General features: G+C 41.0%; 3 protein-coding genes across 6 annotated transcripts; all 3 read right to left on the bottom strand.

Annotated features, from left to right (window-relative positions):
• Positions 1–34,869: 34,869 nt before the first annotated feature.
• Positions 34,870–38,832, bottom strand: snx10a (sorting nexin 10a). Of its 3 annotated transcripts, none has more exons than XM_086280090.1 (7): positions 38,761–38,832; positions 37,217–37,264; positions 36,969–37,055; positions 36,779–36,879; positions 36,586–36,684; positions 35,510–35,701; positions 34,870–35,422 (listed from the first exon to the last, which is right to left on the bottom strand). In XM_086280090.1, the coding sequence occupies exons 2-7, from the start codon at positions 37,247–37,249 to the stop codon at positions 35,290–35,292; spliced, it is 645 nt and encodes a 214-aa protein (XP_086136216.1). In that variant the 5' UTR covers positions 37,250–37,264; positions 38,761–38,832; the 3' UTR covers positions 34,870–35,289. The 3 variants fall into 3 exon arrangements, with proteins under 3 accessions (XP_086136216.1, XP_086136215.1, XP_086136214.1); XM_086280089.1 differs by lacking the exon at positions 38,761–38,832 and adding an exon at positions 38,453–38,750; XM_086280088.1 differs by lacking the exon at positions 38,761–38,832 and adding an exon at positions 38,518–38,750.
• Positions 38,833–41,356: 2,524 nt separating this feature from the next.
• cbx3a (chromobox homolog 3a (HP1 gamma homolog, Drosophila)) lies at positions 41,357–45,100 on the bottom strand. Of its 2 annotated transcripts, none has more exons than XM_086280091.1 (5): positions 44,945–45,100; positions 44,063–44,216; positions 43,681–43,837; positions 43,203–43,297; positions 41,357–42,509 (listed from the first exon to the last, which is right to left on the bottom strand). In XM_086280091.1, exons 2-5 carry the CDS (start codon positions 44,206–44,208, stop codon positions 42,383–42,385), a joined length of 525 nt encoding a protein of 174 aa, XP_086136217.1. In that variant the 5' UTR covers positions 44,209–44,216; positions 44,945–45,100; the 3' UTR covers positions 41,357–42,382. The 2 variants fall into 2 exon arrangements, with proteins under 2 accessions (XP_086136217.1, XP_086136218.1); XM_086280092.1 differs by lacking the exon at positions 44,945–45,100 and adding an exon at positions 44,761–44,873.
• An 820-nt stretch (positions 45,101–45,920) lies between these two features.
• nfe2l3 (nfe2 like bZIP transcription factor 3) lies at positions 45,921–52,585 on the bottom strand. The gene is made up of 5 exons (XM_086280474.1): positions 51,687–52,585; positions 49,903–49,983; positions 49,367–49,474; positions 48,696–49,173; positions 45,921–48,576 (listed from the first exon to the last, which is right to left on the bottom strand). Exons 1-5 carry the CDS (start codon positions 52,200–52,202, stop codon positions 47,819–47,821), a joined length of 1,941 nt encoding a protein of 646 aa, XP_086136600.1. The 5' UTR covers positions 52,203–52,585; the 3' UTR covers positions 45,921–47,818.
• Between the last annotated feature and the right edge of the window lie 19,299 nt (positions 52,586–71,884).

Genomic DNA, 71,884 nt, shown 5'->3' with positions numbered 1-71,884 from the left:
TTAAATTGAGATTTTTCAGCTACTGTCACGCTGTCATGGCTTACTGGGATACTTAAAGAGAAGCAGAATTTGCACAATTTACAACTCAAATGTATCCCAGCTCGTCTTATTGTGCAGCTTGTCAGTTCTTTAACTGTCTAGAACAAGCTTAGCTGTCCTCGCTGTAAAAGCGACCCTCATGCTTACAGCCTCAGAAGAACCCCTCTGATTGCCTGTCCCTCCCAAAGAGAAGGCTTGAACAACTGTTGAATAGCGCTCCTGTTCTCACATAAAGATCTGTGTGTCTGTGATGATCATATTCTAAGCCAGGAGTGTCAAACATGAGGTTCGAGGCCCAGAATCAGCCTGTCAAAGACTCTAAACCGGCCCACTGGAAGGCTTTGGAAAATAAAAAGGAGGGCATACATTTTGGACTTTTAATTGTATTTTTATACATTTTGCAGCTTTTCCTGCTGATAAAGTCCTGGCCATTCATGCTACACCAAAGTAATAAAGTAAAAGATAAACAATTATGACTGATTTCTTTTGGGGGTTTTTTACAGTGGGTCCACAGTAAAACGTCGAAGGTTCGTTGACAAAATTTTGCCTTTTTCGTATTCTGTAACTGCTTGCAAAAGGTTGTCATCATAGCACGTAAGTCACATCTGCTTCTCTCCCATGTGTGGTACCTCAAGGCTCTGTCTGTGGACCAGTTCTCTTTTCATATTAATATTGCTATAAAAGTTATTGTACTAACCTGTCACGGTCCCCGTGTCTCTCTGGTTGGCCCACGCTGGCTACAGGTTTTGTTGTTGTTAGTTTTAGTTTTTTGTCTCTCCTCCTCCTCTCTGCCTGGGTGGAGCTCATTACGGGCTCTCACTCTTGGCCCACGCACCCCTGTGGATGGTGTCCACCTGCGGCTGATCTGGCTGATTTCCCCAGCTGCTATTTAAGGCAGTGGCACAGAGCAGCTCACCGCTGGAACGTCGAACCACCTGAGTTCGTGCTCGCGGCATATTCAAAGAAGAATCGCTTACACGTGTTTTATGTTGTGGAACTAACCTTTGACCTTCTGTCTGTAGATTCTGGACCGAATCACCGGACCTGTCCAAGTGGGGCAGTGTGTGGAGTGTTGGAGCGAGTGCGGCTGAAGAGGAGTGCGTGTGTGCGGAGGAGCGGTGGCGGTGACTGAGTGGAAGAGGAAGCGTGTGTGTGGATTCCCCCCCCCCCCTTCTCTCCCTGGAGCCCTGGACCCCCTCCCAACTCACTGTACATATATTTTGCACTAAGGTGATCCCTATTGTAAATAAATCCCCTTTTGTTTCCTTGAAAGAACTGTCTGCGCGTGGGTCCGTTCAGTAGCCATGACATAACCCTTCTCTTTGTTATCAAAGAGCCAATAGTCAAAACTATTTACATTAGTGAAAATGTTGGTCATGTTTAAGCATACACTGTTGTAATATTAAATAAATGATAGGATTTGTGAAGAGTAACACTAAAACTCCAACACAAAACAGAGCTAAAACTTTAAATCTGCTGCACTTTTATGTCTGGCATCAAAAGGGTCCTTTAAAAAAAAAACACTTTGAAATTCATTCAGGTCCTTTGATTGAAATCTTTTTTGTTATGGCATATGTTTTTTTGCACGTGCACTGCACACTCTTCATCCTTCCACCTCTCTAATTAATGCTGTACACCCATGGTGAGACGAAGTGGGCACATTTGGTGTCTCTGGCTGGCAACCACCATGACTGATAAAATAAACAGATAAAATACTCAGGGCTGGCACCATCTCTGTCCTTCCATCTTCATCCCATCCTCTCACACACTCTGTTACGCTCCTTCACTCTGCCTCACCACTCTCCTTCTGCTCCTCCACAAAGTTGTCACTCACTAGCTGCAGAAAGGTTTATCACATCTCTTATCCAGTTATCTAACCTCTCTTTCACTCCTCTTCCTCACCCTTTTTCATTTTCTTATTTCATACCCACACTCCTTCTGGCTCTAAATGAAAAGTTGTACTGTGTTTTCTATATTTGCTGCACAGTTTAACAAGGTATTAGCATACCCTGTGGGCCTAAATTTTAGTTTTCATATGGGTGACAAACATGCTATCATACACACATAGCAAAAGCACACACACACACACACACACACACACACACACACACACACACACACACACACACACACACACACACACACACACACACACACACACACACACCTATAGGTGCGCAGAGCCAGTTAATTAGAGCTTGAAGCCCTTCTCTCCTAATGAACCTGAGGGTAATTAAAGAGCCCCAGGACACGGGTGTGTCTGCGAGCTGGTTCTAATTAAGCCCCAGCGAGCTGATTTAGCTAATTAGCTAAAGGCTCGATGTCGAACACCAAAGCATTCCAGCTCCAGCATAACACAGGAACTTACAATGCTCCCACATCGTCCCTGGCAACACTTTCATTTCCTGCGGCATTAATCATCGGAGTTACAACTGTCACCATAGTGACTGCCATGTAAGAATGAGTAGAGGAACAGGCTGCAACCCTCAGGGTGAGAGGTGTGAGTTAGCAGCCGGCAGGTATGGCAGGGAGGGACTGGAAACATGTGCCACGGTTTTTCTGAAGAACGTGGAAAGTATGCGACAAAAACATGATTATTATCCAACAGCTAGTAATAAAACAAGGTGAACGCATAACTCAAGCTAATTGGCTCAAAAGAAAGCAAGGATGTTGTTCTTTTTGTTGCACTAGTGAATATGACTTTTATGCGAGCTAAACAGGAAAACAAAGGCAAACTGTAAAATTATCATTCTGTCATATGTTAAGAATCCAACGATATGAATGAGGTGTCAGTGGCTGAAAGATGGTTAATGTCCTCGTTGAGGTTTTTGTGTTTTTTATTTCACTTGCAGTTTGATTCGATTTACGATACAAAAAAAGCCACAGGAAAAAACTCTCAATGGTCCTACTATGTTCACATGTGATCCCAAGAAGACCTCACTACATGTTCGTAGGTAACAAGATGGTAAAGAAATGAAAGACATTGTCAACTCATGGAAACTTTGACATGCAGATGAGCTAGGAATCAAACCACCAACCCACAATGCTCTACCTCCCCAGTGTATTTTACATGCTAAAATCTTAAAAGTGTGTTTTTTTTCTTTTGCTATTTAAAGGTGTTTTTTTTTTTTATATTTAATAGCTAATTAGTCAACTTGTTTTTTTTCAACAACTATATTTAAAAATTAAGTTTCACTTTATTTAATTTTATGTCTACTGTTAAATGTACAGTTACTCTAGCAGAGCCCATTCTCAATCCCAGCTCATCAAATACTACCCATTAATTAAAGTTGTCTTTGGTGTCAGTGCCAAGATGCATTGGTTACCGGTTGGTCGCGGCACCAATGCCAGAGGGGACTTTGTGCATATCTCTCAGATGCTAGGAGCAGTTTTGGATGCTCTGGAATGAGACCATATCCCTCACAGGGGTGTAATACTGTTTTATAACTAGCAGTTTTAAGGAAAAGAAGCACAAAAATATTATGAGAGACAGACATTAAAATGGTTATTTTTATCACAAGGTATGATTTTCAAGCTATTTGAAAGTTCTAAAACTTGTAAGAATGAAGACAAATAGACTTTTTTTTAACTAGTGTCATCCGAGGCATCCTCGTTTCCATCTCTCCCTCTTCCCCTCTCTCCAGCTTGTGTCACCAATAACTCAGCTTCCAACTTCATAGCTGGAGCGCATCTGATCCCTATTCATTTCCACGGGAGAGAGAGCGAGCTGGTGTTGGCCACTAAGGCCCTGATCAATCATGATCTAGAATGACAGCTTGTTTTAGAGATGGAGGAATGGATGCAGAGAGTTAGAGAGAGAGCGAGAGAGAGTAGGGATTTTAAGATATTCAGACATGGATATTTCTCTTTCTGAAACGTGTGTGATTTGTCGACATAACCAGATATGATCAGAAAACGGTCAGAGGATAAAGAGTTAGAGGAGGGGGAAATGGAAAAAGAACATCCCCGGCCCTGTTGGTTATTAAGAGATTAAATCCCGTCTCTGACAGACTTGTCAGTGCAGAAGACAGAATCGAGCACGGCCGGTAATTTGACTAGTTCCCTATCTCCTCTGCGCTCACTTGGCCGATGACAGCCAGGCGACAGAGCGTTGAATATGCAAGCTGTCTCTCCCTCTATCCCTCTACCATCTAATAGCTGTGAACCCTGTCAGGGCTACCTTAAATGGACACACACACATGCCCTCACAAAACACATACAGCCTTGTGAAATGGTACAATTTCACCCATTTGCATTTTCACAAAGCGGCGTTGACCTCCAAGGATATTGACAGATGAAGACTTGCAGATTCAGCTCCCTCACATGTGTGCTAGCGAGACGAATTCTCGCCACTAACGTCTAGCGTAAACTCCAGTTTTGCATTCCTCCATGCATTCCTCCTCAATAAGTGAGTGTGCGTATGTGCGTGTATGCATGAAAATCCACTGACACCTCCTTTTATCCTGATGTGCAGATACTTCCAGCACACCCACAGTGAATTCACTCAGGCCAGGTGTTATTTTAGCACTCACTTTCCGGAAGATGAACGAGGGACGTTTTCCTCCTCCTCTTCTCATCTCACACTTTCAAATCCCTTGTTCTGTCTTTCCCCCACTCAGTCCCATCCCTCCATTTGGAAAAGCCTGACCCAGTATTACGGTGACATTATGGGGCCACTTACCGCCCTGCTAAAATAAACCCTTGTGAAGGAGGCGTGTGACAGAACGAGGTTACAGCACGCCGTCGCGCAAATTAATCAAACAAATAAACGAGGAATTTAGACTTAAACAGGGAAGATCTCCCCCTTCCTCTCTTGTCTCTTCTCTTGTCTTGCAGCTCCCGTGTTTGCCCTCTCTGGGACACAGACGCTTTCAGACAAAAAGCACACACAAAAGTCCAATTATGCATGTACAAAAGCATTAGTGCAAAGATAGCAGCTACCTGCACAGTCATATGGCAAAGTCCATCAAACTCAGACCTGCTTTGAGATTCAGCCACTGACTTTTTATTTTGTGACACTGTGAATAGTTCCAAAGCTTTAACTTCTTCACAGTGAGAAAGTCTTTTTTTTTTCCTCTGGACCAGATGTCTCCTGGAACTCGAGTAATGAAAAGTAAAGCTTTAAACCATGAAATACATGACATAATTTAAATATTTATATCCAAATATTAGTCAAGCAACCTGTTTCCCATTAAACTTCACACAGTTCGAAGCCTACTCTTTCAGCAGTACCAGCTACAGCTTTGAAATTGTAGTGTGACTAATGAACTTGCTGTTCACCCTGTATTCTGCTCATTGCTGCTCCGATTTTTTTTCTTCACTAATGGAGGCATGGATCTCTTCAACTAGCTAACAAGTCCATTAACTGGTGTTAATGAAAATGTTAGCTAGTTGACAAGAACATAAACAACAACATCAGAAAGCATCAACATCATGAAATTGTCATTTGAACTTCTGAGCTTCTTTCAAACCCAACTTACTTTACTGAAATTTTTCAAAAGGATGTTTAGAGGAAAAGCATGCAGACACTGCAATAGTCTACACTCTACAATACCCATGTGTCTATATGTGTCTGTAGGAGATGTAATTTTTGTTTTGTCTTCACTTTATTATTTGTTCACCTGCTCTCCCCAGTAGGACTTTTTCTGCTATTTCTTGTTATTTTTCTATAATTCAAGCAAATAACCATCTACAGTTGGCATTAGTGGTAATTTTTTCCTCTGTGATTAAACATTGAATGAGTGCATATAGACAGTGGATCATGAACTCCCTCAGCAATAAAACTGGTCCATGAAGACTGTTAAGTACGATTAAGTTTTTGTTTTAGGAAGGACATTTTTAGAGCACCTATGTCTATTATGTTTTTATATTGGAGCCCAAAATTGTTCTCAAAGTTCTCTGGTTAAAGATGTCTGTCTTCTTGGAAGACCAAATTGCAAGCACTTAATAAGGGTGGTATTTAATTTTTTTTTTCTTTTCTTTTTTTTAAATAATTTCCAATGCACTCTCCCATTTTCCAGTCATGGAGCAATTTTCTCACTGCAGTCAGGAATGCAAACTACCATCCAGCTTTTAGTGGCAAACATTTGCTCCAGCCAGCTCGCTTTCTTTCAGGTTTCCTCTCTGAACTGGATTATGCTGTGAGCATTTATGCTGCCTACAAAATGACACGTGATTCTTTTTGTGTGTGTGTGTCTGTTTGTCGCTGTTAGTTGGTTTTATTTACGTATTTATCCTATTTTGCTTTGTGGTGCAGCTTTTATTCACCATTAACTATCAGGTAGAAAGCTAAAAGGACTCTTTTGTCAGTTTCTCATTTTTGTTATTCATATGAAACAAAGAATAAAAATCATTTACTTTTGAAAATCCCAAAATACACAGACCTGGAACAAGGAGGGAAAAAGTGGATTTTTTTTTCCCGTTTAAACATCATCAGGTTCACGTAAACATTTAGTCCCTGTCATCTCTCAGCAATTTCAGATTGCACCCAGTGTTAAATGCTAGTTACCATAGAGATGGCTTTGAGGCCCATTCTGCATGCAGGCGGCATCTTGATTAATCTTGACGATGACAGTGCGACTCTTGATGGGGACAGCTCCACATTGATCCATAATGAAGCCATTGAGCCGCATGACGAATGGAGGGGAAGGAAATTTGTGAGCCCGTGATTAATGAAATAATTAATTAAGTAATTGGGCTGAATTAATTATTTATTTCTCAATCCTTGAAGTCGGAGAAAAGTTTGATTACATTTTGAAATTGGGGGCCGAGGAAGTGGGGGGGGGGGGGGGGGGGGGGGGTGTCGGTGATGAGGTGAGCTGTGTTTTCATTCTCAGTCAGTGCGAACTGGAGCAGGCATCCCAGTACGAGTGAGAAATTATCTCTCATCCAGATCATATAAACTGATAATTTACTTCTTTTTGGCACATTTCATGGAAGCTTTTTCCAGTCACAGAAAGAAAATCTCTCCATGTGATGAAATGAAAGTGCGGGATGATTTGTTATTTAGATGATCAGATTTATGACCATCTGGGTGGCATGTCTAAGAGCTCTAAGAGAACCAAACACAATTGTTTCTGTTTTTCATTTTGTTAATAACAATATAGATGATTAACTATCTTAATGGCGAGTTAAGCCTGTGATCCTATTCCCACATATGACTCCCAGAACATCTGGGAATTTAAAAATTTCTGATTCCACATTGTCCTATCCATCTGCTGCCTTCTGTAAAGAGGGTGTGTGGGAGGTTTCCTGGACCTGCTGGAAGGAATGGGAGCTTGTCCAGGTAAAACATGCAGCAATTTTGGATTTTCTCTCACAAAGCTGTCACCCTTCACAAGCTCCTGCATATGTTATACGGAAAACCTGTTCAGACTTCCCATAACTTTACAGAAAGAATAATATGTTGGTTCTTTTTGGCCAGCTTTTTAAGCAAAACCTTAAATTTGTAGTTATTGGAAATCACTGGAGATCATTCTGCTAATGATGTATAGCACTCGCGAACATGTCTGCAAATCCCAGTCCGAGGTCTCCTGCTACATATCATCACTTTATCTAGGTCTGCTGAAACACTAATAAAATAAGTCACAACCTTTTATTTCTTTGTGTGTTTTTTTCACCACCATACTTACACCTGGGAGCTACAGGCTGCCATAACAGTATTTCACAACTGGCCATTATTGTGGCAGAAATAACACAGAGTCACTGTCTCCCATTTCTGCAGACAGTGTGCAAGAGTTAAAACATTTTCCTGTGAAATCAGTAGCTGTTAAAATCGCTCCAGTCTGTCTTCTGTCTGTCGCTGTGTTGACTTTTGGACCTAATTAGTGCAAACTGGATCACATCAAAATACACAACGTCAAGGACAAGTTACATAAACTAATGTACAAAATAACTACTGCCACTCCAAAACATTGATACCAGAAGATTCTGCACAGTGGAAACATGTCCACACCTAAATGCCTCAGTGTTACATTTGACCAGGCTTCTAATTTTGATAAACATATTTATAGCCCTGAGCAATCCTGTGTTTTTTAACTAAAAAATCTAGAAGCCCAGTAGCTGCGAAGATTTACTAAGTCCTCTAACTGGTCTCGTGTGACGCTTATTTTTTCATCTTTGCACTGCACTGGCTCCAGATGAAGTTCAGACTTCAGTTTAAGATTCTGGTGATCACTTTCAGAGCTCTCCACGGTCAAATGCCTGCTTACTTTAGCAAACTCCTGCATTCACGTATACCATGCAGGTCATTGAGATCTTCTGATCACACCTGTTGGTGGTTCCTCATTCAAGACTAAAAACTAAAGTAGGCATTAAAGGTTGTGTTGCTCCTAAAACTATGGAAACACTGCATTTGCATTTTGAGATCTGAGCACTCCACTTAAAGTAACAAAAATCAACTCAAGACTGATTTGAATAGGCTTGCTTTGAACTAGTGGATATTATTGTTTTGATTTATTATTTGTATTTTTATTTGTTGATTATTGTTGTCAAGCACTTAGAAAAGTGCTATATAAATACATTTTACTTGCATGCAGTTCATATTCAGATTCTGCTTTTCATTGCATTATCTTTGCACTGCAGTTACACAACAATTAACATTAGGAATTATGCAAAATAAACTCTGATTATCTTCAGGCATCTTGAACACCTGGTTAAAGTTTGGGAAACACTTACAATAAACAAATTAGTGAAAGGAAATGGAATTCAAACTCCTACGGGAAAGTGAGACTTGTTGGATACTCACCTTAATATTTTATACTTACTACATGAAGGCACACTGCCTTCCAATACTAATAAACGTCTTGTAGTGGGAAAGGAAATCAAAGAAAGTAGTGGTATGCCACATTTGTGTTTGATGATGAATGTGCAGAATCCACTGAATGCGTAACTTTTAAATTAGTCTTTTAAAAGGTTAAGAGTTGTAAACACATCATGTAATGTGCATTTATTCTTCATCAAGTGTCCCGCTAGTTTTGCCCTCCTATCATTTTTTCCTAGAATGATTTTATCCCCATAATTGCCACGCAAATAAAATAATATTACAAATTTTTATAATGAAGGTAATGGCAAAAATGGATCCTCTAATGTCTGTGCATTACAGCATGACCATGCATACATCTTGTGTGTGTATTAGCCAGTGTGTGTTTGACTATGAGTATGTGTGACTGTGTCTGTATGCAACGTGCGCAGGTCTCCCTGTTGCGTCGTATCGGAGATCATTGTGCATCCATCAGTATGCCGTTAAGCATTGGCCAGTGAGGATATGAAATGGCTCTCACTTTGGGGCTATCGCTGATCAATGCTCATAAACATTTAATGTCATAATCAGCCATCAGGCGGCACAATAACACATCAGCAGCTTTGGGCAGCGACAGCAGGATGGCAACGCACACGTTCGTCCACTAATGCATGCACAGAGTGCACAGCTTTAGTGTTACATCTCTGGTACATTGAGTATGTATATTTTATGTAACAAAGCCACGGAGGTGGAACGAACTGCCGCTCTGCGCCATACCCACACACACACACACATTAAATGTCTTGCCTCACACACCATTAAACAAACACACACCATCAACCATTTAGGCACTAAAATAATGTACGCGTGCTCAGCGTGTGTATGATGGTATGCTATGGTCTGAGTGAGAGACGAAAGAGAGAGAGAGAGAGAGAAGGTGGGAGAGGGTGGGTTGAGGAGGTGAGGTATTATCAGGGGAGGGCTTTACAAAGTAAGCCAATTTATACAAGGTATCCCTGCACGAATTAGCGGCTAATGACTCTATTAGCTTTCATTTTTGCACCGAGGAGATTTGCCTGCATAAATTAGGACCCGATCATTGGCAAAGTGTCACGGCCAAAGGACAGTTTATAAATACAACAGCCAGGCCCTGTCAGCCGCACCAAGCGCTGATATAGACGTCTCTGCAGACTTTGTCGTTGAGCGCAACAGACTTGTGCCAGTCAGACTGTGACAGGGGACCGTGTGGGTCCCGGGGGGAGCTCTCTCACCATCGTCCCTGAAAAGGTCAACTTGACGCGGGCACAGCCCATTGACCTGCCCCTCTGTCAGCTCCGCTGATAAAAATCAGATAAACTTAAGACCACTTATTGATCCAGCCTGCAGAGCCTTAGGCAAATGTTGGCCGAGCTCTCCTCCTTCCTCCTCTTCCTTGTTCTCCTCCTTGCCCTCCTCTTTTCTGCATATGATTAAACACTAGCAAATTAAAATATAGGGCCGAATCAGTGAGGAGGAAGAGGGAGAAGCAGAGACGAAAAGCAAGAGGAGGGACGGCGGGCAGGAATCCGTGACTCTCTGTGGAGAGGAGGGGAAGGAGTGTTATTAAGAGGTGAGAGGATGAAAAGTGGAAGAAGGGACAGTAAGATTAATAGCAGAAATTTGAGCAGAGACAGGGAAATTTCATTAACTATGAGAGCACTTGTTAGAGCTAAATGGTCAGAGAGAGGTGGGAGGTGGAGACTGGAGAGCAAGACAAGCTCTAAAAGGTGTAAGAAGTAGTAAAAAGAGCAACAAAGACGTAGTAGATGCTCATGCAGCTTACAGCTTCTCTTTACAGTTAAAGAAAAACGGATGTGAACACAGCAGATGAGTGAGAGCAGCTCTGGTCGGGAATGAAGAAATGAGGGGCCCTGCGGCAGGAAGGATACAGGCGAGCAAAGGGCTCAGAGTCAAAGCTAGGGAGAGGAGTAGAGACGGCTGTGGGGAGACAGAATTGGAGCAAAACTGCAGGAGAAACGAGCGAGAGCAACAGAGGTGTAGCACATCTGGCTGGCAACACTTTCACCTCAGTAATCAGAGCACACATCCTCCTCACTCACACCAACTCTTTTGCCAGGCTGGGTGTCTGTCTGCTGCCCTCTGCACCCGTGCTATCTTTACACATTTCCTCCATCCAGTGAAACTATACTTTTTTCAACACACACATACTGTATGCACACTCACACAGACACACACATATCCACACACTCCCGGTGTCTCACTGTCTCCGTGTTTCCCTCAGGAGAATGAGCATTACAGCTCAGGGCAAAGAAGTGCCGATAAGGCGACAGGAGTGTGACGCGAGCGGGGGGCCGATGACCACAGATAACACACTCGCTCGTGTGGCTGTGTGGGTACGTGTGCGTGTGAGGCCCACAGTCGTCAGGGTGTAAGTGGGAATGATGAGGGTAACCCCGTTATCAGCTCTGTCTGTATCAGCACCTCCATCTGGCGTTGGCTCTCTTAGCAGTGGGTGTGTGTCTGTGTGTGTGGGTGCATTTGTCTGTGCAGGTCGATAGTTGTCTGGTGAGAAGGAAGTGCAGTCTGGGTCAAACTGGTGACACATGCAGAGCAGCCTTTAGTGTCTTTCCAGTTCTCTTTTGCATTTGATTTGGATGTGTGTGTATGTGTGACAGAACAGTCGTGCAGTCAGCACAGAAGCAGAAAAACAGACTTTGTATTTAAAATATTCAAGTTGCAATTAGTCCCTATCAGTCTGCTCACAGCAAGGCTTTTGAGCCTTTCACACAGTAGAGTATTAGTCTTTTATATCTTCAGTTTGAACAATTGGTTAAGTGATGAAGCAGTACAATTGCAGCAAGTTGTCAGAATAAAAATGTTGCCCTGTATCTCGATTAAATTAGTTAGAGAAAAATTATACGCTGCATAGTTGCAGGTAGGATGCACTTAAAGAAGTGAGGACGCAGCAGCAGAGGTGTTATAAGTGAGTGCTGGGATAAGAACATGAATCACAGCTTTAGTCCTCTGCTGCCAACAACTGGAGAAAATGAGGAACAGCAGAAACTCACAGTGAATATGAAAGATCCTCCTTTCATGATCTTCTCACTTGTGGGACCTCTCCATTTTGCTCTTTTCTTAGCCACTGTGGAGAGAAAATAAGCACGTTGTTCCAATGCGTTCATATTGCCAGAAAACCTCTGTGCTTCCAGTCAAATATTAATTTAAAAAGGCAAAGCATCACATTTAATAGTGGAGGGCTTTGTCAAGGACTTCTAGGGGTCAGTCATTGTAAGTCGTTGATTGTAATGTTTTCCTTTAAATTCCCCGACGGTTCAAAGATTTTTGTTTTAAATTCCAAACAGTCTTTACTGTATAGCGCAGTTTAACATCCAGAAAGTGATTTGTTATAAATGCAGCATGGCTCAGCTGTATATTATAGTGATTCTGTCCATCATATTTTCAAAGAATAGAAATATTTTCTTTTGACAATAGGAGAATCCAACATATTAAATGCCACTAAATATCCCCCTGACCAGCAATTCTTCAGTTTATTGTTCTTTGTCTCTACCAAATTATATTTACCCAAAGCATATCCAAGATACAGCTTGTTTATATGCACAGTTTGCTGGTGGAAATAAAACTTTTACAAACACAGTTACTAGTGCAACTCATATCAGAGGCAATTTCATCTCTCTCTACTGCACAACAAGATATCCCACACAAAAAAACCACCTCGGTGGCAACACAAAGAGTAAACTTTATCATTCTAAATGTATGTATATGATGTCGAAACATGATTCATATGGACCAATGCTGATATAACTCATTGAAGATGGGTCGTTATGATTACACAGAGTGCTCCCTGCTGGCCATTATCATTCAAGTGCATCTTTACACTGAAGGACACAGCAAAGCCTGTTTGGGCACTGTGGGACAATTTGTGGCTTTTTGTATGCGCGTGTGTATGTGTGTGTGTCTGTGCGAAATTGAGGAATATTCAAGCTTTTTTCGCTCGCTCTCTCTCAGAAGACACGGGGAACAGGTGCACTCAACACTGCAGAATAAGTTCTGAACTGTCTGATCAGTGCCATTAACCGTGAAACAATTCGGTGCACTTCAACGTTTGCACGGGTCTGTATACGCGTGCGTGTTTGCGTGCAGTCACAGGGTGAGCACGTCTATTTCATCATAGGTCGCAGTGGACAGTAAAAAGATGCAAATACGCCCAATAAAATATCTGTTATTCCTCAAATCTAATACTGATGATTCAGTAGCTAGCCTCTCAATAAAACGCGGCAGTAAATGGCAACTGGATTTATTTATAATCATAACTCGACCATAAAGTTAAGTGTTCCTAATAGTTATAAATGACAGGCTGCCCGCTACTTTTGCTTATTGGCATGCCTTCTTTGGGTATCCCTCCTGATTCCCAGTAATATAACATGTCGCTCGCTCTCACCGCGCTGCGAAATGAGATTAAACTCTGACATGAGCTCCGCATCATCCAGCGACAAGCCCGCACCGTGAACTCTTCACCGGGGCACGGCACGGCGGCGAGAAGACGCGAGGATCCAAACAGGAAGGAGGCGTGCGGGCCGCGCGCTCCCTGGAGCGACAGGGCGCGCGCCTCCTTTCCTGAAAGAATTACACATTCAAGCCTGCCATCTACCGACGGGAAAGCGCAATGGCGAATTCAGAAAACGTTGGCGTACGCCCTCTTTGGTACAATACGTGTCAATATAATATTCATATGAAACTGGTTATAATGATGCTGCCTGACGTTTTTATGTATAGTTGCAGGCCTACAATTATGCTGAATATTAACTGATAGCTTGTAAATATGTTGTATTTGGAGTCTGTAACGTTCATGTTCACATTGTGAGTCATAAAGTGCCCTCTTTAAAAAGAAAAACTCCCTAAAAGGGGTATTCAAAAGCTTAGGTCTTTTTCATGACTGTATAATCCAGCAGTACCCAAGCTGCTTTAAGGCATGAGGTCTGAAATCATTTAGCTAAATGAAAGAGGAAAAAAAAGCACCAAAAAAAACCCCCTGAAATCTTTTGTCACCTCCTTGGCCACTAGTTTCATTACAAACCCTTCAGCTATAATATCTGCATGTAGGTGAGCAGTGAGTATACTTACATTCTGGTACAATAACACAGCTAATAAACTGAAAGTGAACTAATATTCCCATAATGTGGTTATCTCAGTAATTTTTACACCATTTACAAGTCATAGCCTGGTCATAAAAAAGTGCCCAGTACATAAGAATGGGCATACAGTACACATGCATACAACAGAAGAGAAGGAGCAGCGGGAAAAAGGAAGAAACAGAAGGGTGTTTTATTAGACCAGTTTTATTGCTCTCACTCAGGTCTCTTATCCTGACTTTAAAAGGGCTAAAGGCAAAAGGGTTTAAGTGTATGTATGTGAGAGAGAGAGTGTGTGTGTTTGAGAGAGAGAGAGACAGATTGAAAGAGAAGGGAGCAGAGGAGGTGGGGGTTACTGCCCATTACTGATGGTTGTACATGTAGGCCAAGGCCACATTATGTTGGACTGAGTTGAACACAGTAATTTTGGCCAAAGACTGTGTTACTGTCTACTTAATGCGAAAAGAGGTGGGCAGTTACAGTTTAATCTGCGGTGGTAGTATTTCATCTTGCACTGAAGGATTTAACCATTATATGTAATTCACTCTTAATGTTGCGTGAAGCACTTTCTGACTTTAATATCAGAATGGAAGAGCAGAAGACTGAAGCTTTCAGAGCAAACAGAGAAGCAGGGTTGGGGTTATCACTTCCTTCTGTTGAGCTCAACAAAAGGTTTGACATGAGCTTTTTCCTCACGCTCCAACTTCACAATATTTACACACCTTTTTAACACGAGTGTTACTGTAACGCACTCACTTGTGTGTCTTTTGGAGTTTATTTGCAGTTCTGTGGATCAGCAGCTCGCACGCACACTCCATAAAGTCTCCTGAGAGATCCCCAGGTGGCCTGAGATGCATTTTATGCTGGAATATTTATGTAATTTGTTTATGATGCAGCCAAACAAAGACTTAATCCTCGTTATTGGACCCAAGTCAAAATCTTTGAAAGGACATCTGAACATCACCGCATTGTTTCATCCTGATATCACGTTGCAGTAATGAAGGTTATGTAAGCAGTGTGTGTTGTGTTGTGTTCTGTGATGAGTTATAATGCTCTTTGATGGTCAAACGTTATCTCTTATCTTGCAACTTAATGGTTTCAAACTCTTTGCACTTCTGAAAATTTACATTCAGGTTTGAACAGGTCAGTCCCTTTGCCATATTTTCTCTGAATTTCCCCACTTGCATGAGGTCAAAGTGCACAGACAACACAGAAGAATACTTTTTGCCCAGAGCCTAACTAAGAAGGCTTGTAAATTTTTACAGAAAATGTGTCAGTCGTTTTTGCCTTTGGCTTTTTTCTTCTATTTGTGGCATTGAAAACCAAAAACACATATTCTCAAGTTGAAAACGGGACGGCTATGTGAAGTGTTTCCTTCGGAAGTTAAGGCAAAAGGAGACGCAGAATGTCAATTAACAATAATGGCACTGCTAAAATAAAATGAAACAGAAGAAAGGGCAACAGGTGTGCTTTGAGAAACTTATGGCTGGCAAGTAAAGGACGAGAGGAAGTTAAAAGCGTGGTGGACAGATCATGATCTATAGTATAAGATCATGTGGATAGGGGTAAAGGGAAAAGATGAAACTAATTTTTTTTTTCTTCTTTTTTCCTACTGTTTAGTGAAGGATTTGACTATTCTGATCACCCGCCTCTAGATGGCAGTAGAAGACAAACAGTGGCTGCTGGTCACATCCAACTGGCAGGAAGGTATGTGTGCGTGTGTTGTGGCCAAAGTTCCACGCGCATTAACCATGCCTTAATGTCACTTTTAGGAACCTAAACTTGGTAATAACATTTAGCACAACAAATGAACAAGTCAGATTAGACTACACAGCGATAGCAAAGATAAAATGATGATTAGAGCTGTGTTAATAGGCATGCATCAGTGAACGCTGATAGCCTATAGCCTGCCTTATCATCAACACACACACTCACACGCTCCCACACACAGGATGCACTGCAGCCTATATAAAAGTGTCACACACACACACACACACACACACACACACACACACACACACACACACACACACACACACACACACACATACAAAGGTCCTCTGAAGGCAGTCTCTGAAGTGTATAAAGTGTTTACACGGAGCAAATGTACCTCGTTGGTTTGATAGTGAAATTAGGCTACGTGGGCCATCTTGTGTATCAATTCATAACTGTCTAGCTTTGTGTTCCAAATTGATTCCATCTAATTCTATTATACAATCTGCTAAAACCTGCATCCGTGATCACTTACACATAAACCCATAATTGACAATCTTCTTGGCTGTCGTCATATTAGGGGCGGATTAAATGCAACGTGGAGGCGCGTATACCGGCCAGGCTATAATTAATATGAACTGTTTACGGCGTCGACGGGGCCGTGTTGGTTAATGGCGTTGTTTATTGTGTTGCAGGAACCCTGCGTTTCCGGTGCATCAATCCTCGTGTCAGTGGCTGGGCCTCGGTGTCGCCGAGGACTGATGGTCGTGCGGTGATTATAACGGAATAAAAGGACGTAATGAAGTGCTTTCCGCCCCGTTATTCTCGTGCGCCCGGCTGCTGTCAGCCACCTCCACGTTGCCTTGATGCTCCACCACTCCTCCCACACCCCCTCTCCATCTCACCATCATTTCACTGTGCTGCACAGCCGGCTGCCTGATTTGTCTCTTGAATTATTATTATTATTATTATTATTATTATTATTTGCAAGGTTGATATCGGCAAAAAAATAAAAAGTAAAAGTAAAAATCGTTGACATACGGAGGTGAGCAGTGCTGTGTGCATGTCTGCTTATTATTTGTGCGCATACTGCTATTATTTCATATCTGTGCACATATAGTGCCTTTGTGCCTTTGTGTCGTGTGTGCACGAGTAAGGGAGAGAGAAAGAGAGAGAAACTAATGGAACAGGTTGGTAGTGATTAATTGAAGAAATAGAGAGTTGATTGTAGTAATTAAACAAAACAAGGTAAAGCAAACGACTGGGCCGCCATCTGGGCCCGCAGGCAGAGAGCGCATGCATTTACCCACTGCCAAGCACACCATTTATTTACCCATATAAAGATGCTAGGGGACCGGCTGGGGCTTACTGTGCTTGTTTGTGCATGTGTGTACATAAGCAGATTTGTCACAGACAAAGAGAATTTTATTCGTCATACAGCAATGTGTAGCTTGTGCGGCGTGGGCAAACTAATGTTTTGTTTTCAAATAACTTACTTGGTTTCTCGGATGGGGATGTTGGATGTGCCTGTTTGGGCAACAGTGTTGTGTGTGTGTGCGTCGTAGCCTGTGTTTCAGCATATTTGCATCTGTGATGGTAAAGACATCTATCCCCGTGTCACTCTGTTGATCATCCTTTCTGCTCTGGTAGATAAACAACACAAACAAGTGATGCAGCGATGGAGAGTGGATGTGCAGAGGTGCATATCAGAGTTGCTGATGGGACCAGATTAATTAACGGACACACACACACACACACACACACACACACACACACACACACACACACACACACACACACACACACAGACAGATACAGACAGGGGCCTGCGTATACACACATTGCCGTGTAATTTCAAATGCAAATGCTTTTTTACGCAGGCACACACGAAACTAAGCAGACATCTATACTCGCACACATTCACTGGCTCTGTTATTTTTGAAGCCAGTCAACCATCAGCTAAATCTGGCCTCTTCATTTTGCCGAGCGCTTCAGAGAGAAAGCTGTGAGGAGTGGTGTGCGCATATGAAATTGCTTACATTATATGCTGCAATGTTTTTCCAATGGGCTGGAACATATTAAGCTGAAAATGAATAGCAGGTCTTCTCGACACCGTGTTGTGCGGTGGCTAAGCCTTCACTTCCCCTTCTCCGAGTGCTCCATCATGACGACAGTTGTCACTTTTATAGTTTGCGTATGTGTCTGTGTGTGTGTGTGTGCGTGTGCGCGCATACTGTGTTGGCGCCATATGTTTGAATAGATCTGCATGTGTGTGTATGTTTATGTCTGCGCCTGTGTGCACTGGCCCTCCATAACGGGTCATATGTTGAGACAAAGGATCGCATCTGCCTGACTCCTGCTAGAAGGCAAGTCATGCATATCTATTTGCTCTAGCGTCAGTCGTACAAATCAGGAAGATGTTCAAATAATGTGCATACAGCTGATTATCATAAATATGACATCTTTTATATATCCCAGCAGGTACGCAGTGTGCGCAACTGAGCACGTGCGCGTGTTAGGGTCTGTGCCTATGGGTTCGTCTGTGATCTACGTGTTCACATATGCATATTTATTCCTGCGTATCCATGCTATGTGTGTGTATGTGTGTGTCAGACGGTAGCTCATTGGTATGCTGAGTGTCTCCGGTTCCCCTGTGGTGCTGGGTGGGATAGGAAGCATCTGTCACCTCTGCAGAGATCCAGCACGCTGCCGACTTAACCCTTAAATCGCTGCTTCACCTGAGGGCTGCTATAAAAGAGAAAGAGTGATCGGGAGGGGACGAGAGATAGCGGGGGAGAGAAAGAGAGATTTCTATTGGCAGAGTCACCCATGTGGGTGGGTCTCCTGCCAAGATTTTCCCTTGATTGATAAATTTAAGGGAGGAGCAAAAGCAGACAGGCTGTCCCGGTAGGAGGTGGAGCTTCGTCTCTGCTGTAACCGAACAACTTGACAGGCAATTGGACAACCAAGAAAATTGCTGACATACCACTCTATGTCTTCTACAATTTCTTCTCTTCTCTCTTTTTGTGCCAGCCTGCAGGTGTGTGTGTGTGTGTGTGTGTGTGTGTGTGTGTGTGTGTGTGAGAGAGAGAGAGAGAGAGAGAGAGAGAGAGAGAGAGAGAGAGAGAGATGAGAAGTCAGAGAAAAATGGGTGACAGCAAAGAAATAGTACTTTTTTGGCCTTGAAAAACTAAGTTTAGATAAGTTTATATAGATGCTCAAAAAGACCAGTTTCAGGACTCAATGACATATCAAAGCAGTAAAACCTACAGGTTTTAGCATTAGCACTGTCTGGAATGTATGCATGCCCTGCTGTCCCTGAGGTCTGGACCTTACTAACATTTTGGAGCTCAAAATCAAATTTGTGGGGAAAATACACCAAAAAAATCAGATTGTGCTTGAGAAGTTCTTAGTGTCCACTGAGTTTTTAGTGCTGAGAGATAAAGCTAAGCAAGTCAGTGCAGTTTCTTGGATCATCCGCACTTCCACGAATTTCTCTAAATACCTGTGTGTTGGTTGCACCACGTGTTTGAGATGCTGGCGCACTTGTGTGGCTTACAGAGGTTCAGAATTTCACTTATTGCACCTTTAACACCTACAAACTTTTCCTAATGTAGAAAACTATAAAGTATGGGAAGGTTAAATAAAAGTGAATGATGCAATGTAGCTCATGTCAGAAGCTTTCTGTTCCTTCAAAGGTTTGTGCTGGCAAGAAGCTAGTCAGTGGCGTACATCTGTGGATCAAAGCCAAAGAATTTGTGACCTTAAGAAAAGTCAAAATTTCTGATTTTTGAAGCATTTTATTGCTAGCACTTGTTATCTATGTTTTTGTGGCTTTGTGCCCTATTACACAGTTAAACACGGGGTTAAGACCGTATGTAACATTTTGTAAACAGTCAGCAGAAGAAAGAAATGCAGGAAACACAGAGAGTGTGCGTCTATTTGAGTTTTAATGCGGAGTGCATTTGTGTGTGAATAAGTATGTCCTCTGGGTGTCATCGAGCTGTGGTATAAATCAGCTGGGTGTGTGAGCGTTGAGCTGCAGTAAATTAGCCAGGTTTTAATTGTGTCTGTTATAGATGACTATAATTAGTCAAGGCTCTTCTCAGCCTCCACTGCCCTGACATAATCATCTTCTAGCCAAACTACACATCCTTTCGTATCTCCATTTCTTCATTCTTCATTTCTCTGTAGCCTGGAGGGACAGGAGGATCTTCTGCTCCTCCTCCTAGGTTCCCCCTATCTGACAGCTTCTCAGAGAAACCCACCAGAGAAAGCCTCCCTCTCTTTCTCTCCACTCCAAGGCTTGATGCGATCTGGCTGAATGTAGTCGTGTTTTGTTTCTCCCTGCTTGCGGGATAACACAACTTTCAAATGATCCCTGTAGTGTTGCTATGGACAGAATTTAATCTGAAATGAGATCATCAGCGCTACACCTGCACTCACACGGTTATACAAACTCAACAGCCCAGCATTAATTCAGTTTTTGTAATGCAATGTTCAAGTTATTCTTAACTTTATGGTCTGGAGGAACGTAATACCCACTCCGACCCTCGCCTTTGTTGGCAGCATAGTGTGGTGAAAGGAAAGGAAAGAATCTTCTTATCTGTGACTCAGACATTTCGTAGCTATTTTGATTTAAGGAACCAAAAACTCTCTCTTTTTTTTTTCTTTTGCTTTAAGAAAATGGGCTACGTTGTTCCATCATGTGGAAATGCATTCTGTGATTGCTTCCTCCTCTTATGATGCAGAATCTCTGCTCTTCAAAAATGTTAAATGGGTAGATTAAAGGGAAAAAAACATTATACAGTATCTTAAAGGGGTCATTAAGCTTGAATTGTCTAACAGCATGGAGTTGGAGCGGCTGGCTGACAGTTTCTGTAACTTTTCCAAAACAGACAATCCAACAAGCAAACTTTATGAAAGTGATAGGATGGATGCAACAAGTGCAAAACTGCGAATGATTTCAAGGGGAAATAGTCTGAGCATGTCCACATTTAGTGCATCTGACTCATTCAGCCTATTCATTCTGATTTTGAGCTTTGCATTTTGGAACGTTTGACTTCAAATATGCTTCGAGCACACACCAGCGTTTAGTGCAAAAGCTTAAATCCATATTAGTGCAGAATTCACAAATCTCTTCAAGTCTGTTTCAGAAACTATTGCTTTTCTTCCAAATTATATTTACTCATTTGCTCTCACTTTTTAATACATTGGTTCAATATTGGTGTCTCGGAGGGCAATGTGATTCACATTATTTTCTTACTCCTTAATCTATTCAATGATCCCTGATATTTGTGACATTTCTCCCGTCTATGCATGATTGTTCTTTAATTTGACACTCTTCAGCAGTTTCACGCTAGGTTCGCTGTCGTTTGCATAATATGCTCGTGATTTTTTAAAGCATATGTTCACGATCGGTGCAAAAGAAATTAATTTCCAGTGTTTATGAAAGTGACCAGTAACAATTGATCTGTATATAGTCACAGTCATGCAATTGCATCCACCTGAAGACAGAAATCACAACCTCTCCTTGCTCATCTCTAATGCACCTAATCACCAACGGGTGTGAGTGACAGAGGGGCTGGGCCAAGGAGACCTGACATAGCTGATGGCCTTTACCTGATAAGGCAGGACAAAACTGAAAAATGCTGCATGCACTGATTAGGCTTGTGTTCGATTCCTGCGAGTGACGATTCATCAGTGTCGACCAGCAACCGTTTACTGGGTTCTCGGGTGTCAGTGTGGTCACATTGCTGCTGGGACCTCGCCAATCTCTGTCACACAGAATCAACATCTGAGAGAGCTGGAGCTCACCCCTGCCCCGTTTAAAACACGAACACACAACTGCAACAAAGCCCTGCCTCTTATCACGGCAACAAACATGATAAACTGTGTACACTAACACTACCTGTACACATAAAGACCACACAAAGGGTTGGCTGGCTACACACACAAAGACAAACACACACACCGAAATAAGTGCACACTAGTCTATGCTGAGATATGACCCCCCCATGAAGTGCCTTGGTCACCCATCAGGACCACTTTGTCAAGGCACAGGTAACCGTGACGACTCTAATCCCTCGGCAATCGGTCGGCCATTCATCACCGCAGAGGGAAGGCGCACGAGAGGAAAGAGGTAGAGAGAGAGAAGGAAGGAGGAAAGGGGGGGAGAGAAGAGGGTGGGTGTCACAGACAGGGGCAACGGTGCAGACAAATGGCCCCAAAAATTCAGTATTAATCAACAACTGATTTGCTGCCCCTTTAAAGCCAATACCACTTAAAGACAGGAGACACAGAGAGAGGGATGGAGGGAAGAGAGGCATGTGAGCTAGAAAACAGAGACAAAACAAGAGAAGGGGAAAAAAGATGAAAAACAAATGAAGGAATGAGGGAGAGAAAGATTGAAAAAGAGCGTAAAGAAACAGGAAAGCACCTTATTGGAGTCTACTGTTGCATTACGTGTTGGGGTTGTGACATAGTAAAATGCTGTGTAAGGTGCTCTCCACACACACACACACACACACACACACACACACACACACACACACACACACACACACACACACACACACACACACACAAATACATGTAGCCCCCTGTTGATTTGTCACTGGAGTTGATCAATAGCTGTGATGGAAACAGAATCAGCTCAGATGGATTAAACGTCCCAGTGGCTCTGACGTTATTTTCCCATTAAGAGAAGGCTAATCATTACACACACACATGCCGACACACACATACACACACAACACTTACAGCTACTCACACAGACACAACTGAAACACATACATATGCAAATTTCTTACTGCACTGTGCAGTCTTATATCATTTTAAGCAGCTACCAACATAGGAATGACTTTACACACATAGTGCCTTAAAAAAACTACATCATCACACTGTTATCAGTCCTAGAACATAAAGTAAAGCGCTAACACTACGACTGTATTGATCTGTGCTGGTTTTCCCAAAGAACAAACACTATGGTATTGAACAAAATAACCCACTTATCACTTCAATTGCCAAGAAACACATTTGTTTCTATATATATATTATTTTTACATAAACTGCCTTGTTATGTAATGACAGTCAACTTTGATTCCAAGTTCAGGCCTCTAATTTCTGGGGTTTTTTTTGTTTCTTTGGTTTTCTTTTTTTCTTTTTTCTTTTTTTTGCTTTATTCGTGTACAGCGTGCCTTTAAACCAAGCTTTTAAATAGTGTTGTGCAGCCCCTGAGTGCACAGCATTCCAGCATTTTTAGAAATGAAAGAATTTGTGACTTTTTGGCAGCAAAACGATTCAAAGCCCAACCACACAACAAAATATCACAAACCTTATTGTGGATGAGACTTGGTTGGGTGCATTTATATTCATTTTCGTTATCGTCATCTTGCTGTAGGATGCCACAGCTAGACCCTGTGCCTCCAAGGAGGCTCAATTTGTCACACAATTTGTACTTTCATCCAGAACACAACAAAACTGTCATTAGCCTAGCAATAGCTCAGCTGTTAGCAAAAAGGCTGCAAATTATTTATTATAAGTCATCGAGTGTAACTTAGATTCTTCGGTGGCATTTAGTTTATCAGTTTTCAGTCATAGTAGGCCCTTTGTGTTTTATCTTTACCTCAGCCATTGTAAATTCGTTAGCCATTGTCCTGCTAATTTTGACCTCTTTTCATTCTCCTAAATTCTCTTTTTCATTAATACCTGGATGCTTGACTCTTATATAATACCGCATATTAAACATACTGATTACATGTCTTAATGAACCTATCTATATTAAGAGTGAATAGTAATAATATCTTAAGCACTAGCTTGCAGCTTACTAGCATAAACCCATGTTATGGCAAGGTTGCTCTAATTTGAATTCGAACTACAAGTAAATCAAAATACATGTGAATATTTCCAGATACTGGCAATTCATTTTTATAATTTTTTTTAAATGAAACTATGAATTTTTCATGGAAGTTGTTTAGTCAGTACTGTCACCAGTTAGATGCTAGGCTACTTACTGCGCTACACTCTCAGGTGCTATGAATGAATCAGAAAAATAGAAGCAAAAATATGTGTACTTACCAGAGTGGGCGGACACCTATAGGACTCTGTTCACTCAATGCTAACATGTTCCAGGGGTTTTGCAGGGGCATTTGTCTTTCAGAGCACAAGGAAACCACGTAGAAATAGTCAGAGAAAAAAAAATCTGTTCTTTTAAAAACAACGATCACATTGGCATCAAAACACACCATAAGGAACACACTGCTACTGTTAAGCAGGGTGCTATATCCAGTCCTCAAAAGGACAGTTTGAAGTGCTCTGTGTGAGACCTGCAACTGTGAGGGCACGCATTTGAATAGAGAAGGAAAACAAAATTAAATCGCATTTGCAGATCTGTAGATGAGTAATCGATGAGAATTTTCTACTTTGTGATGCACACAGTTTCTTGCATTTGTGTTGTGGATAGCATGCTTTGTAGTCTGCGCAAACTGAATCTAGGTGAGCAAGTAAAAAAAAAATATTGCTTTATATCTTCATATAAGTTCCTAAGAGTTATTACCATCACCATGGTAATCCAGACCTCATCTGAGATAACAAAATAATTATTTAAAGAATACTACTACGCCTTTCATTTCAAGACTGAACAGACAATCCATTTAAATAAAGGAGCAGTTTTCAAAGTTTTTCTTTAGAAACTAAGGCTCTTTTCACAGTTGTCCATTCTTATATGAAGCACACTGCAGAAAAAAGTGCTTGTACTCCTAACAGAGAAGGCAGGCAGCAGCAGACATGACACCCAGGCTGGCTAGCAAGAAATTCACCAGGAGTTTAGCTGTGCTACTCACCTGAAGAATTGGCAACAGCAGTGTAAAAACAGAAACTGCATGTGTTCTCACATGGACGATTGTCAGGTGGTGTCTAGTGCAAGACTGCATCGCATGTGTGAAAATTGGTGAGGTGTCACTGGAAACAATTTCTATGTAAATAAAGACAATCTGTCATGTCACTTTAACATTTCATTAACATATGTATAATGTCTATTAACCCAAAGGTCAGAGAGAAACATACAAAAAAAATCTAATTTAACAAAACAGTAATCGACTACAAAAGGTGATAGATGGTTTTTAAATATTTTATATCACAGAGTATTTACACTTGGTACGGACGTACCTTGTCAGCATCAATGCAAAGTCATATTAGTGGCATAAATATATCAGTGCTGTTTTTTTATGTGATTTGTGTAAAAATACAGAATTCTTTAAACCTTAAACATAATCCTACAACAATTTCAGGTAGCCATAGAACTGCCAAAGAACATGCTTTACCAATGAGTTAAGCTCAAGTCAGTAAATACCCTACTGTACATAAGCAAGGACGCTGAGGTGATATGATACATTATTAAGTGTGATGCAGGAAAGAACATGAGGCAGGAGTGGAGAGAGAAAGAGGAGAGTGATAGCTCTGCAGGGAAGAAGCATGAGACCATCTGGTGCTGGCTACCTGCTGTTCCCCCCTTTCTCTCTCCACTCACCTTCCAGCTCCCTTCTCCCAATTTCCCCTGCAGTCTATGAAGGCATTCAGTCAGTTAGTGTCAGAGAACCGGCGTATGCACACTGGGGACTCCACACACAAGCACACAGTGCAAAACAAAAGCAAGCAACCAAGACCGTTTCAGTTAATTTGTGATATTATATATTTTTTTATAATGCCCATCCTCTGCATGCTCATTGGTACAGTTACTTCTTTACCCCTCAACACACTTGACTCTTCTCTTTGTCACTAATCATGCAGACATGACTCACACACACACAGACACAGAAATACAGCAAACACAGACACATATACAGAGAGACGCGCACACACTGTGAGAGGGCCTCTCTAATGGATTCTGAAGATTCCAATTTCCCCTCTGCCACCAAAGACAGAAAACCCTCTGAGCTCAATTACCCCTGTCTCACACACACCAGACAAGACTACAAGCACATACACACGAGCACACACTTGGACACATCATCGGTTGTAATCATAGACATGCACATACACATTTCCCTGCACAGCTTAAACCACTGTGGCATGTTGAGAATCGCACAATCCAAATCCACACAGTCAAACTGAGCAGAGCATTAGTCTAAGGTTGATTTTATGTGATAGGAGATAGCAGGACGAGGGAGGGGAAGAAAAATCGAGGGGTCGCTGGGAGGTGAAGCGTGGGGGGAGAGGTCAGAATACACACTCACACACAAAAAAAGAGAAGATGGTACGACAGAAGATGGCAAGATAGTTGGATAGGCTCAGCTAAAAGAGACAGAGAGAAATATGGGAGCAAGAAAACTGCAAAGCCAAAGAAAGATGTGAAGGAGATATAAGAGCAGAGTGCAAGGGAGGTGCAGGCCTCTGGCTTTTACAGAATCCACTCTTCCAGAAACCTTATTAAATTCTACAATTAGCTGAACGTCTCAGGCTATAAATAGGTTCACTTTTCCCATTCCAATGATGTCAGTCAGCGGGCCAGGCTTCGACTGGGGGGGAAACAAAACAATTTAAATTATAGCGAGGCTCTCTCTTTGTCTGGCCACCCTTTTAACGGGATAATTACTAGTCTATTCATCCGCGCTCAGCCAGGGCGATATATCACCTCACTGCGCAGCAGCCCCACTTTCTCTGATAAACGTCCTTTACTGAAGAGAAGGGAAGGTGGGGGGAGGCTGAGGGTTAACGTGTGCCCGTTGATATCAGTTTACTGTCTGCTGCTAGCTTCCACACCAAAAGCCTTGTCCACTAGACTGAATAGCCTCCTGTCAGAATCTGGAGAGCACGAGAAGCACTGCACCTTAGTTTCCCGGAGTGACACTGGCAGCTTCCCACGGGGCCTTGCAATGAGGAAATGGACGAGAGAGCGAATGAAAGGGAAAGAGAGGGAGCGAAAGGCATCTATTATTCAGCACGGGCCCGACCCCTGCATACGCGCGCCATTAAAAATAGGAAATCCATAGCGGAGACAAATGGCTTCTAAATGAAGCGCTACAGGAGGAGAGCGGAGATAGGGACCCCTGTCACATGCGCTTTAATTGTCTCCCGGGGCGATAAAAGGATTTATCAAATTCATCGTGCCAGTAAGGGCTGTTAGGCCTACGACGAGCGGTTGAAGAAACAGCGCAGCACGTGTTTGTTCGTTCGAAGATATGTGCCAAGAGATGGGAGCGGTGAGCAATTAGAGTGATCATAAATTGTGCCAAGCTGAAACAACTCTAGTGCCAATTGACTGTTGCGGTTAAATAAAACCCAATGGACAGGCTTGTTCGTAAAATTAAAAAAGAAAAAAAAATGTGAAGGGCCATAAAAGACATTGTTTAAAGTTACTGTGTAAACCGCAAGCTGTGATTGAAATGTGTCTTCTCAGTAGGCACGTGATTACTTGGAAGGAAGTCCAACCGAAATCTCATGTTTGTCATGTCATGAAAAGCACAAGCAGCGTCGTACCCAGCAAACGTATTATCATCGTCTTCCAAACAGCCTTATCAAAAAACACCATACAAAGATCTGTTTGACCCGTTTGAGGTTCTACTCCTACAAAGAGCCACTGGGAGCGATGTTTTTAAATTTGCCACTGCTGCAAGATGGCAGAAAAACAGAGGACTGTAGCCACAGGTTAACATGTTAGTTGAGCTCTACTCCTTCAGTAAGAATTGAAAAAATTAAATGAATGAAATATATAAAAATACAATGATAAAGGAAATCACTGATATCCTAACAGTTGCCCTTGATAAATGCTTTAGAGCCAATCATATAAGATAACTTGTAATGAAATTTAAGGCCATGAATGTGCTAAAAACACAAAACAATTAAAACTACATAAATTTGCTATATGTCTCAGGGTGACAACCTTTGGACTAAGTCAATCTGACGTATACTTTCCTGCTACAGGAAATGCTGACAAATATATCAATACACTGCCCAAACTAGTACACATACTATAGCATGTGTACTCCAAATTCAGTTCAGTTCAGGTTTATTTATATAGAGCAAATCACAATAACAACTGCCTCAAAGCATTTTTATACTGGAGACAACCCCAACAATCAAATGACCCCTTGTGAGCAAGGACTTTGCAACGGTGGGAAGGAAAAACTCCCTTTTAACAGGATGAAACCTCCAGCTGAACCCAGGCTCAGGGAGGAGGAGCCATCTGCTACAACCAACTGAGGGTAAGTGGAAAGAGAAGAGGAAAGAGAGCATAGGGAGACAGACTAAGGAAGAGAGGGAATAAAATTCATAATAAATATGAACGTTCTGCTTACACAGTGCCCAACTTTTTAAGTAAATCATGTGGACTTTTTAAGTTAAGTAAATGTTTGTGGTTCAGCTATAGGCACGGGAATGAGAAAGATCGGGGTATAAAATACTGATGAAAATTAAAACACTGATGCTTCTGGGTTTTGTTTTGTTTTTTTTAATAAATTTGCTGACATTCTTAGAAATACTTAATTATGATATGACTGGTATACTAACCAGCAATACTATCCTACGTATTTTTGAACACATCCATGCAAATAAACCTGACACTTACGTTACGTGTGTGTCATAGCCTATGTGTGCCACTCTAGGATTGAACAAAGTGACATTTTGGAAGGAACACCGGTTGGCCAAATTTAATTTAATCCACGCTTATATTATTCTTACTCTGAAGAAATCATAATCTGTACTGGGGAAAAAACAGGCATATATGTGACAGTATTTTGTTTTCCTGAAACTCACAGAGGCTTGCAGCATGCAGGGTTTTGTTGAGACGTTATAAATGACCCCATTAAAATTAATGACAAAAGTAATTAGGATTTAATTTAAAAAAGAGCACTTTTTACGACTGCTGCAATTAATCTCAACATATGTTTCAACTGACCCTAGTTGTGTTTAGATTATAACAATGTGCCCCTCTGCTTCAGATACCAGTGCACTGCTCTTTAGAGATTACATAGGATGCTTTGAACCAGATAGATATGTGTGCTAAGTATTAAATATGAAGTCTCTGGGCAAAATAATAGTGAATTAATGGGGTAATAAACCAAATGTTTTTCACCAATCACTGCTGTCATTTAGAGATAAATTTGGGAGGCAATTACTTCTCTCATATGCGTTCATGACAGTTATGGTCAGCAATTGAGGCAAAGAGGGACGGTAAGAGAGCGGGAAAGGAAAATGTATCGATGGAGACCAAAGAAACATTACATCTAAGTGGAAATGTAAATGAAGGCATTAAAGCACGTTTAGCTTTGTATCCCAAAAAGATTGAATAAGTGAGTGTCTGCGTGTGCGTGTGTGTTCTGTCTTCCTGTGATGGATGAACGACAGTCGGCATGGCAGCTCATCTCCTCTCAGGTGGCTGGGTGACAGAGAGAGATGTTACAGCGCAGAGACAGTACAGCCGTCACATTGGCAGGCAGGTGTCGGGAACGTACGCACACACACGGAAACACACATCTCCACCTGCATCCAACATCAAGATTCCCCCTCCACTATTGCTGGCTTTCACCTGGCTCCCATTTCACAACTGTGCCACCTCACTCCACCACCTCTGTCTACCCGTCTCTTGCACCCCCTCCCCTCAGTCCATGTTCCTTGTAAGTGAGCTGTCTCTTTGTGGGCGGCGGTCTCCTCATCTTCTTCGTTGCCTCAGACCAGGGCCTGTCAAATGCTCAGCCCCCTCACACACACACGCAGACTCCCAATATTTCCCATCCAATCAATGGGAGCGCCATGAATATTTCACCCACCTCAGGCAGGCGTGAGGCAAGCAGGAGGAGGGGGAGTGTCCCGGTCGCCTGGGGGGTGGGGTGGGAGGATAGAGGAGAGGGGTGGGGGGATATAGGCTGTCAGGGCGCCAGTGTGGTGGAGAGATGGGACTTCTCTTCCTGAGTCAGACAGGGCCAATAACTCATTAAAGAGAGAGAGATGTAGAGGCGAAGATGTGGCAGAGAGGAAGTGAGGAGGAAAGGCAGATGAGAAAAGCTCCTCAACACAAAAGAATGGAGATCTTGTGTCTTATAGGTCTACTTTTGCCTTTCTCAATCCTCATTTTCCTCTGTGCCTTCCCTACTCAAATCCCCCCCCCCCCCCCCTTTTCTTTTAAACGCGCACACATTCACACACACACACACACACACACACAAACACACACACACACACACCTCTTTCCCTCGGCAACTCCCTCTAACCCCTCTCCTCCACCAGCTCCCCCTCCTCCTATCCTCCCTCCTTCCATCTGTCTTTCTTGCTGCAGTGCCCATGCTGCCAGGCAGTATAAATCACATCTCTGGGCTTGGCTGCAATGGGCTTGAAAATAAAAAGGCATAAAAGTGTCGGGATGAGCTACGGGCTGGGGGGGAGAATTCCTTTATGATGGGTCTAAATCCTCCTCCCACCCTGCTTCCATCCCCAGTGCACACACGCACACACACATACACATAAGCGCACACAGATTGCTTGTAGACACGTGCACATGCCCAACATACAGTGGTTCTCTGAAATTATCCCCCCAAACAGCAGCAGTTTGGTTCCTTCTCCCTTTTTCTCCCTCTAACTCTCACAGACACCTGTACAACCCCCTCGAACACACATAGGCTCTGCCACATATCATATTAAGCCCTTATTGTTTGCCGTGAACAGAATTGAGACATCTTCTCACCATTTTCTGTCTTTAAAGGGACAGTCTGACTGAAACTCTCGCCTATGTTGATGTAACCTCTGTCTCTGTCATCTGCCCTTGCTCACAGTTTTCCATGAGCATTTGCAGTGACCCTGGAGACATACTGTACATTTTTTTCCTTACCCTGAAAGAGCAGAAAGCGATAAAGGATAATGGGGATGTCATCTACAACCTTGTCCTGCTTCATTACAATTGATTCAAATGTGCAAAGGCAGAGTGAAAGAGGAGCTGTGATCCTTTTAACCTTTATAGTAGTTTAATTCATGTTATCACTTTTGCACCTGCCACAGGGATGAAAATCAAAATATCAAATATCTGTTGGGTGGGGAAAAAATACACCATCTAATATTGTAGATGATAAAAGGATAATGCAGAAGCAGAATGGGGCTTTAGTATTTTGGGGCTATCAAATGTTGAATATTCTCCACAAAATTTGGATAAATGTAGCTCATATAAAGTTGTACTTTTTCTATTAATGAGAGGTAAATTTAGTGGATGTTGGGGGTGGATATGCACCAAATTCCTAAAAGTGGTCTTTAAGGTCTGAGATGGATTTTTCACAAAGGTTTTCACCCTGGATTATGACACAAAGGAGAGCCACTTCACTGTGCATAATGGTAATTGTGTTCAATTTATGATCTCTCCAGTCTCCATCTATGTATCGTTCTGAGTAAATAAACCAATAAAAAAATGATTGAAGTGGCCCCGGAACATATTGAAACGAACCCGTTGGCAGAGATGCATTGTTAAGGTTGTCTAAATGATTATGGGAATGAAGATGGAGGTGAGTGAAAGCACCGTGAATGGGAAACTCCATCACCTGCTAAAATTAACCTATAGCTCAGAGTTTTCCTTTAATCTACGTCCTGATGTGCACTTTGTCAATTCTATTAGATCACGCTGTGTGTGGTATGAGCATACACGCATACACACACACACAGTGATGATGATAATGGTGAGCACCTCCCTAGGTGAGGCCTATTCGGTCACAGTGGGAGCCATCTCAGACCTAATTATGCTTGGTTTGGCGTTTTAACTGTATTGATCAAAACACTGAAACAAACGAGAAATGCTTATCAAGCTGGAAAAGAAGAGCCCTCAGGAGTTGGTGCGCACCACAGGAGTGACTGAGAGTGATGGTATAGGTCTGAGAGTTAGTGAGATATTGGTGGTTATAAAAAATTGCAATTCCGAGCTTTTGAGTTATTAATTACAGCCTCCCCTCCTCCTTTTTTTGTACCAGGGATTAGAAATACTGCCACACGCAGCCACATATTATTATACGAGTATGCTCACATAGGAAATGCACACGCACACACACAATTATGCACACACTCCCTCGCACAAATTAGCTCATCCATACCAACACTAATCATACAATACCCTGCTCTGATGAGCAAGCTCACGTCGACCTTGGAACTCTCTGGAAAGACAATGCGAGGGGAACCATGCTGCGAATGGGCGGAGGTGGGGGTGGTGGTGGGAGCTGATAAGGTGGAGGGAGGGATGGAGAGAGGGAGACAATAGAGGAGAGGAGGGGAAAAAAGAAAGAGAGAGCGTAAGTAGAGCTGTTCAGTATAGGGCAGGAGGGCAGCGCGCCCTCCCTCCTCTCCATCTCAGCTCATCTCGAATGCAAATGTGGTTTCTATACGGTTCCTTTGTGCTGCTTCTAACTGCTCCAGAGAGAAGCAATTACAACTGCTCCATTCACTCAGAGAGAGAAAGACACGCATGGATAGAGAAGGGTAATTAATAAAGAGATAGGAGGGATGAAGGAGGAGTAAAGGAGGTGATCGCGTTTACCTGTGGAGGATCTTCGTATTGATTGCAGAGGCGGCTTTACTATTGACACGTACAAACACTAAAGCTGACCTGGCGCATAATTACTCCACAAAAGGTCAAAGGTGAGAGGCCATTAACATCTGAAGTGTGTGTAATATGATTTTGCACAGAGCAAATATGTTTGCTGGTGTTATTCTCCCAGACGGTGCTTTAAAGATCGGATTTACTGAATCAAAAGAACTATATCCAGATATGACATCACCCTCCATTCTTCCTTCTTTTGCAGTGCCAGTCTTGTATCCTATTGCAGTCACAGTGGCCAGGCAGTGCTGCAAGGTATGGTGGGAGTTTTTATGGCAGTCATTTGGGCTGCTAATATGTCATCTCCATTAGCCGACTTTTAACACTCCCAGATAGATGGCCCTGTGACATTTATCTGTGCATGGATCGTATTTTAGCCGGTAAATGGCTGGCGATGTGCAGAGTGTGTGCAAAACGAATGCGTGTGTATGAGAGAGAGAGCGAGAGAGAGATGCATTGACTTTTAATGATGCTGTATGCATTAGCACTTCAGTGGTAATAATTACAAATACAATGCAAGTCATAGCCTTTGACCCCCACAGCACAAAATCAAAGAAAGCAGAGACGAAGGGCAGTCAGATCCAGACCTCACTTCGCAACAGACAGCTGAGAAAATAGAGTAAAATGAAGAGGCAGTGAAAGGAATGAGTGATGGAAAGACAAGATGGGTGCAAAAATAAGCGAAAGGGGCACGGTGAGAGTTACGCGGGCTAATTGCTCTCATAGATTTTGCCATTGTTGGCTTTTCTACAGTCAAGGAGGTGAAGCAATTCCCTGTGGTGGCTTCAGGTGAAAGTCTAAATGAGCTAATAATTTGGAGTCATAAAATAATACTAATGTTGACCATGCATATTGAAAAGCATTAGAAAGATTTGTACCATAAAATAGCTGTAAATATGATGTACATCACATATAGCAGAACCTTTTCCCCTTAAGCATAAAAGTACCCTCACCCAAACTGCATCAGAAAGCGAAGAACATGTTCTGTGTCATTTTATGTGTTGGCTACAGGAGCCTGGTCACCTGTCCAAAGGCAGTGAAGTTGACTAATGTGACAGAAAATTAACAATTAAAAATATCACACGGGCCCTGAGCCATTGCAACGTGGGCTGTTCACAACTCAGTGGACACCCTAATTGCTTTGAAATACAATTGGGTTTGGGCTTTGTTTGGTGTTTTGGAGGTATGACGCGCATCACTGCACACTGGAAATTGAGTTATAAATTACCAAGCTGAAATAGACATGTACCATGAATACTCAATATCCAAATGCTAGATGTTTTCTCCGAGAAAAAAGAAAGGCAGATGCGCGCATGTACACTCACATAAAATACAAGATGCCACCGCTTGCATTTGCATTTCATTTTGTCAGAAAATTGACCAGCTTTAAACCAAAAAGTGTCTGTGTATGTGTCCCGCTGTATGCTTGTCATGGAGTACGTTGATATGGTCAACCTTTACAGCAAACAGAGAGATGGAGAGCTCCAATCACAAACCACTGGGACTTTGAAAATGACAGAAGATGAGGAAGGAGAAAATGTTCATTCATCCGCAGCTTTCCCACCAGTGTATTCTCTGCGCGTGTGTTTTCAGACACGCCTCTGTGCCTGTGCGTATGTCTGTGTTTGCTATATGAAAACAGCTCAGTGGCATGTGTGTGAAGTCACTGACAGCTTCATTATGGCTTGTGCGCACAGGGAGACAGCACCATGCAGAAGGAGAGGACAGACATAGGACAGGCTAGGCTTAACATTGGGCAGACTGTGCGTGGGTCCAGTGGCTGGCTGGTGGAGAAGGTGGAGGAGGGCAGCTGCTGTCTCCTTTAATGAGCCTTTCCTTCTTTCATCAGCTTTCAATTTACAGAGCTGTCCAACACTCCTGCATAACCAACCACACCTCCACCTGCTCACATTCCTGTAGCACGTATGAAGCTGTCGTTTTCCTTTCAAGTGATTCCCAAGAGCAATCTAATAGTTAAATTAATTTGCTATCTACCTTTAATTAGACAACCTCACCTGGGAACACTGTGACACAAGGTTGAAACGTGACAAACGCTGAGCCTCTCCATGCCCAGCACTGATAATACTTTAGATTTAACATGTATATTCATTTGCAATCATCTGTCTATAGTTTTGGTAAATGGTGGAAACATTATGAAAACGATTTAGGGAGTTCTTAGCAAGTGTACACAGAGTTTGCTAAGGTTTAATAACCCATTTTCCTGTCCTGGGAGGCACAGCTGTGTAACAGTGTATAGCAAGTAAACATTAAAATTTAGCCAGTGCAACTAGATGTTTGACATTTTTTCAGATAAGGACAAGAGACAAAAAATAATAATAATAATAATAATTCAAGGCTGTGCAACCTGAGCTATACGAGTAAAGAAATGCTACAGTTTGTACCCAAAATAACAGCATTTCATGCCATGTACACAATTAACTCAGACGCTCCTTCAGATGTTCCTTCATCTCACACCACTATTTACTCAAGCTCTGGGTGGTGTGATGTCTACACTCCCTCTACTGGACTGTTCAAACAGTACAGTCTATTGTATTGAACTCTGGGACAAGTGACAGGTCACAAAATATATATAAAGTATACAGGAACATGAACTTCAGGTTTTCTACTAATTAAAAGAGACAAAGTACAGTATGGAAGATGCAAGCTTTTCTTTAAGAAAGGGCCATTTATTTATGCATTGACAACTCAAAATGTATTCTCAAATATTTTCCTTAAAAAAAAAAAGTCTACAATGCAAAACAACTCTTGCCAACCTTAGTACATTTTAGTGCAGTGATTTTAAAAAGTACACATTGGAAATATTTAAGACTGTCAGTTTTTACACATTGTTTTTTAAAAACATGAAATTTTTTTAAGTACATGATACTTAAATGGTACCAATTGCAGAGGACACAAGGCAAGTTAAAATATTTTCAAAAGGGTCACACTGATGTTAACGGAAGTTTAAAAAAAAAAAGAAAAAGCCAACAATAGCAAGAGTTCAATGAAGTATTGAACACATTAATGCAAAGATGACCTACACATCCACAAGAAAAAGAAGAAGAGTACAGTGTCACTTCTTTACATCAGTACTCAGTAAGTGGGCTGGTAGTCTCAGAAAAAGAACAAAAGGGTTCTGGATCTCCGTCAGACTGAAAGAAGATGGGGCTACCTCGCCCAGAAGTGTCAACACTTGGTCCCAAACCCGATGATGAAGTGCTATTTGAAAGAAAGACTGAAGGGTCAGTTCAGTTTTAAGTCACGTGTTAACAAGTAAGCACTAAGACATTTTCTATAATAACTTACCTTTCACAGTCAGAGTCACATGAAACCTTTTCTTCTGATCTGATACAACCAGTTCTTGAACACTGAATGGCTTCAGCTACCGTGTACCTGGTCTTACCAACGGCACACCTTGCAATCTTTGTAATGCTAAGGTCTGACTGGAGGAACAGATGGAGCCGACTATCAGATAACAACAAGGGTGTATGAAGAACACTAGAGGAGAAAAAAAACATTAAATAGATGAGACCATTTCAATCAAATCCAAATAAAATTTGACAGTATTAAGGAGAACAAATCAGATTTCAATGGGAGAAAAGAATAAAATAATGCTTATATCTATACTGATATGTACTGGGTAACGCATTAGGAACAAGAGGATGCTACATTGAGGGAAATTAAAATTTTGAATCTACAGAAGGCTGAATTAAAAAGATACCCCTGAAAATCAAAGTAAAAAAATAGAAATGATGCAGCAGGATAGTCCATTTTGCTAGAGTTACATTGCAGCAACTTTTAAAAAAAAAAAAAAAAAAAAAAAAAAAAAAAAAAAAAGTACTCTGTAGGTTGCATGGCCCTCCACGTTCTTTCTCCAGATCTGAGGTGCAATCTGCCAGTGTTAGAGGGACTGAAAATGACGGCCCAGAGGTTTTTCCCTTCAGGTGAGCATGGAGGCCACTCAATAGCAACAATTCATTCATCCTCCAGTATTGCCTACATACTCTCGTACACATGAGGCCAGTCATTTTTGTGCACCAGGTGGAACCCAGGACCCACAGCACCAGCCTAGGGTCTGAGAATGGATTCAAAATTGGGGGGGACAAAATGCATTCTTGTTTTGGGGGAGAGGGGGGGGGGGGGTCATCTCATGTTGCCTTTAGTGCATTGTTATTAATAAAATTTATAACCAAAGCAAATGAAACCAATTACCAACCCCTCAGCTATTTCACTCACCCAATTAATATCCCTCAAGTTTATATGACTTGCTGTAAAAGGGATGTGCTAATTTTTACCCCCAAACAGTCTTTGGGAGTATGAAAGGCTCCTCCAGGAGACATTAACTGAACTTCAGAAACTGCTTCAGCAGAAGAGCAACTCACATTTCTAAAAACTTCTGCAGACCCTTGATCCTCTGGATGACTTGTTCTGTGTTCTTCAGACTGAAGAAAGGGTTCCAGGGTGGCAATTTAGGCAAGTCTCTGGACATGGATATAAATATACATTTGTAACTTGCTGGATTATCAGTTTACAACATTGATTAATCACCATCATAACAAGAAAACCTCAACATACATTATGAAAGCATTCTGTTCCAGGCAGTGACGCAACCAAACAAACTCACTGTAGCGCCGTCTCACAGAGGAGGTCTTTTTTCGAAAACACAAGCTATTAGTCTGCAAGAGACAGTTCATTAAACGCTTATTACAAAAAACACAACAAAATAAAGCTAACAGAACAGTTTCTTTTTTTAATTGGCACATACATGTAAACAAATCTCGTAGTCAACATGTGTGTGCCAGCGGCCATCTTTATGAAGCCTTGGATCCCGAACGCAAACTCTAATAAACTCCTGCAAAAATCAAGACCAGAGTTCCATTATTTCAAAATGAAAATGTGAACGTGGGCAAAATGAAAACAGGATTGTCCCACTGTTTGGGTTTATCTATTTGCTATTATAGATAAACAAAACAAGATACAGGAAAAATAAAAAATAAAATCAAAGCCACTTACAGTGTTTGAAAAATTATCCAGAATAGTGTCCATTAGTGATACAAAAACCTGGAAGGGAAATAAACACATTAGTACCATCTCTTTTAGCCTATTTGCTTATCAGGTGGTCTGATTTCAGCAAAATTATAGCAGCCTTTATGGGTTCTCAGAATTAAACAGCATTTTTAAAATCACAGCATTTCTTTTGTCCCAATTCCATTTTATAAAACAAAAGGCTAGCAATTGAGCCTTGAAGGATTTAGGAGTGCAAAGATTTCGAACAGATTTGGGATCAAGTGGGATGAGGGGCAAAGGTGGAGGATTGAGCTTATGTGTGGGAAATCTTGGTTCTGAACACATTAAACATGGGCACATAGCAAAACACACTTGGGACAAAAACAGCCCACTAGAAAGAGAAATACAGTCTAGTGCTTTCAAAGCCAACTCTACAAGGTTAGCTTTACAGTGATATTAGTCATATGCGTTATCCAGTCATCTGTTCATGAACAAACAAACCAAACATGCCATTTGCAGGCCTAAAGTCTAACCAGAGATAATAAGCAAGTTTAAACACGTTTTCAAATAGGGTGATCAGGCCACCTTCAAGAGACTGAACTACACACCTTGCTCTACAGATCACATGAAATCATAAGCCACCACAGACTAATCTATTTGGATAAACTCTGTACTGAGGTGACTGTAGGCTCTTCCTTCAAGACTGTCATTGCTCTTCAACAACAGTCCTGTAGCTGCAATAATTCAGCAGGTCCTACACGTAGACGTGAGGTTAACAGGATGCTGCAGGGAATTGCATAATGGAGTGCACTTTGATCTGAAGTTACACGCACTCAGTGCTCTAAAACACTTAAGAGCATGAAGTATTATAATTTTCTAACCACTATCCAGGACAACACAACAGGGCTTAAACAATGGTTTAACGCTCATAATCAGTGCTTATTATACATCTTCTGAATACCCCAAAATCATTTGTAATGTTTAACCTCCTGAGAACAGAGGAAGAAAGACTCTTCCCATTTAACTTTTTGTGCTTTCCTTCCTCTTTGGGGCTAAAACAGGTAATCAAAACGGAGTTCAATGGAAACCCCAGGATGCCCTCTTTTTATTGCATCGGGACTTAGGGTAGCTACTGAGAGGGAAAGACGAAACGCAAAACAAAACAAACCCACGAACCCACAAACATATTAACAAAAAAAAGAGCGAGAAGGACGCCCGATTTTGCATCTACTTTGACCTTACCTCTCCCTTCTTCACCTCGAGTGAAATTATACAATAATGTGAACAACCAGGACCAGCTCACTAACCTGGCTTGAAGCTTAGCCCTTCCTGAATACCAACCCTGCTACTACTAATTTCCCACTGCTAAGCACGACCTCCTTTCCCGACTGGATCAGGCCACGTAGTTAGAAAGTATACCATAACAAGCAACATTTAAAAAGTAATCGTAAAATGCATTGTTCTTAAATCATTCGTCTAAATCAGGCGGAAAGAAAATGATCAAGAATCTCAGATGAGAGTAACATGTTAAGCGTCGCTTTTCTGCGCACCTGTTTCTTACTGCTATTATCCGGAATCAGTTTAAATGGTGTCACCTGGTGGGAGGAGGCCAAGCGATGGCAATGCAGCGACAACCCCAAATAAAGACCAATAACTTTATATAGTTATTGGTCTCTACAGGACCTCAGAAAAAAAAAATAGCCTGTGAACAACCCGATTTTGAAACATTCACTTTATTCATTTATTGATTGATGGATTGTAGGTGCCTAACTAATAAAAAGAAACAGATTCATTGTTAAATTGATCTCTTTCTTCTTGAACCCTTCCATTTATGTTTCTTCTAATGCAAGTGCTTATGGGGATTTACCTTTAGAAACATTCAGACAATTTAAAAGTACCACTTCATGGTCTGAGATTTTATGTCTGCTTCTTCTGCTTCTTTTTTGTTCCTACAACCAGCTCTGAACCACAATAACACTGTATGGTGGCTGGGTGGAGAAACTTTAACCAAAACCAAACAAACAAATCAAAATTTAATAACTGTCCATTGTTCTGACTTTAATTGTTAACATAGTTGTCCACGACTGCTTCACTGCAGTTCTAGATGAAATTTAGATATGCATGCTAGTTTTGAAAGGTGAAGCTGAGGCTACGTTCACACTGCAGGCGAAAGCGCATCAAATCCGATTTTTTTGACCCTATGCGACCCATATCCGATCATGCTATGACAGTGTGAACGGCGCAAATCCGATATTTTCAAATCCGATCTGGGTCACTTTCGTATGTGGTACTGAATCCGATACATATCCGATGTTTTAGAAAGCGACTGCTGTTTGAACGGTCAAGTCGCATTAAATCCGCCTTTTACGTCACCGACACAAGACTGAAGCCAATTATCAGCGCCAGAGAAGCGCCCGAGAAGACATCGCGAACGCTTCCTGGCCATCCAGTGTAGATGTTAGTGAAACTGTTGGGAAGACAATGTGAACATTTTATTTGTACTGTATAATCTGCAGATTCTGACAGAAATCTGCAGCTATCATTTGAAGCACCGCTCCTCTCTTAAACAGCAATAAGGATCATTATTAGGTTATTTACATTATTATGTAAATAACAAAATAACTTAAAGCAAAAATTGGGAAACGAAGTCCGAAGTCTGCATATTAAGGGCCATCAGTCAAACAATACTGTTGCTCTGGGTCTAAACAGAGCTCGTTGTGTGTGACAGCTTCTTTTGCGCATGCGGGCCGCTTTGAGCGTTCACACTAGAGCGCGTTTGCTGTCGCATTTTATTTGTAGTGTGAACGAGCAGACAAAAAAATCGGATTTGATCAAAAAATCGGAATTGAGCATTAAGACCTGCAGTGTGAACGTAGCCATAAAGACAGACAGGCAACTGCAGCATGATACGGTACAAAAACAACATCCCAAAACCTTATCTGAGATATCACATCATGGGCTGTGTTATGCTTCGTTTCAACTAATAAATCAAAGGTTTCAAAATTAAATCAAAATCTCAAATCAAGGCATCAGAGCGTCAGAGATGACACTGACACCTAGTCTACGTGAACTCCAGCCCACAGCAAGCATTGTTGTATACAATGACAGTTTTAAAATTGAAGACCAAGAGATCTTACCAAAGCCAGTTGGCGTCTATCCCTCTGACCAGTCCAAGAGTGGATCAAGAAACTAGTGAGACGTCACCTTAGGTTGGATGGTAATTTGCATATAGAGATCTCTTTATCTTGTGTCAACAGAAACTTTCATTTGCTTTTACAGACTGTTACAAAACAGCACCATTTTCTATCCGATTTCTACATTTTATGGCCAATTAAGCAAAATTCAGAGTTGACAAAAGCTGACACGTGAAATATACAGACCAAGATTTATTTTAAGCATATGTTTTATATTACTTGAAATTGCTGCACTGACATTTAATTTCCATTAATATAGCTGTATGTCTATATTGAAATGATTCAAGCACTTAACAGATAAGACATGACTGTGTTGCTGTGATTAGATATTTGACTTAATCAAACTACACACCTTGCTCTACAGATCACATGAAATCATAGCCACCACAGACTAATCTATTTGGATAGATATTTGACTTAAAAAAAAAAATAAAAAAAAAAAAGTTAAACACTTACGAGGAAATGACAATAACAGGCCATTTTCCATCCCTGTATCCTTTCTGCAGGCTACTCACTACTCTTTAGCATTTACAGAACAAACTTTTCAGAGAAATTAGCTGTTTGTTATCAAATTTGTAGGTGAACGTTCATGCAGCAGTTGTTTTTTCCTGCTAGGACTAAAGGTTGGATATCTATCATGACCTTGTCCAAATCACTCAAATAAGAAACTTGAGTGATTTCCCACAGAAATCAGTAATGCACAAAGGTTCACTGTCTTATCTCCCATGCCATTATGCAGTCTTGCATTTAGAGTGAAACCACGGGAAAACCAAAGCACTGCAGCATGAAGACAAAACTGTAAAAAACTTCACCCAAGAAACATCTATTAGGTACATAAGGAAATCCTAATTGTTAACTTCGTTTCATATGCAACTCGCTCTGAATTACTTCCAGTAAAGTCTTACATGTATTTGTAGTTGGGGAAAAAAAACCTAAAAGACAAAAAAAAAAATCTGGCATAAAACCTTTATTAGAACGACAAACAATATTTAAAGACAGTATACAAAAAGTATTTATGGAACAAAACATCACTACAGTAGAAAACATGAGCAAGAATGTGGCAGAGTGAGAAAAGTGTTTTGGAATTTAAAACATTTAAACAAAGACGAAGGTGGAAGTGGCCCTAATCAACAGTCCTTTTTCAGCTGTGCACTCGCTCCCATGAATCTGGCTGCATCTGAATGTGTTGACTTCAAGTCTAAATGAGCACCTAAACTAAACCAAGTATTATTAACGACATGCATGCACTGGATTACAACTGTACTTGTATCTTGTGAATCTCTGAGTTGCAAAGCTCACTAGTTAATGCCCTAAATTTCAAATCTATGCATCACATTTAGTCTTAACTTTAGCTATTGACTTTAAATACAGTATCATTCCTCCATGAAGCATTTTTACTATTCACACTCCAGAAGGAAGTGCACAGCTCTGAACGACACACAGTCAGATCCTGTGCTGTTATTGAAAAAGGGTGAGAAAACCAATCAAAACTGTAATTGCACCTCACCCACAAACAAGCCTTCTGAATGTATGGCTAAATTGTGCGTACTACAGAGCTCTCCTTCACCATCTTGGATACATTTAAATGAAGCCATTAGGAACACAAGCGCAATCCATGTTGGAATAACAGATTGCTGAGCAGACTGCTGAAGCCAACATTGTTGTACATCTCGTGTCTGAAAAGGGGCTAAAGAGATCAGTCATTCACAATAATACAAGAAGGCTTCTTTCTTTACTTCTTAATCAAAACACTATCACCTGTTCTCACAATCGGCTAAGCTTATATTTACAACAGAACTCACCGACTGCCATGCAAGTGTTGAAACTTCTTCCAAAATAAAAAAGAAACAAAACAAAAAAAAAGAAAAAAAAAAAAGACTAATTTAGCTAGACCTAGAAGGCAAGTCAGGAGAAATCCAGTCCTGAGGAAAAGGTTGACAATGTTGATGTAGACTACTGCATGGGTTGCAGAGAAGAACTACTGGGCTTCATCCTCTGGACAGGAATGCCAGGTCAGTCTCTCCTCATAAAAGGATATGACCACCTGAGGACAGCGGGTGTTGGCCTCACGGGCTGGGACCAAATCTGCCTCATCCGAGTCTTTCCTAAAAGAAGGCAGATTGAGAGAGGAACATTATAGAAAGCCAGCATAAATTAATGTACTTTAAATCAACTAAGTTTATAAGTTGAGGAAAGGTTTACAGCAGGAACACAGCCTGGGCAGTGACAGTTTCATAACTGTGGCTCTGTACACCATGTAGCAAGATCTAAGCAGTGAAAGGCAACTGAAGTGTAGAAACTGAGCTTTAAGTTCAAGGGTTTAAGAATAAACATTTAGTGAAACAAAGAAAGTTTCCAATTTTTAAGAGCTCAAATGCAAACAACTTAAAAATAAATCAAAAAACAAAACAGAAAAAAAAACAAAAACAAAAAAACAAACAAACAAAAAAAAAACAACAACATCCAATTATCCAAGTAATTCCACTCAGTTACACTTCCTTCAGTTTAAACTTTCTTTGATTGCTATTACAATATTTCAGGATAATTATTTGTACTGTGAAGGATCCAGAAATCATAGCACTCAATACTTTTGAATTCACTGGCCGTCCATTGTAGCATGAAACACCAGTGACTACCATGCACATCCATCCTATGACTTACACTGCCTGGATTAACAAAACATTACTGCGCAAAGGTCTTGAACTAACAGTCATTTCATTATATTTTGCTTCCAAGGAGACAAAGATATGAGATTTTTTTTTTTCTTCAATGACCAGAAATATTGCATAAAAATGTACCATTTCATCAAGAACATCAACTCCCCGCTACTGTCTGTTGCGCCAATGATTCGCTCGGGTTCGAGGTTCCTAGCAAAACCACGTGGTTTCTCAGCCTGTAGGTGGTTACAACAGAGAATGTAGGCATATAAGATGGGAAGGAAACAAAACAACACATTTTGATTCATTTAAAATCCTTGCACTTTCTAGCATAAGTTCAGAAGCAGCTGCATTTCAAGAGAATGGTCTGAGTGACTTATTCAAAATTAGGTTTGTCACAATTATACAAGTATAATACTAAGTTAAATGTCTACACACCACCCTAGCTAAGCACAAATATGATTTATTTATAATACATTCATTTATTATAATGCTCGTCTTTGTTTAAGTTATGCAACCCTTTCTCTGAATGGCCCTCATGTTAAGCTTGACGGTTCTAAATTTAAATTGTCTCTAGGACATGCTAATTGCAGAAACTTGTGAAAGCAAAGGAACTCACCACATCCTTCTTCTTAGGTTCAGTCTCTGGCTCTTCCGTGGAGGCCTTCCTCTTAACAGGTGCAGGTTTCTCCTTAACGTTCTTCTGAGCCTCCAAAAATGCTGAAATCAGCTCAGGGCAATCCAGGTTCTCCTCTGGTTCCCAAGTATTATCAGCACTAAACAAGCAGAAAGAGAGTCAACGATTGCATTGCATCAATTCACACTGATTTCCATTTAGGAAAAAAAAAAAAAAGCCAAATACTAGCATCAGCTAGCTTGCTTGAATGAAGGCACCGTCTTCATGCAACCACAATGACTTCAAACAAAAGTATAGCACAACCCCATACCAGGGAAGCACTTCCAGCTCAGCAGGAGGGGGGCAGGAGTCCCAGCCAACTCACTCTGTAAATCCTTTCCACTTGAGGTAGAATTCTACTTTCCCATTCACAACACGCTGGTCCAGCACTTTTTCCACAACGAATTCTTCAGGTTCCTCCTGTGTATCCTGTGCATCCTTCTTACTCTTGGTATTCTGCTTCTTTCCCATTTTGTGATCTAAAAACACAAACAAAAAAAGGAATTTGATAATAACAAATCCTTCACATTCATGTGCTCCTGATATCCACATTTAGGATTGGCCATAGGCCCTAAAGCCGCCACAGACACCTGGATCGTAAACGAATTTAACTGTGAAGACTGTTATTTGCCCATTGGGGTATTAAAATTAGGCAACCTTGACAAAGGGATGGCCACCAAAGGGAAGTAAAAACGTAGCATTAGCTAGCTTAGCGATAAACTCTTAAAGTATTCAAAGATAGCCAAATTCTTATAACGTTAGCTCGCATGCTAACTTTAGCTGGCCTTTAACCGTTAGGGAAAACCTACTTCACTTTTATTGTGTCAACTGCAATGCGGAGGGACTTAAAATAGGTGCGCTGGCACAAAAAAAACGTGCGGGTAACGTTAGCGTAACTTGCGCTAACAATAACGTACTCAAGTTTAATGCGACACTCGACGTTTTAGAAACGGATACATAATCTTAAGATCTATGATACAACTACAGCATTACAAGGAACAGACACTGTTACTTTTCGCTTGCCTGTTTAAGTTAAAGTACTGCAACTGTAGTTAACAGAGCGTTTCTCTCTCATTCGAGACAGCGTCAGATGGTAAAACAACTGGCTAGCATATACTGCTATTTTGTTACAGTGAACCAATTAACTCTGACACCTCTGTTAATGATAACCTTTTTTTTTTAAACAAGTCGGTATCTGCATACATACCCTAAAACAAGAGAATCGCTCCAACGGCACTTCTTTTCCACGCGGTCAGTTGATTCTTTATGTCTACAAAAGTGTGGCTCAACAGCACGGGCGCCAAAAGCTACTCACGCGCATTCTTGTGCGCATACTTGTGCACCATCTACGGAAGCCCGGTTAGAAAACGCTTTTCGCTCTCCAAAACCTGTGGATGATGAAGCCTAGAACTCTACATCAGGGATATCGAAGTCATTTTGAATCGTGGGCCACATGCATAAAATTTTGTTTACACGTGGGCCGGACCAGTGTAAAGAGGTTTAATTACACCTTTAATGTCTGCAGAATCTTAATATAAGAAAAAGAAGTGCAATTTCAACAGCATATGCTGGTTATTTTTGCATGATAAAGAAATTAAGCTGTATTAAATAGAACTCAGTCAGCACGACTCTTTTGGCTTAGATTGTTTGTTTGTTTGTTAATTTATTTCAAACAAACAAACAATCCTACAATCTAAGATTGTAGGAAATGCATGTGTAGTTATGGTTGCTCATTGCCCAGACTGTTCTGTAACTATATAATAGAAAGGTTTTGTTTATTGATAGACTATATCCTTATTTATTTATTTACTGTGAACGCACTGCAGAAATCAGAAACGTTTCTGTCATTTAAGTTTTTTTTATCTAATATTACCTATGACTTACTCAAATTGGTGTGAATAGTGATGGGAGTAGGATTTTTATCATTAAGAAAAGCTGTAAAACACGGAAAATACAGTTTAAAAAAAAATCCAAAATGTGTACCATCCATCACATTTTAAAAAGCTGTCCAGTGGCTCAGATTGCATCTGTTGCCAGGCCAATTTTGCCCCCAGGCCTTATGTTTGTAATCCCTAATCTATAATAGATCAATAGATATCTATAATATCCATTGATATTTTAAGACTGCATTTTTTGAATAATATGTTCCTATATGCTGATTTTAAAATCAAGGCCATTCAAAAGTATTTCAAAAGATTTCTTTTTATTTTAAAAAGTCTGCAGGAGCAACTCAAGTTCTGTAAGCAAACGCACACTTTCAAAAATCACAATGGAATCAAACACATTTAACTTCAGAAACAAAGCAAATATTTACGAAAACAAAATTCATACAAACAGCAAACAAAAGGTTCAAGCCAAACAAGAAAATACAAACAAAGAAAAAAAGAAAACCGAAAGCTGCATAAACTACCTCATGGACTTTTCTCAATTTCACTCACTCAGCTGACTTATTGTGCAGCATAACCAGGAACAGGGCGGCGACCTCTATTAATACTTCAACTGCCAAAAAATCTTATACATATAAAAAGGAGGCATCCAAACATCATTCAAACTTCTTAAATATCAATCAGTAATTTATTATTTAGGGTTTTTTTTAGCAGTTTGTTTAATTGGAGTGACTTTGATAATGAAGGATTTGTATTAAACAAGTGCACTTTAGAGAATTTCAAATTTTAGCCAGAAAAAAACAAAACTGGGGCCTGAGAATCAAATTTATCCAAAAAGAAAAAAACTCACAAGTACTTGTAAAGAAGTCAAAATTTCAGTTCATTCAAATTGTGCTTCAGATTGATCACTATTCAAATACTTTATGCATCTTTCTTCAGTTTACTCACTCAGGTGACTACTTGTGTGTACACATAAATAAGATGCAGACTTTTAATATCACTTGATTCTACTCAGATAATAAATATTCTTTAAAAAACAAACAAACAAACAAACAAACACATACATTCAAACAGCATTCAGACCTTTTAAATAAAGTTGGTGATTCTATTTTTCCTGTTTCAGAAACTGAATCTTTTATGTGTGATTACGGTCACATTTATAATGAAATTGTTGTTATCGAGTGCACTTCAAAAGACAAAAAAAAAGAAAGAAAAAAAGCAAAGCGGGGTGAGGGCTTTTTTTTTTATGTAGCCAAAATTAACAAAAACTAAGCTGTGAGGTAGAATAATCTTGCCAAAAACTCTAAAACACTTCAAATGAAAGGGGTTAAACTATAGTTGAATTCTTATGCAAGAACTTTTTTGTTATGGATATATGCACTTATGTATGATGTACATACGTATTTACCAAAACACATTAAATGCAAATTAAGGCCAAGTCCTTTGAGTCATTGGTATACTGCACGTCATCAAGACATGTAAGCAAAAGACATCTATTTGATTTTTTTTATTTCAGTTTATTTTTTTTACTCAAACAGTGCATGCCCTCAAATACTGGGAACAAATCAGTAAACTTTGGACTTGTAATAACCCAATATTCTTATCACGCTGACCAAAGTTTACCATTTTGGGAGAGGGGGGAAAACGTCCTTAACAGTTCTATAAGCATTTCATGGACCTAAGAAAGTTTAATAAATACAACCCTTTAACCTCGTTCTTATACCGAGTAGGAAAACACTAAAGGCAAGATTACAGGTAAATACTCCTCTTAGATCTCTATCCTGTCTGGAAATATCACAATCCTGGCCAAGCTGACTTTTAAACATGCGTGATTGCCTACAATTTTCTGTAAAAATGAGAAAGACTATGACTTTAATGTTAACAGGCACAAAGAGACTGCTGGCATTACCAACAGCTTAGCTGTTCCCTTAAACTACCCCATCGGCCACATCCACCTTTAACAAGAAGAGAATGTCCAGTGTGTGATCTACATTTTTACGATCAAATAACATATTTACATTTTTTTTTTCTTTTACTTATTTTTTGAGTGTCTTTTCTTTTTGCATTTAGGTTCTCAACAGTGGTGAATCAACACACACTTTAGCAAAACAGGAGTCCCTAAAACCAGAGTCAGGCAATTAGGTTCCGCAATATCCCAAAACCAAAAAGATCAAGTCTCAGCAGGAAATGCTGCATTATTGCTTTTTTTCCTTCTTTCTCTTGTCTGTTTTGTTGCCAGATGTGGAGACAGCAGGTCGTCTTACAGGCTGAACTACAACCCTACCGTTAGCCCCGCACTGCAGGGTGAATCTGTCTGGGTTCAGGGGTGTTCCTGATTCATCCCTCAGCCGGGACAGGATGTCTCTGGTCAGCTGCCTTATCTGATGGCCCACAGCACCCATTGTTTTTGCTGTAAGGTGCTTCTCCCTCAGCAGTTTGTCTCTCTGAACTTGCAACCTTTCCACCTCCTCCTGGAGCCCAGTGATGGCATCTAATTTGCGCTTGCGGCAGTTTTGGGCTGCCAGCTTATTCTTACCACGCCTGCGGATGTCCCTCAGGAGGGTCACCTGTTCAGGGGAAAAGCCATGACCATCAAGAACTTCCAGGAACTCTTCAACAGGCATGTTAACTATCTGCAGAACAGAGAATGGCAGGCACATAGCACGGGCGCGCAGCTCATCACGACTCAGCTCCCCTTCTTCCAGCCGGAATCCATCATCATCGCTGAGAGGCTCCTCCTTGATGTTTTTGCGAGGCAGCGTTACTGACGGCTGGTTAAAGAAATTGGCAGATGAGTAGCTGTGATCATGCCACACACTCTCAACAGGTGGCCATGCTGTGGTGTAGTCAACAATGCCTTTAGAGGGGATTGAGTCTGCCTCACTGCTGTAGCCTGTAGCTCCACACTCATCCTCGCAGTATGAACTGGATGAGGATGACATCTCAGATGAGCCTGGACAAAGTGAGGAGTTAATGACTGTGTCAGCATATTTAACTGAAAATTTCGTAGCTTCATAAAACAGAAATTAAGACATGTAACTCTTCCAAGTATAGAAAGCAATCTGAACCAACCTGGAGAGACTGGACCTCCAGAGCTGCTCTCCAAAGAGAGACCAGAGTCTGACTCCAAGTCCTCAAGGACCCGTGGGTCTATGCTGTCCAAACAGTCCATCAGGCTGCTGTCAATTGAGTCCAGACCTTCCAAACCAAGCTGATTGATCTGGTCAAACACTGCCTCATCTAGGCAGCCACCCAGTGCACTATTTGATGACACATTTCCTGTTATGTTACATACTGAGGCAAAGGGGAGTGCAGCAAGACCTAGAGCCATCCCAGGTGAAGCATCTGAGTTTAAAGAGCCTGTGGATTCCATTCGAAAGAAAGCCCTTTGTTGTTGGGTCGTGGTCCTGGGCTCAGTTCTATCAGATGCCAACCCAAACACTCCAGGACTGGTTAGCATAGCATCATGCAGACTGACATTCCGGCTGATGGCGCTGGTGATGTCAGTGTCGAGATCTGACAGACGCTCAGTCACAAGGGGGTCCAAGTCCTATATTTTAGAGAGACCTATTAGTCGAACTTTATTCTCCAAAACTTTGAAAATCCTCTAAAACAACAGTTAGATCAATGTGGTAAACTAAACCTCTAATCTGCAATACACGTGTCTGTATGCATGTCCCTAAACTAATGTAATTTTATATAAGGCTTAATTTAATGAACATGAAGATGAACATGAAACTTACATCAAGGTCTGCAACAGAAAGTAAATTGTTCCACTGCTGGTCAATATCAAGAGTAGCAGAGGGATGGCGTGTTGGACTGGACAGTGCAGTGATGCCTTCCAGCAGGCTCTGAAAGAGACAACACACAGAAAATCTGATGTAAATTTAAAAAAGTAAGTGATATGTTTTGTTGTCAGTATACAATCATAGCAAAGTAACTGATGAAAAAAAATGAACAAGAAAAATGAATTTATATTTAGCTTCTGCATAGCTTTTTACTATAAGGAACTGCCTGTGAGACTGTAATTACTATGCTTCAACCTTTCTAATCATATTCTGTGGTGTTACTAAAACAGCACTGTCATCAAAATGATGCAATTTCAGTAAATATGTAATGTGAGTCCCTGATTTTTCTAGTTAAATCAATATAACCAGCCTAAAATTGATGCCAACGTTATACATGCATCATTGCAGATGGACAAACACTACTGTGTATTCTCACAAAAAATCCAGCACTGTTACGGTCATTAAAATACATGAAAGAGTGCCAACAGTACCTCTTGTTCCAGTGTGGAACTGTGAGCCAGCTGAGAGACTGGAGCAGGTTCCTCCTCTTCTTTAACTTTAACATCTTCCTCCTGGCAGGGAAAAGAGAGGAGGGAATTCAGTTTAGAAGTGAAGAGGAAAGAAAAGGAAAAACAATTTGTTAATTCTTAGTAAAGAACTCCAAACATCGTTACATTTCTAGCGGTAGTTCATTGATCTCAATTGAGTCTTTACAGTATGACTCTTCTGTCATGAGATGATTCTGTTATAAACAAGATTAGATTATTTATTTATGATTACAAAGCAATCATTGTAAAAGTTAAGCCAATTACCCTCTGATACACCTACAGAAATAAAGGTCACCAGCTTCCAAGATTAGAAAGTTCACGATATATCCAATTAAAGATATAATAGAATTCTCATTTGTTCTAAAAATATATATTATATGGCCTTTGTTTCTGAGAATATACAATATGCAGGAGCTGTATATAGTTATCCTGTTGAAGGTGTATCAATAACTGATTCACTTCCTAGACCAGTTCAAACAGGAAAAGTGGAGACCAACAAGCCCAGACAGAACTTGGGCAGAACTAGACTGGTCTTGAGTACTTCTTGTCATTATTTGGCTTTAGTCTTAGTGTGAAAGCAAAAAGTTTTCTTTCACACTAAGACTAAAGCCAAATAATGACAAGAAGTTATTGATACACCTTCAACGGGATAACTATATACAGCTCCTGCATATTGTATATTCTCAGACACTAAGGCCATTTGCAAAACAAACAACAAGGCTTGTAATTTTTTTTTTTTCTTTTTTTTGGGGGGGGGGGGGGGGGGGGGGGTATGGCGACCCATCTCTTGTCATCAACAACAAATGAGTCAACATCACATTATACACATGAAAAGCAACCCTAGGAAGAGCAGTGCTTAACTATGGAAAACTGCTTTTGTGTAAGCAAACAGGGTGGGGATCCGAGTCTCACTTCTCCACCCCTCAAAGGGCGCAGCTGGTGGTTGGGTCAGGAGAAAAGAGATATAGTTACACAACTGACAACATAAACTGCCTTTGGGATACAATATCCACCAATCAGCTCTTTCTGCCATGCTCTAGAAAGACTACACTACTAGGAGGACTGAATATAAAGGTTGTAATTACAGTGTTATAATATATTTGTTGTCATAAAGTACAGACATTAGTTACACCTGTCTTTGCATGGTGTTTTCTGCTGAAGTAATTCTATAGTTACTATTCCCAGATTGCTTAATGTGACAAGTACCATAGTGAAAGAGTGACAAGTGCAGCAGGCAGCTGTATGCCGCATATACAGTATATGATGTTTGGTAGACATGTTATTAAGCTTTATGTTTAAGTTACTTACTACACTGATTAGGTGACTTATCCAAGTTAACACATTGTCATTACGGATGTAAGTGACATAATCTGACTAAAGACACATTACTGGATTGTGATTTGTGACAAGGGCCTGACAGAGCCTGACAAAACGAAAATAAATTTGCATTCCAGAATATTTTTTTGACTTGCTTCCTGGTTCACCAGTAAATACTCCAGTAAAATAACGTAGTTGTTGGATAACACCCATCTTTCCAGTTCAACGGTTAGTTATGCTAGTTAGCTAGTAATAGCTTAAGCTAGCTATTACGGAAGTTTTACTCGTTTGTCACCTCAGTTAATCAAGTACTTTAGAGGGATAGACCACCTTCACTGTTGCAGGTTACATTATAGCTTCATTAGAAACAAAGTTTTTACAACTTTATGGCATATTATTCACAAACTTGCCTCTTTAAGAAACCCGCAGGCTCCAGCGCCACAAGGCCCTTGTCCGAGTTCAATGTTTGTCTGGTACACTGCTGGGCCACTGACTGGCAGGTGTTCACTGACATCCCTGGATTCTTCGCCAGGACTTTCTAGCCCTGAGCTAGATTCGGTGTTGTTACTGGTTGAAGGCCCACAGTCAGCCTTGTCAGTTGCAGGCACTTCGTGCACCAGCCATGCGTTCAACTGCGTGTGGAACCGCGGGGAACCGAGGGTCCTCACCTCGTCCAGCAGCCGACGACTTGCAAAAAAATAGTCCAACTCGGGACATTTTGGGTGTACACCATATCCATCAAAAGTGTCTCTCAAAATATGAAACGGTGTCTGGATGTAGGCTGAGCTAGGACCCAAGTTAATCTCTGTCAAAGGCGTATAATAGCCGCTCAAGTAGCTGTCGATATCCACACGAACTCCAATCAAACTGAGCAAGATGGTTAACTGAATCAGGCTTTCTGAAAAGTATTTTTTGGCGATCTGCATTTTCTAAATACTTTCAGAACTGTGGATAATTGTGAAATCCCAACCCAACAGTTCCTCTTTCCCGAAGGGACAAAGGGAAAGCTTAACAAAAGAGCACGCCTTCCCCTGTCAGACAAAGAGGACCGCCTGTACCGGCGAACTAGCAAGATAGCTATGCTAGCTTTAGCAGTTAGCTTTCTCTACCGGTTAACGCAAACCTGTTAGCGCAAACATAACAAACAGTTTGTTCTTCAGCGCCTTGCAGCGGATGAGTTATTCATAAGCAATACCTACTTATCACAACACTCTTGACGACGATAATTAAACAGAAAATAAAACATGGGAGGCTCACTGCAATCACCGTGCTGGTACAGGGGGAACTTTGTTTCGGAATTTGCATAATTCGTGCTGATTGGACCAAAACGCTCACCACAACAAATTCTGATTGGTTAACACACCTGTCGCGTCAGCTTTTGATCAATAAGAGAACGGGGTAGTTGCTTCTATAAAGGCAGCCTCCACCCTGATATTAACTACAAATATTGTTTACACGAAAGTTGAATCACCGCATAAACAAGAGGTACTCCTCTATGTAGGTTCATATTCTAATATATAATGCTTTATTGGTGTAAAGGGGATTTCTCAGAAGCATGGCTGGGCTGCATTTCCTTTATGTTTGTGCTACTGACCTGCATTTGTTCCTTTTTTCAGCCTACTGGTAAACAACTGAATTACACTTTCAGTTGTTACAAAGGTCTGGGCCCTCGTGACTCAACTCACTAAGAAAGAGGAATGCCAAAGGCGAAATCCTTAAAACATAGTACATTGTACCCCCTGGCCTTCTAAAAAATCTGACTTTATACTGGCTTCATGATCAGTGCTGAGAGGTAGCCTACGCAGATTCTAGGTGCTTTTACTTTAGACTATTGCTTTATGACCTATTTTATAATAGAATGTCGAAAAGACAGACCATTCTGCATCAAAAAATATGTTTTGCCCACTTTTGTGATAAAAAAATCTCTGTTTATATGTAAGAAACTGAATGCATGTAACAGTGTCACATACATTGTAATATTCCTACTTTCACTGAAGAAGCAATTCTAAATTCAGCAATGTTTATGAATGCTTATTATATAGGAAAGGATACTCATGTCATTTGAAAGAAGGTCTTGAACATTATCTGAAAGTCTGTCACTCTACTTACTCACTCTGTTAGATCTTCCAAGGCCAAATTGTTAGCTATGCGATAGCTAACAATAGCAATACCCCACAGAGGAAAATTGGGAATGCAGCTTTCCCAGTTTCTGAAAAAACAAAACAAAGCTCTGGAAAAGTGTACCTTAACATATTGGAGAAGAAAGCTCAGATAGTTACGGATAATATCAAGAAACTCTTAAAGATACCTTTTTAATCTTGCATTTAACTAGTCCTCCCACTTAGTAATAACACCACTGTGTTTATCTTTGTGTTTATGTCTTTATTTCATATTACTCTGTTTTTTGTGTGTAACAGGATTTTATGATTTATTGTTATGCATATGTGTATATCTGTCTGTGTGACTGTGTATGTATCTCTGATAGGTTTCTTGTTTGTTTAAATGGTTGTTTTGACATAAAGGTGAAGTCATTCCCTAACATGTTTTTCAACCCATGATTATTTGCCCTATACACAAGGAAATGACAATCCACCTCCTGTTATTATTTCTTAGGTCTGCTGTAGCTTTCCTTTGACTTTGTAGCCACTATCTTTTCCAAGTGGTCTGTCAGAATATGTTCAGTCAGCCCTCATGTTAACTGTTAAGTTACAATAATTCCTTCACACATTGCTCAGCCACTATGCTATGCTAGGTTCTCCTTTTTCTCCGTCTTCCAGTTGTAAGAACAATACTGTGCAAAGGCACTGCACTGTTAATTTCTAGTGTAAAAGAGACTTTGATGAAAAAACTGTCATTTGTGGTGTATTTGTCTGTGCCCACTTTGTTTTGGTTGTTTTTTTGTTGTTGTTGTTGTTGTTTTTTTGTTGTTTTTTTTTACATCTTAACACACAATGAGAATCATGTCTACAAAACAACTGATAAAGGTTACAGATTACACAAGGCAGTGGCATAAGAGTTGATTTAATAACACTTGATTGTCTCAGACATCCAGGCTCTATGTCTGGCTGATATTTGCCATGTTTGCTGATTCCTGGTCATCTGAGGTTTAAGGTAGCTCATGTCAGTAGTGTGATTAGAGATAGGCTTAAGTTCAATTAAAGCAACAGAACAGAAATGTTAAATCAAGCAATGACATATTTACTGTTATGTATTGCAGAGGAAAACTGTGAAATATGTGCAAAAGTATTGGTAGCCTGAAGGGGGATCAAAACATTCCTATATTAAGTAAAAACCAAAACTACTGCAAAGTAGAGTGAGACTTACATCAATGTGCTGAAAGTGAAAAGTGAAAGTTGTTTCTGAGTGAGCAGACCTCAGCAATTTGGGGCGAGAGTTGTGGTGTTCTGGTGTGAGAGTTCTTCTTACAGTTGCTGTAAGAAGAACTGTTGCTTCAGCTACTTATTTTCCTTTCTTTTGTCTGAAACTGAAATATTTTGGCTACAGCTAATCAAAATGTAGGCTAGTGTCTATGTGAGACAGTGGATATGCTTTGCAGTCCCACACAAAGTTGGTAATCCTCCACCATCTGGTACACTTGCGACCCCTGGTGTCTAACAGTGGTAATTAATAATTAACCGACGTGTATTAGTATTTTGAATGTGTTTTACTGCTTAAAATGCAGTAATTGATACTAAAGACTCATAAATTTTGCAGATTCTGGTTGATTAGACCTGCAAACTTGTCTATGAAGTTAAATCAAAGACTGAACGTGACACTCTGTAAAGTCAGTTGTTTCTTTTGTATTGATTTAAAAAATAAAAAATAAAGTGTGCGTATGTATGTACATATATGTACTTGTGTGTGTAGATATATATGTATGTATATGTATGTGTGTCTGTTACTTGTAGTTATTACTGCCTGTTACCTGTGGTAATGCAATTTATAATTTATATATTCTGTATTCAGTTATGAAGGCTCTAATTGTTGGTTGCGAGCTGCCGCTTAGATGCTTGTATCTGCCCGGGGCTGTTGATGGGTCTGTATGCAATGATGGGCGTAGCTGCGGGAAGTTTATTGTTTTTTTTTTGTTGATGAGTGAGTATAGGGGTGGGATTTAATAAGTTTTCTTCGTCCCACTCCTTTTTCAGGCAAGTTTTGTTTTTTGTTTTGTGTATTTTATGTTCAATATAGGTATTTGTTGTGCCTGAAAATGAATAAATAAATGAATGATGAATGAATTTTACGTCAGTTGATAAAATGATGACAGACCAAGAGTTTTGAATGATGATGCGTTTTTTAATGTTATCATTTCATTTAAGATTCTATTCCTTTAATTGACGTGACCTTCATAGCTGCACGAGTAGCACCAATATGTTACTCACAGCACACTATAAATAATAGTAGCGACAACATGCTGTCGAAGAATCCGCTGTAAACACCTTCCCCTGGGTGACCATCGCGTAGTACAGTATAAAGACCAGCAGACTGCTGTACTTTGTTTATGTCTGAATGTGGGTGCTGTAAGTAATTGAGTTTTCCGTGGGATGAAAATCCCACCGTAAGCCTTTTGCAAATCTTCCCCGAACAGACATTTTTATGTGGCGCTGCATCACAAAGAAGTCTAGAAAATCGCATTCTCTAACAAGCCTAGTTCAACACCACCACATCAAGTTCAACACGCACTGCCTGTCAGCTGGGCTCTCTCCCAGCAGCAGACAGTCGACCCTCCCTCCCCCTCACTCCCCCTGCAGAACACACACACACAAATCTAGAAGACAAGTGCGATGGTGGGCTTATCTGAAAATTGGCAACATCAAACTTCCCCGAGGATGCAGCTGCAACACTGTTGCAGGATCTACAATATAGAATAAAAATCAATATCCAAAAAGAAAAACAAACAAACAAAAAGAAAGAAAGAAGAAAAATCAGAAAAGGCCCTTAATATGACATTTGCTGTCCATCTTATGTCAGCTGTCGGATCGACTTGGTGGCCGGATGTGTAGAGAATCTAAACGCTCCAAATCACGTCTCCCTAAAGAAGCTGCGAATGGTAATCTGCTCCAATTGATCTGACGCCAGCGTGCAGTCATTTGATTAATCCGCGAGTATTTTCATAACGATGTGAAACACATTTAAATCAACTTTGTGAAGTTCTGACAGTTTTATTGGGGCAGAGCTCTTAAATCACCCCCACATGCTCCTCCGAGGACGACGCTGATTGGTGGAATTAAACGCGATCTGAGGGATATCAGTGCGCGTGCGCACGATTTAGTCCACGCAAAGACTCATGGGAAACGTGAGGGAACTCGCGGTGACTTGAGCGGACTACTTTGTCATTCTTTTTCAGGTTTTACGGGAGGTGTTGTAATTGTTTTGTAATTGTTTTTGCAGTGACCTTGGCCAGATTTTAGTGTATGCAGAGTGCGGGCCACGCTGAAGCCGCTTCACAAATGAAATCTCATATTACGTTTTTAACCTTTAAAAGGATTTGTTGCCTTTATTTTATTTTGTTTTATTTATTTATTTACAAGTTAACAATACCACAGCAAAAATATAAAACATAAAAAATACACTTGGATAGTCACTTTTTTGTGTCTGTGAAAAATGTGTGAACATTGTAAGCAATGCAAGCACAGACTATACCGATCATTTGATTAAATGGCCCAACAGATTTAATGAAAATGTTTAATTAGCAAAGCGGACAGATCACTACTCTGACCCTACACACACATATATATATATATATATATATATATATATATATATATATATATATATATATATATATATATATATATATATATATATATATATAGATGTAGATATATATAGATAGATATCTTTATATATAATTGTAAAATGTTTTTTTCCTATATAAAAAAACTCATAACTTTTCTATTTAAAAACAGCTCATATATAAAATGACTGAAAAGGCGATACAATTATACACAAAATAATAATTTCAAAATAAAAATTTCATCTTTCAGTAAATGTCTGAAGCAAATAAAATAACCCCTTCATCATAAACTTTTCTGACTTTGTATATTGTGACGATAATTATTTCTAAAATTTTAAAAATATTCCATAAATATGTGTCTAATTAACGGCCAGTGTTTGAGATTTTTGTTTTATTGAGATAAAATAATAGTAACGATTGATCATGATATAGTCTAAATGATAATTAATCGTACAACTAAGTATTTAAATATATTTATTTATTTCAATAACAAAATAGTATATATTTTTATTATTATTATTATTTGAACTTCTTAAATGAAAATGCAATAGAATGTGTCCAGTGTGTGTCAGTGGTCATGCAGTAGAGTGTGTGTGTGATTGTGCCTGGATGGTCTCAGTAGCGGAGGTCTGCTCTCTAGAGAGCAAAACAACCGACTGGCCGCTCTCTGCTTTCAGAGCTCGTTGCTGCTTGATTGACATCCACGTTTGGCCACTCAAATGAAAGAATCACAGTCCTGCATTCCTATTGGTTCAGCGCTCCAGCTCCTGCAGTTCGTCTTAGCCAATCACAATGCGGAACTCGCTTCGGAAATTATGATAGCTTTTCTGGCAGACTCTGTGGCGCCCCGCAGCGGGGACATATGGAAGCAATTTTACATCAGTCTGTTCTCTGTAAATTAAGTTGTAATAATGAAAAATGCATTGCTCTACCCAGCTCTTTATTTCTTTTCCCTTTTCAGTACAGGTTTTGTTTTAGTGCTGCTGGACTGAGCGCTCTTTGCTACGTTCAGTGACCCAGTGGTCTTCCAGAAACTGACTGAGTTATGCTCCAAGTTAGTGGTGCTTAGGCTTTATACCCCGGGCAATATAATAATCTCTTATTCAAATTATTATAGGGCTGCAACTGGTCATTGGCACACTTATCTGTGCATGACACAATAATTCTAACTGTTTATTTCCACGTGCATTGATTCAGTTTTATTGTATTGTAAATTTGATTTACAATGAAATAAAATTCAGTGTTTATTTATTTTAAAAAGAAAGAAAGAGAAGAAAAACGACCGCGCATTGTTGACCACGTGAGGGCGCTGCAGTCCAGATTTTTGCCTCCACCTGGCCAGTAGGTAATTCACTTCTCATTGTGCTCACTAATTGAAGTATGGCATAAGTCTTTCTGTTTAATCGAACGGACAAATAATTATGATCACTTTACATTTCACTCCCAGTTCAAATTGATCACTACTTTAACTACTAATTCAGATTTCTCCCTTGCGCTCTCCTCCCTCCTTTCCAGTCTCTCCAGAGTCAAGAGGCTGAGGGGCCAGCAGCAGGGCGAGGCACTGACAGTTTTTTTCAGCATGAGAAGCAGTTGTGGATTTGATGTCAAAGTCAGAGATGGCTGCTCTGATAAAGTTAGTCTGGCTCGGCGAGATTGGCATCCTTCTCCTTGGAAAAGAAAACAGAAAGGCCCTACATAAACAGAGGAAAATGGCCCTGGCCGAGCATGAAAACAGCCCTCTGTGATGTGACCTGGAAAATCTGGAGCGATATCAGCTCAGCTGTGTGTTGCACAAAACCAGAGTGTACCTGCATGTGCAGCACTATCAAGATTCGAATGTAGCATTAAAGAAGAAACTCGTATAGGGTAAAGCTTTTATTATTCATGATATACTGTGGTATATCATGCATGTGCCAGCGTACAGGATGTGTGCTATTTTCAGGCCTGTTGTGCACCTCTGTCTTTTTCAGTGCATGAAGGAAACCGCCTTGCAGTCGGTTCTGTTCCTGTAGCTATTGTGTCTGTTTCACTAATGGACTCCTCTCACCCTGTCTCCTTTTCCTCTCTCTTTCTTCCCATCCTTTTCTTCCATATCATATCCATGTATTCCCCCCGGGGCTGATTAAAAGGCTTTCTAGCTGGGGTGCAGGGAGAAGAGATGCAGGGGGGTGGTTTGTGGAGAAGAGTGGTCCTTATTACCCCATATGTCTGGACAGGAGAGTGTGGAGTGGAGGTCCTCTTCCAGTTAATCAATAGAGATACCGTCGTTTTACAGTGTCTGTGTCTCTCTTTCTTTCTCTCTCGCTCTTTCCCTGTCTCCTCTTCTCTCCACCCTCTGACTCTCCCATTAGAGATAATGTGTCTGCTATTGATACTGTAAGGTCTGGGAACTGTGACAGAAATACAATTCTGCTCCGTGAGGCCGAGTTCCATGTCAAAACTCTGTGGTCAACAAAGCAACCTGAGTCATCGACTTGGTGTTTAACCTGGCTGACTGCGTGTTCCATCCTTTGATTGTTGGCCATTCATTATGGGATTCACCACTGAATCAGTTTAGCACTCCATCATCTTCAATATCTTTGGTAATTACTGGTAAATATGAAGGCTTTTGAAGCGTATAGAGATTCCCACGGTTTGCTAACAATCAGTATAATTAATATATTGGAATTATTTTGAATTTAATGGGATGTTTTCTGTGTAAGGTAGCAAAAACGTATACAATACCCAGAAACTAATATGTGTACAATGATTTTTTTCTCATAATCACTGATTTTTAGAACCACAGACTCACTTTTGTGAGTGATTTCATTACACCGGAGAGGGAAAAGAGCAAAATGATGGGGAAACTGAGCGACCACAGTCGTGTCACAGTGAAAGTGATCACGTTATGGTGGGTTTTTTAAGCATCTTTTCCCACTGAAAAGCACAAAGGAAAAACTAAAACATTGGTTGATCCATGGATGAGAGGCCTCGACATTCAAAACTGTGTATGAAAATAATTCTCCAGAGAATCAATTAGCTCGCGAGACAAGACTGACTGGAACAGACCATTGTTTACTAGAATGGGGTTGTATCTCTGTCTCCCTCGGCTCCCTGGGGGTCATGTGGGTATGCCTCTGCATGGCCGCAGGGCTTCAGACGGAGAGCCGGAATCTTCTGAGAGATGCCAGGGTTCGCAGTGGGGAGAATGACTTCTGACCTCTCAGACTCTGTAACCCCTGGGGTCATAGATCTGGGGGCTCGCGCAACGGGGAAAGGTTGTAATTGATGTGGGGAGAGAGGGAGAAAGGCCTGTAGGGGTTGCTGGAAGCAGAGAGGGTGGGAGGGATGGATGGAGGGGAAACCTGAGGCCCCAGTGAGAGGTGGGAGTGTGAGAGTTGATGAAGGCTCTGGTCTGTGTCCACGGGTCTATGGTGCTGGTCTGGATCCCACGAAAGGGAGCGGCTGAGATGATAGCAGGCCGTCCAAACCACAGGCAAATCTAACTAGTTGGACTGACTGCTTAACTGAAAAGGAATGAGGAAAAACAATATTATATTATTCAAAAATATTATTCTATGTATTATACTGTAGTGGTTGTACTTGGCACACACACACACACACATTCTGAGGCATTTTTTCATGATTTAAGTATATAATGCACAGCAAAGACTAAATAACCTAAGGGGTTTCCACTTTCTGCCACATTCTGCTGCAATCATCTAATGTGCAGCTGCACTCTCTTAAGCCTCCTTTCACTGCGAGTTTTGCCAAACAAGTATTACTGTTTTGATAACACTGATTTGTCCATATACAGCCATGCGGCTAAATCTGTGTTCCCCTTTGAGGTAGATGTCAAATAACTGAAGTCTTTGCTATGTTTTTGGCAGAAAGTCACAGTTGCTCTTTCTTCAGCTGAAGGGTCAAAGGTCAAGCTGAATTGCTGGGGTCTGGAGAAGAAGGGCGGGCCAGGGAGCCAATGGCTGACAGATGTTTACAGAGGCCTGACTGCACTTCTGTGACCATAAGAAGGGAGTAGGATTTCGTGCCTGTGCTATACCCAACCACTGCCACCAAAAAGTCCTGGTCCACCACATTACCAGCTGCAAGGGACTTTGGTAAATGCTTGTTTTCTTGTTTTCTGGATCTTACCCTGGTTCTGTCCCACAAACTGAGTAGCTTGTGTGTGTGGGCCCTTTATACCATCCATCCCATCAATTTCTACCCACCCCAGCATGGCCTGGTTCCCTGACTGCCTCCCTTTCACAAGATTCCTCAGTTCTCCGTTTTCTAGCGGGCTGCTCTCGAGTTACTGGCAACACGGCGCAGATCGTGTCAAAGTTGTTATTTTAGAGTGGGGAGAGAGAAAATGTGTACAATGTTTGTGAGAGATTCAGAGTTTCCTGTCCACATCATAGCACTCTTGAGGATTCTAGTCCTGTCACGGTGTCAAACATAAACATGTCCTCCCGTAGCTATAAACACACGGTCAGAGAAAATCATTTAGAAGTGCGATGGTAAAGGCAGCAAATCGACTGTGTGTTTTGGGTTGCTAGTCATCCTTAAATATTGTGGAATCCAATGTGGAATCTATACCCAAACTCCTTAGAGAGTAAAACTTTTACAGCCCCCATTCGGACCATTTTTTGTTTGGTTTCTTTTTTTCCCTTTATAATCCTTCACCTCTGATGACACGTTTTCCAACGGCAGATTTTTTTGGGGGGAGGGGGTTCATTGGAACAAACTCAGTTAAACTTTCATGAATTAACCTTAAATCGACCGGGACTTATATGAAGCATATGAAGCAGCGTTTAGCAAGCGCACATATTAATGATAATGACGACCCCTTGATTTTCCATGCTTGACTAGAAGAAAACAGTTGGTGTTATAAGGGGAAAAACAATTTGGCTCGAAAACCAAGATCCTCGCTCCAAGACCGCTGCTTCATTAGGCCACTGAGACAGTATAGTTTGCACTTTCCAATCTCTGCATTTTGAGGTGGAAAAATAGCAAAACAAACACACAAACAAAACCTCACTGGAAAATATAACCACAGCCCTGTCTGCAGCAGGCCAGATCAGCTTAATCCAGTGCTTACACTGCTGCTTTGTGTGATGCATTCAAAACTGATTCGAACTTCTTCTCGCAGAAACGGCAACCCCCCCCCCCCCCCCCCCCCCCCAAAAAAAAAACAGGACCCCACAGGATATGCTGCAAAGTGAAACGAAGTGGAAAGAATCCTTTCCACTTCCATAGAAAGTGATGAAACCTATGATGAAAACATAATTGTACTAAAACACCTGGAAATGATTGAAGTGGATAAAAATGGTGAAAGGTGTTGGGGAGTTTGGAGGAAAAAAAATTAAATGAAATAGAGACTAAAACTTCAAACATATTCATTTGCAGTTGCTACATGATAGCCTACAAAAGCGTACCCCTCCTCTCTTGTTTAAAGCATCTGATCCCCATAGCTAATATCCATGATAGAGCACTCTCTGTGTCTCTTTGGCCTTCATGGGTGACACCAATGTGGGAGGGGGAAGGCAAGGACGTGTATGTGCTGCAGACATGGTGCTGGTTTCACAGAGCTGTGACCGGCAGAGTGTAACGCTGATGAGGACTCCATCGTATCTGCAGGGTTTACGATGGGGGTGCTGAGACAGTGGCCCCTATCCTTCACAGATCTCTCAACCCCACTTTGCTGTCTCTAGACCTTTTCCTTCTTCCTCAATTTCTTGTCCATCTGCTTTCATTCACTTAGCTGCACATAGACTACACACCACTACTCAAACTGAGTCATTTGTACTGGTTTCATTACGGTTTTAATGATGCAACTGATATACAAAGGGTTTTTTTTCTTGAATTCAGAATCACTACTGTGTGCATACGTTAAATGCAAGCATGCACACGGCAGCCATATATTCACAGCATTTACGCTCCCGTATATGCTCTTCATGGAGTGTGTTTCAGCCCAACTTTGTTTGTGAATGGTATTGGAGGAGCTCCTAAAGAGAGACGGAGAGCGAATAAATGGAGGATTTTCAGCTTGTTAAACGGGGCATTAGAGGGCTTGTGACTGGGAGTTGTAGGCTATAAAACTGAACAGTTCGGCGGCATTCATGTTTTAGTGCATTGGCTCATGGGCTGACAGCTTTGCTGTCATGGTGTCGTTGTGGGCCATGTCTTGGGGCATGCTTTACGCTTCTTATTTGGCACAGGGGCACTTTCAGGACACACCAGAGGCAGATTTAGGGACAGACCAAGCTCCACACGTAGTCTAGGTCCCCTCCACCACATCCAAGTGAAATAAAACAGTGAATGGAGAAGGAATGTAACACATTTATTTCACTCTTGTAGTTCGTTAATGCCTTGGAGACTGCGTGTCTCAGTATGTCTTGTGTTTTTATTTATCTCTATGCTGTCCCTGGTTTGAGGCTTCCAAACCAGATGTAAAGTTAATTGGGTTAGTGCTAGATATGATTTACCATTGAGGTTTCTAAGAAACAAGCAGACATGTGTTTGAAATCTTCACATCTAAGTTCTGTACAAATGCAGAGGCATACACGTTGATCCTTCATGCATGCACACACACATTTGTTATTTTTCTCTATGCCTGGATGTAATTTTAGAGGAGCTTAAATGATCTAGGCAGCCATAATGATGTCCGCATGCTGACATATTTTCATATTTTCAGTGAAGTATTCCTCTTGTCTGTTCTCCATATAGCACCAAGCCATCTGGAATAACAATATCACTTTAAGCTGCAGATCCAAGGAGGAAAAACAGATGAGGCAAAGAAAAGAAATGAAGAAAAGAGCAGAAAAACCCAGTACAAATGGCTCACTTCTCTTTGCTTGCATTTGTGGTCGAACATTTCATTCCCACTCAACAGTTCTCACATGAAATAATCAGTTTTGTCTGCGCTGTATAATTTTTTTCCTACTCTATAAAACATTACCATAGGAGTACGAATTTAAAGCTATCATCTTGATTTGGTAAGACGATAGCTTACTAATAAAAGCAACACATCAGCAGCAAGAAGTGCTTTTGTGAGATGTAACTATGAGCAACCATTTGGAGCCCTCTAAGCGTTCATGCTAGGCACTCCAGGAATCTGTGGGCTGTCATGGTGTATGAGCAGCCTCCTGGGTGCTTTTGCCAATGGACTAAACCGTCAACAGGGAAGAAATCGCAGAGGCGAGGATATTCAGAAGAGCGAGCTGATCTCATCAAAGAACATCTGCATGCCTCGGTTTGATCGGCGCGAACCAAAGATCAGCAGGGTTGCACAAAGATCAGTAAAAAAGATTTAATGATTTAGAAGATTCTTTGACTGGAATTTATATTTAAGATTTACTACAACACAACGAAGCTGACAAAGATAATAAACTGATACCGTTTGCTGACACAGTCCCTAAAATGTCACCCAGACATGTTATTCTTTAATCTGCGTTGCCTCAGTGTGCCTCCTTTGATTTTTCTCCACAGCCTTTAAAACTGTTTCCTTTTGACCCCAATATAGAAAACCAGCCACAAGCCAGAGAGTAATTTGCTCTCAGACAGTACATGTGAGGAAAGAAAGGGATTTCCTCTTTGAGATGATACAGTCATCTGTCATAATAGCTGTCACAGTGGTACGGTTCAACAGTTCCCATTCTCTGTTTGCTGTGTCTGAGCAGCATGCCTGCCTTTGTGAACACAAGTCTAATCTCCTGAAATGGAGAATACTGCTGCCTAACTTCAAGTATAAGAATTTTTCAAAAATGTAAAACAACCTTTATTAAACATATATTGACAATCTTATATATACCAGTACAGGAGTACTATCAGAAACAAGTTCTTAAATATCAATAAACTAAGCCTCCATCCTGCATATGATTTCACTGTATACTATTATTAAAGGTTTAAAATGTGTCAAATTGAACTCATTTATCTGTCAAAGCTAATTAGACTTCATGTAATAATCTTGTATGTATTTTTGTGTGTTTAAGTATCTAGTACCTAATGGCGTAAAGTAGACGTCAAGTCAAATGTATAGTATCTGATAAACATTGAGTAAATGTGTTTATTTTTAACTATTTATTTAGAGCAATGCATGTTTGGTCTTCAGCTACAAAACTGACACCTTGATGTCCTTCAGGATTTTTTGGCAGAGAGCAGAACTCCCCCTTTGACTCATTCTGTTCCTCTGACTGTTCTCTTATCTGCTTGCTTGACTGCTGCATAAACCTCTTTTTGTAAAATTGAGGATTTGATTTTGGGAATCTGTTTATGCCTGATACCCTTTGAACAGTTGTAGTAATGAGCAGGTTTTGTGACCTACTGCATGAGTCACCTCAAAGCTCTCAGAGGAATATTGGTAGGTCTGTCTTGTTTGGGAACAGTCAGTATTGTTCTAAGTCTTCACCAATTGTAGATAATGTCTCTCAGAGCAAAACTGCGAAGTCCCAGAGCTTCAGAAACAGCAACCTTTCACCCTCTGCCTCTTTCTTCTCGGATATCTTCTTTTTCTTTTCTTTTTTTTTGCAACATTGTGTGTTATTCATGATACCTTACAGCTTACCTCATACTGCTTGATTTGATTGAACAGGGTTGGTAGTAATCAGGTCTGGGTGCGTCCAGCCCATCTTCAATCAATATCAATGTGTTTGGGTTGTTTGATTTATTAAATAATAGGAGGGGTGAGGGAGGACATTTCTGCACAGGCAGATACGCTTTTTTATAATCATTTTCCTTTATATATCTTTATTATTTGCAACTTTTTGTTTCATTTTTTCATATTTGATCTGGTACAGTTTAGTATGAGATACACACAAAAAATAGAAGATTTTGGAGTGATTTTGGAGTGAAAATCTTTTCCACAACACTTCAAATGTAAACATTACAAAATAAAGCAGTAAGTAGTACTTTGATGTTGCTCTTCATACAGACGGTGCTCATTTTCACTGCTTTTTAAGGTTTGGGAAATTTTAGCTATTACAAAAAAGCAGATATGTTATTTTTATGCTGATTTTCTTTTTACCATCCTGACTGTGAAATATGAAACTAATGTAAACTACACAATATACTGGAGATCTCTTGTTATAACACATGCATAATCATGAGAAGACAGTGATTGACACGCACTGTGTTCACATCCAAATCAGACCCTGATTTTTCCCACAGAGAATGAGTGAGAGCAAAATGCAAGCGCCCACAGCTCGTTACTTTATCTACTAGAAGAGCTGCTTTGTGCTGTGTAAACCAATAGAGATGGATAAAGTAAATCATACACACAAGAGCCAGAAGTGTTTTCCAGTTGACAGCCACTTCATCATTATTTACAAGATGGGCCTTTGTCCTCTTTGTTTTAGTGACCATGTTAAATTAGCTCTGAACAGATGGGTGCTGTCTTGTTGCCAAGACATCTCTGTGCTATGTGTGTGTGCGTGCATGTGTGTATGCGCCAAGGTAAACAAGACAGAGTCTTTTCGTGCACTGATCTTCATCTATGCTGTGCGTGTTTATGCATGTGCCTAATTGCAGCCATGATTGTGTATGCGCAAATCTGCTTTTCCTGCGTATGAACATATGTGTGTGTGTGTGTTCTAGTGCACAGATGCCACAGGGTCGTTACCCTGCCAGTAACAAGGACTTTTGGGGTGCAAATTTGAGGGGAGGACAGCCAGAGGATTGGCAAGGCCATGAGGTACAATCTACAGGGAGTCCAGTTTTGTGTTTCAGTGATCTGCGTACACTGAGGTACACAACTGTATGTGTGCTTTTAGGAATCGAAAGGTGTTGATGCCATGTCATTTCCATAGTCTCATTTTTGAAATATAACATGCATGTGTGTGTTTTTTGTCACACACACAGACAAAAGTTTTCTATCCATGTTCCGAACCTGATCTTGGATGATGTCATATGCAGCTGCTGCGTGGCTGACAGACAGTTTCCGCACCACAACATGAGGCCCTATGGTCTCCTTGTCAGGCCGATTGACAGGTGAATGACACCAATGAGAGCCAGCCGTCCCTCCCCCTAGGAGCCAGGCACTGAGTGACAGCCAGTAAACAGCCAGAAAGAGCTTCTCTGAACCTGAAAGTAATCTCTTTTTAACTCACTCGCTTTTTTCTTTTTCTTTTTTTCTGCAGTGCGCTTCACTCTTTCTCCTTCTTGGCCTCCAATTCCCTTTGCCTCACTTTGACTTTCTCCAGTCATCTCAGCCTCTTTTCAAAAAAAGTCTCGCTCTTTTACGCTCTCTGTGGATATTTTTCACTTCCACTGAGGGCCTCTGTCTTTTTTCACTGTCTCTCCACCTCCCCTCTCTTTCTCCCTTTCACTCTGTCTGTCACTGCTCTGTGCTGCTTTCTCTCACTTTGTCACTGAGTCTTAAGGAGCTGCTTGACTGCCTCTCAGTTGTGCCTCTCACTCAAAACTGGGATGAAAAGTGTTTTTAGACTAAACCTAAATAGGCAGTGAACTGTATGAGAAGGAGTTCAGTTTGTTTATTTGGGAGTGTTTGTGTGTGTGCGTGAGAAAGACAGACAGACTGGGTGGCATTCCTCATGTCGAACAGTTTATTGTGGGCATAAACTCAACTCAACTCTTCTCTTCTCTTCTCTTCTCTTCTCTTCTCTTCTCTTCTCTTCTCTTCTCTTCTCTTCTCTTCTCTTCTCTTCTCTTCTCTTCTCTTCTCTTCTCTTCTCAGCACAAATTGTCCGGTTGTCAAGATTTTATTAGAGCTTCACATTTTGAAAACATTACATGGATGGATTACTTTGATGCTCAGTTTGCTTTAGGAAGTCCTCCAGTGAGTATCTCCACCCTTACCCTCTGGACCTTGACTCTCCCTACATGGCCCTTTCTCCCAGCAGACCGGCGGTGAGCCCACCCAAGTGCCTTTCTGCCTGGCATTTTGCCCGAGGCCCACACTCCCATCTGGCCCCGTAGCATCAGGCCCATTGCCCCAGCCCCCTTTGCACCAGTTGACCCCCTCACCTCTTGACCCACTGTCCCACGCTCCCTCTGGCTTCTTTGCCACCTCGGCCAACCTCCACCACCCACACAGGTCTTCAGACTTTTAAAATGCACAGAGAAAACTCAGGGAAGCTTGTTTTACACATGAGCAGTGTAGATCTTTATACCTTGACTTCATATTATGGGTGTGTATACATATATAAAGATATATCTTGGTATTATTGGATAGGTGTAAGAAGCTTGTTAAATCTGTTTCCCCTTTCTATCTAGCTACTCTCCTCTTATTACCAACTCTCCCTCAATTCTGCCTCCCAACCTCTTTATCACAGCATGTTTCTGCCTTATTTGTCCATCACATCCATTCAATCCATCTTCATCTGCGTGGCATCTCACTTGCTCAGTCACTCAATCTCCTTGCTTTGCAAGTGTTGATGCTGTCTCCCAGTAAATCTCGCGCTGTCTGTTTCTGTCTTCTTCTTTGTTGTTTTGCTCTGTGTGCCTTTCTTTTTTGCCTTATGAGAAACTCTTAAGGGTCTTTGTTGTGAGCTCAAGTCACTTCCATGGTGATCAGCATTGACTGACAGCTCTTAAAGAAATCTCTTCATTGCAGGAGCCAGGGAAGGCATGAAGGAATGCGTATGCGTGTATGCAAAACAGATTTGTTTGTGGCTGCGTTTTACGACTGAGCGTGTGCAAATCTGCATGTGCAAGCTCTCTCTGCTCACCAGTGTCCATCCTCTTTTGGCTTAGTTTTTCTCGCACAAGGGTTTCTGCGATGTTTATCTTAGAAAAATAAAGTGGAAGAGAGTCAGTTTAATCCACGTAATCAGCGCTGAGCCCTCTATGGTTCTGCAGGTTTGTTTGTTTATCCTCCAAGTTTCCTTTGAACCCTCGTCCCCAAACACACACAGATATACAGTATATGAACTTATATAACCCAAGAGAAAGAACCACAGAAGAGACATGCAGGAAAAAAAATCTAATTAATGTAAAAAAAAAAAAAAAAACACCCCAAATTTTATCTGATGATGGGGTTCATCCAAAGTTACGGTTACAGTATGTCACCACGTAGCTTTTGTGGCTATGGTTATTTCAGTCATGCTCGGCCATCATCCAAAAAGAAAACCCTGCAGGCACTATCTGGGAAATCTGACTAAGTCAAACAGAAGGAAGCTTTTATGTGAGTATTTTGTAGCAATTATTTCAGCCTTCGAAACGCTCAGAACAGCAAAAGACTATGCCCCGCACTTTATGCACTTTATCTTGGCTGGCCTCATTTTTCTATGTCAGCCATTAAAGCCAAATATCTGAGTGGTGATTTTAATCAAAATGATAACATCAAGTGCTTTTTGGAATGGAAAACAGAGTTGCTGAAATGAAAGGCTGCACCATAACTGCCTTAAGTGGTCTGAGTGATAATAGGAGGCAGGACAGGACACGGTCAGAGGTTGACCTTTTAACTGACAGGAAACCTGAAGTTTGATGGACAAAAGCGATGAACCTGAGGGATCAACAATTTCGATCTGAGTTTCGAACCTGTTTCATTTTCCATGTTTTTCCGGGTCTGTGCTACGTCTTAAAGATGGAAATATGTGTCTGTGCACCTCATATCAACCCAAGTTAAACATCAGCACCGTGGCACTGTGAAACTCAAGGCCGTACAACAACACGAGCCATAGACATTCCATAGCACCCAGTGAGAGGGCTTGAACTATTGCAAAAACATTCACATACAGGGAAACCCCAGGAAATACAGAAATATGGCATTTGATATTTTAAAGAACATTACTTTAGAAGTAATTGGAAATCAAATCAAGTCTTTGCTTTCTCTGACTTGAAGCTTGCAAAACCGCATTACCAAAATACCCAACTGCCGAAAGAGAAGATTGTTTTGCGGCAAATGGCTGACAATCAAAGTGGTCAAATGTCTTCGAAAAGCAGCAGGGAAAACCATCTTAAACTGGCAGAGGTTACGGCACACAGCACATGTGGTCATTCATTTCAGTGTTTTAGTTTTCAGTGGGAACCTCAATAATTTAGAAGTAATGAAGGGAGAGAACGCAGATGGGCAAGCAAACAAATGAGAAATGTAGTCCCGTGTACTTTATATTTTAAGACTCCCCTTGTTATCGTGAAGTGTTTTTGAAGTCGGTCGGCATTCTTTGAAAAAAAAAAAAAAATCCAGCACTGTGTTTTGGACAAAGATGGAGTGGGAGGCCAAAGAAGAAGAAGATGAGTGTCACAGTTTTTTGAAAGTGACAGGCTGCTGCCCCATCTTGCTGCACTATCAATCTCTGGGGCATTCTAATTATCCATAATTGGTTATAATTGGATTTAATTGGCTTTGATTGGCTGTAATTGGGCCGATAGGCTAATCTGATTCGAGATCAGAGAACCGGGGGTCCTGTGTGGTTTGCCAGCGAGTATTCTGTTGCCCCTTCACTGAACCAAGATGTTCACATCAAACAGATTTGTTTGTAACACAGCTGATTGCCACCGGTCATCGCTGAGTGGTTTGGGATTTGAACTACACAAGCTTATGTTGTTAGCTACAGCTGGCAATCTTGGAGGGGTCATAGGAAATTTATATAGGAAACAAAATAAATTCCTGGGTGTGTGTATACATTGTACTTGTAAGTGCATTCATGCATTCACACACTAATAAATACCCTCACAAGACAGCCTCGGAGAGAAACTGAAGGGGTGTGAGATGGCAGGCGAGATCATGAGTAAATAGTAATGCAATACAGCACTAATTTGAATCACATTTTCCTGCCCAGAGCTGCTGAATTCCTAATTGTGCATGATGCTGTCCAGAAGTCAGTTTGAATTATAATTTCCTGAACAGAAAGCGAAAAGTGACTCCGCAGCATTTTGATTTGTTCTGATGAGGGACTATGAGAGGAGGAGAGAGCAGGGAGGGGATGTGTTTGTATTGGAGTGAAAAAAAAAATCCTGCCCTCTTTTTGCATTCTCGCTCTCACTGTCTTTTGTTCCTGATCTCGGTCTACCCGGTGGCTTGACAGGCAGATGGAAGCGATTATACTGTAATAATAAACCAAGTGAGGAAACCATGGAAGAGATGAAGGGATGACAGAGGAGGAGGAGGGAGGAGAAAGGGAGATCTTTGGAGCACTCACGGGCCAGCACACGTGTCGATCGGGCCCGAGAATCAGCGCCCGTGCTCATTTCCATCAAAGTGACGGCTCAGACCCACAACGAAACACCACGAAAGAAATCAAGAGTACTGTCTGGTACCCAAGATATGCATCTCCTTTAGCGCAGCTGTAAGATCACACTTCGATCACACTTTGATTAGAATTGATTCAGCGTGTAAATGTTTCGCACTTATCTTGAAAGATGAACTTTGTTCTCTTTGAAGCAAGAAATTCACTTCCCTCCCTTCCAACCTCTCATTCTCATCAACAGTTCCTGTTTTTTTTCTTCCACTTTATGCAGCGATCGTGCTCTGACAGTAGCCCTGTCTCTTTGCTGTCTCTCCTGAGTCACAGTGTGTTTAACATCTGCCCCACAGGCTTACACATCTTGCAGCCTTTCAGCACCCACTGCATCTCCATAGTGCCCTTCCACGGCACCAAAAACACCCCGTATCAACTCCAGCTAGGCTGCTATTCCTGTTCTGCATGGCATCTCTTTTAAACATAGACCAGTCCTCGGTTAATACAATGTGTCACCCATCACGAGGAGCCCAGCGCGCTGCTTAAATGTCAAACCTTGACCGCAGGACAGATCTGGAAAAAACATGAAGCACCTGCATGAAAAAAGGGCTGTGGGGGTTGTATAATGCTGGCATCAAATGGTGAAAAAGTCTTTGTTAGAAATGGTTAGTGCTCAGGGGGACGGAGGTTGAGTGGGTTAATGTGTAGAGTGTGCTTACGCATGAATGTCAGCATATGTATGTGTGCATGAGGG

The sequence above is a fragment of the Aulonocara sp. 'chitande type north' Nkhata Bay genome, linkage group LG22, assembly GCF_057382095.1.
Source record: "Aulonocara sp. 'chitande type north' Nkhata Bay isolate Kocher_YH1m ecotype deep benthic linkage group LG22, A_spYH_male_GT1.1, whole genome shotgun sequence".
NCBI classification, from domain to species: domain Eukaryota; kingdom Metazoa; phylum Chordata; class Actinopteri; order Cichliformes; family Cichlidae; genus Aulonocara; species Aulonocara sp. 'chitande type north' Nkhata Bay.
This window is presented reverse-complemented; position numbering and strand designations above follow the sequence as displayed.

Excerpts from the sequence above, each read along its gene's own strand:
- snx10a (XM_086280090.1), bottom strand. The coding sequence starts at position 37,249 with ATGGACACTATTCTGGATAATTTTTCAAACACT. Across the intron at positions 37,056-37,216 it reads TGGATAATTTTTCAAACACT|GAGTTTATTAGAGTTTGCGT; the intron begins GTAAGTGGCTTT and ends TGATTTTTGCAG. Across the intron at positions 35,702-36,585 it reads CTGCAGAAGTTTTTAGAAAT|TGTTCTTCATACACCCTTGT; the intron begins GTGAGTTGCTCT and ends TTTCTCCTCTAG.
- cbx3a (XM_086280091.1), bottom strand. The coding sequence starts at position 44,208 with ATGGGAAAGAAGCAGAATACCAAGAGTAAGAAGGATGCACAGGATACA. Across the intron at positions 43,838-44,062 it reads AAGTGGAAAGGATTTACAGA|TGCTGATAATACTTGGGAAC; the intron begins GTGAGTTGGCTG and ends CTGCTTGTTTAG. Across the intron at positions 42,510-43,202 it reads TTGATGTTCTTGATGAAATG|GAAAGACTCGGATGAGGCAG; the intron begins GTACATTTTTAT and ends GCCTTCTTTTAG.
- nfe2l3 (XM_086280474.1), bottom strand. The coding sequence starts at position 52,202 with ATGCAGATCGCCAAAAAATACTTTTCAGAAAGCCTGATTCAGTTAACC. Across the intron at positions 49,984-51,686 it reads CCTGCGGGTTTCTTAAAGAG|GAGGAAGATGTTAAAGTTAA; the intron begins GCAAGTTTGTGA and ends TTTCCCTGCCAG. Across the intron at positions 49,475-49,902 it reads GTTCCACACTGGAACAAGAG|AGCCTGCTGGAAGGCATCAC; the intron begins GTACTGTTGGCA and ends TGTCTCTTTCAG.